We start from the raw sequence: 63,586 nt of genomic DNA on the forward strand, positions 1-63,586 counted from the left end.
ATATTAACAAAAAATATCAAAAAAAATCTATATTTCTCCCTGACTGACTTATTATTAACTTATAATAAATCAAATAAAATACTTTTATGATCAAATTACCCTCATACGTCTTCACACATTAAAACATATGAGGAGGTTTACCTTCACTGTTATAAGGGTAGTTTACTTCAAAAAAAATTATTTGACCTACAATAAGTTAGTTTTTTAAGTCAATCAAGGGTAAGTCTCAATTTTCATTCAGTTTTTTCATTAATATCAGCAAATTCAGTAAATTTTAACTAACAATTGACTTATTTGTTAAATGAAAGCAAAACTTAAGAATGTTAGATTCAATCTTGAGAAGATTATATATAATTACACTCAACCTGAATACGGTGGAGTGTAATTATCCCTTTTCAAAAAGAGAGGACATCTCATAGTCCAATAATAGCATAAGGATGGATCCCTTTGCCACCGTAGCTCTTTTAGCCACAGTTTTCATGCTATCTATTGTATGGATGATCAAAAAAACAAGTAAAGAAGCGCCTCCCTTGCCTCCAGGGCCACGAGGCCTGCCAATACTCGGGTACTTGCCGTTTCTACATGAAAACCTACACATACAATTCACTGAACTAGCCCACAAATACGGCCCTATCTACAAGTTCAAGCTCGGAAACAAGCTCTGCATGGTGATCAGCTCGCCGTCCCTAGTAAAAGAGGTGGTACGTGATCACGATACAGTATTTGCCAACCGGGATGCGCCAATTGCTGCATTGATCGCGTCGTATGGAGGGAACGACGTTGTGTGGACGGACTACGACTCACACTGGCGCATGATGCGAAAGATATTTTCGAGGGAGATGCTCAGCAACAGCAACATTGAGGGGTCGTACCATCTCCGGAGGGGAGAGGTAAGGAGGGCCCTCAGAGATGTTTATTCCAAGATTGGGACGCCGGTGGACGTCGGTCAAGTAACGTTTTTCATTGAATTGAATGTGATAATGAGCATGATCTGGGGCAGCACGATCGAGGGGGCGAAGCGGGACAGGATCGGGGAGGAGTATTGGGGGGTGGTGTCGAAGCTCGTTGATTTGTTGGGGAAACCGAATGTTTCGGATTATTTTCCGGGTCTTGCCAGGTTTGATGTACAGGGGATTGCGAAAGAGATGAAGGGTTATGTGCAGTGTGTGGATAGAATCGTTGATGAGGTGGTGAAGGAGAGGATGGGGATGGCAGAAAATGGGAAAATTGATCAAGGGAAGAAGGATTTTCTGCAGACTCTTATAGATCTCAAGGAGAGCAGAAATGCTGAGACATCCATCAACATGACTGAGTTAAGGGCCCTTTTAATGGTAAGATTCATCACTTTCGGTTCCCATAGAAATAATAAGAAATGGAAAATTCAACTGTTTCTATGACTAGTTTCACTTTTGTCTGAAACATACTATTGATGTCATATTACAGAATAGGAGAAAAAAATTAATGCTAGTCGATTTTGATTAAATTTGAATTAATTATATAACAAATGCAATTCACTTATTGTATGATTGATATATAATTTAAAAAAAATAATCAATCACGTAACAAATATATTATATTTATTTGTAATTTGCTTGCACTACAAATTTAACTTGGAGAAGAACTTTTTTGGTGAATAGATAGAAAATTTGAGTAACAATATTTGAATAGATAGAAAATTTGAGTTAATTAACAATATTTGGTCTAGGAGAAATCTATATTTGGATTGGATTCAATTGCTTTCAATGTTATATACTATGTTATGGTAATTAATTAGATTATTATTGATAATTGTATGAGGCTCAATTTCATTTTTAATCATGTATTTTAGTTCTTAATTAATATTTTAATTTTTAAATTTGTTAAAATTGAAATATTGATGCTTCACCTCTTTTAATTTTGTGATTTCAAGACAAAATTGATTAAAATTATTAAAATTAACAGGAACAAAAATACAATTAAATCTATTGTATAATTTAAAATATGTTTATTTTATTTGATGGTATCGTCAAGGTCGACCATTTTAAGGATATGCTAATTAAAATGATTTGTGTAAATTTAAGGAAATGATTATTCATCAGCTAATAATGTTTAGCCAGTAAGATAATCTAATTATATGTACTAATTCCAGATTATATTCATCTCTGGAGTTGAATCATTTTTTTTGTATTTTCATACTTTTTTATTCCGCATATCCACATCATTATTGGTCTTAACCAATGCAAAAGAATATCTTTTATTTAAACTTCTAATATGTTCTATTCTATATAATATATACAAGTCATGTATATAAAATATATTTTTAAATGTGTATATATTAAATAAAATAAAAAATATCATATATTAAATTTGAAATGAATTATTAATATATAAAACAATTTATATATATATTATTAATATATTAATATTAATATAAAACAATTTAGAGAGATAAATTATTTCGTTTAGAAAAAATAAATTATTATTTTTTTATATATAAAATAATTTATTCATTTATAATATTATACGAAATAAATTACATTTAATCATATAATAGTTATACAGTCCGTTTATATATTGTAACAGGACACAGTGGTAGGTGGAACCGACACAACATCAACCATAATCCAATGGGTCATGGCAGAGCTTCTAAACCACAAGGAGAAACTGCATAAAGTGCAGAAAGAACTGTCGGATCTCATAGGCCTAAGCACCGTCGTCGAAGAATCCCATCTACCGAAACTGCGCTACTTGGACGCCGTAGTAAAAGAAACCCTGCGCTTACATCCCGCGGTGCCCCTTCTCCTCCCGCGACGCCCCAGTCAATCCTGCGTCGTCGGCGGGTACACAATCCCCAAACACGCCACTGTTTTTCTCAACGTGTGGTCCATTCAGAGAGACCCTAGTCTCTGGGACAATCCCCTGGAATTCAACCCGGAGAGGTTTCTAAACGGGACTGATCAAGAATGGGATTTTCATGGTAACAATTTTCAGTATGCGCCGTTTGGATCGGGCAGGAGGGTATGTGCTGGTGTGGCTCTGGCCGAGAGGACGCTGATGTATATATTAGCTTCACTTCTGCATTCATTTGAGTGGCGATTGCCGGACGGCGAAGATGTGGATATGGCGGAGAAACTCGGACTTGTGTTGAGGAAAAGCCAACCGTTGATTGCCATTCCCACGCCCAGGCTGTGTGGGGAGGGTCTGTATGTTTAGTTCGGTACCGTTGATTTATGTGATGTATTCTGCTTAATTCAGTCGGGAATATGTGTACACTGATGGAATAAATTAAATAAGGAAAAATAGCAACTCCATTGTGATATTGCAAATAAGCAAATTACCTCTTTATGACAAAATAAATAGCGATTTTTCTCTTTGTATTTTAAAATTCAACAATTTACCCCCTTATAATTTTTAAAATAAAACAATTTATATCCATATATAAGGAGGTAAATTGCTTTATTTTAAAAAGTATAGGAAGGTAAATTGATATATATTTTTCATAAGAGGGTAATGTGTTCATTTTTAATATCACATGTGAGTAAATTGTTATTCATCCAAATTAAATATGTTACTTGATTATTTAACTCTTGGCCAATTTGTTTTTTATATTATTTAAAGGGATAACTATATTTTTCGTACCTTAGTTATGTCCCTAAATCAATTTTGGCACACTAATGTTTGTTAATTTCATCAATTTTAGTACCCTCAATTAGTTTAACTTGAAATCTAATCAAGAGGACCAATTTGGAGAAAAATAAGGCTGGACTTCAATAATAAAAGGCCATGTTTAGTAGTCGTACAAATGATACACAAAAAATAGCTTGAAAGAGTTGAATTAATGGAAATTTTGCCAAAATTAAGGTGGGAACTTGATGGGTTTATTGTAAGTTTTATTTATTGAACCGATATCTTTGTCAATTTTATCGATATTAATGTAATATATTGTTTCTAATTAGAAAAAAAAAAAAAAACATTTCAGTTTGCTTTACGATAGCTACACATATACATGACTTATCTTCTTTTAAAAAATCGAATTGAAGTTTTTTGTTTATTGACTAGAATTAAGAAAATTATACCAGCGCACCATCTGTTGTTTATTAAAACGAGTTTTTTGTTTATTATAATTGTTTATTGTCTCAAGGGATATTTAGTACTTTTATTTATTTGTTGTTCCCACCTCTTTAAATTATTCATATCAGTCAACGAGACCTAGTTTAATTGGTGAACAGAAGTCTCACGATAAAAAATTATAAGTTCAAGTCTTACTGATATATGGGTATTCATCAATTTTAATAAGAGTTGTTGCGCGACTGTAATTATAATTATTGGAATTAGTTATTTATATTTGATATTAATAATTGACATTCATTATTAATTATTAGTGAGTGAAACTTATTATATAATTGTAATAAATTTACTAAAAGAGAATCATTCAAATGTTTTACGCAACCTGAGTGGAGAACATAATTCTCATATCTTCTTAAGTACTTAAACTAATGGTTTCATACAAGTGTTATATTATATATAAATAGGAAAAAATACAAGTTATGGAAGAGAAACAGATTGTATCGGTAAAAGGAAAGGTCGTCTCAATAACAAAATAAGAATATCTCCTATAAAGAAAAGTATGTAGTCGCACTTATCAAAAGGAATCCCGCGTTCCATTCGCGGACAAAGCACATCGAGATAGTCATGTAGTGATTTTTATTAGTGATTATTAGAGATAGTCATGTTTTGGGTGTCTCAGGCAGATGTGATTCTTCATAGTGATAGTCAGAGTGCGATCCATCTGGCAAAGAATCCCGCGTTCCATTCACGGACAAAGCACATCGAGATCAAGTACCATTTCATCCGACAACTTCTGGAGAAGAAGACACTGCAGCTGGAGAAGATTCAAGGAGAAAAGAATCCTGCGGACATGCTGACCAAGGCGGTTGCGATGGAGAAGTTGAAGCTGTGTACGGCTTCGACTGGCCTTGATGACTAGAGTGGACAAACCCGGCGGTACCAAGAAAGAAGTGGAGAAAAGCTAATCAATCTTCAAGTGGGAGATTATTAAGTTGTGAAGATTGATTTGAAGAAGAAAAGGATAACCTGATTCAACTTAGAAATCCCAAGTTGAGCTGGAGAAGGATAACCCGATTCAAAGATGAGTTGGAAAAGGATAACTCGATTCAACTTAGAAATCCCAAGTTGAGTTGGAAAAAGGATAAGTCATGGCTATATATATACTACTCTTATTAGCATTGTTTAGTAGAGTAGAATAGAATAGAGTAGAGAGAAAAGAAAGAGTTGAGACGAGGGTGAGTGTTGTCTTTCACGTGTGGTGAAGACTTGCATACAAGTGTGTGTGTGTTGTACTCCTCAATTTTTCTCCTCTTTGAGTGTTTTCTCCTGGCTTGGTATCGCCCCCAGACGTAGGATTTATATCCAAACTGGGTTAACAAATTCGTGTATCTTTTATCGCCTTCATATTCCACCTGTTATCCATCTTAACCCGATCCATTTCCTAACAACTGGTATCAGAGCCTGGTTCAAGGAGTTAAGATGGAGGGAAAGTTTTCAGTCGAACGGTTCAATGGTTCCGACTTTGGGTTTTGGCGTATGCAAATGGAGGCCTACCTGTACGGGAAGGACCTATACGAACCACTTGCAGAGAAATCCGAGAAGACGAGTGATGAAGAATGGAAGGTGCTCGATCGAAAGGCGATGAGCGCAATAATCCTGTCGCTCTCTCGGAATGTCGCCTATCATGTGAAGGGAGCGAAGAGCACGAAGGAAGTCCTACAAACTCTTGCCGATATGTACGAGAAACCCTCAGCAATGAACAAGGTCATGCTGATGAAGAAACTATTCAGGTTGCAGATGGAGGAGAGGAAGTCAATGGTTCCGACTTTGGGTTTTGGCGTATGCAAATGGAGGCCTACCTGTACGGGAAGGACCTATACGAACCACTTGCAGAGAAATCCGAGAAGACGAGTGATGAAGAATGGAAGGTGCTCGATCGAAAGGCGATGAGCGCAATAATCCTGTCGCTCTCTCGGAATGTCGCCTATCATGTGAAGGGAGCGAAGAGCACGAAGGAAGTCCTACAAACTCTTGCCGATATGTACGAGAAACCCTCAGCAATGAACAAGGTCATACTGATGAAGAAACTATTCAGGTTGCAGATGGAGGAGAGGAAGTCGGTGGCCGATCACCTCAATGACTTCAACCAACTTACGACACAGCTGGCATCTGTGAATATCGTGTTTGACGATGAGGTAAAAGCGTTAATTTTGCTCTCATCTTTACCTGACAGTTGGGATGTGGTTGTTACTTCGGTAAGCACTTCGTCTGGGAAGGAAAAGATGAAGTTCGACAACATCAGGGACATGAGAAGTCGGTGGCCGATCACCTCAATGATTTCAACCAACTCACGACACAGCTGGCGTCTGTGGATATCGTGTTTGACGATGAGGTAAAAGCGTTAATTTTGCTTTCATCTTTACCTGACAGTTGGGATGTGGTTGTTACTTCGGTAAGCACTTCGTCTGGGAAGGAAAAGATGAAGTTCGACAACATCAGGGACATGATGTTGAACGAGGAAACCCGTAGAAAGCAAACGGGTGGATCATCTGGCTCTGCACTACATACAGAGTTCAGAGGGAGACCTGATACACGCGGTAAATACCGTGGAAGGTCAAGGTCCAGGGGGAAGAACAAGGGCAAGAAGGAGATGGTGTGCTGGAACTGCGAGAAGCCCGGACACATGAAAAGCGAATGTCGGGCGCCAAAGAAGGAAAAGGAGGGCCGGACAGCGAATGCCGCAACGAAAGACATCACGGATGCACTCTTGTTGAGTGTGAGCAGTTCTTCCGATGATTGGGTTGTGGATTCAGGGGCCTCATTCCACTCATGCAGCAACAAAGACATCATGGAGCCATACACCTCAGGTGATTTTGGCTTAATTTATCTTGCAGATAACAAACCCCTCAAGATTGTAGGAAAGGGAGATGTGCGGATCAAATCAATGAATGGGTCATGTTGGACCCTACATGATGTGAGACACATACCAAGACTGAAGAGGAACTTGATCTCAGTCGGACAGCTGGATAGTGATGGATTCCACACGACGTTTGGAGACGCGAAGTGGAGGATCAGTCGGGGAGCAATGACTTTGGCACGAGGACTAAAGTCGGGAACGCTCTACATGGCGGGAGGATCCAGTTCAAACATCCTATTTGCAGGAATTGTATCGCAGGCTAACCTGTGGCACAATCGCTTGGGCCACATGAGCGAGAAAGGAATGAACGTGCTGAAGTCGAAAGGACGGTTGCCCGAGTTAAAATCAGTGGAGGTGGGTCATTGTGAATACTGCGTGTTCGGAAAGCAGAAGCGGGTGAGCTTCTTGACCACAGGAAGAACTCCGAGGAAAGAAAAGTTGGAGCTTGTTCACACCGATTTGTGGGGGCCAGCACCAGTGTCATCTCTTGGTGGATCAACGTACTACATGACATTCGTCGATGATTCCACTAGAAAGGTATGGGTGTATTTCTTAAAAAGAAAATCTGATGCCTTTGATACATTCAGGAGATGGAGGGCACTAGTGGAAAATGAGACAGGTCTACAAGTGAAATGTCTCAGATCGGATAATGGTGGCGAGTACAGCAGTGAAGGTATCAAGAATTACTGCGCCGACCATGGAATCCGAATGCAGAAAATAATCCCGGGGATACCTCAGCAAAATGGTGTTGCTGAGAGGATGAACAGAACACTGAATGAGCGTGCGAGATGCATGCGATTGAAGAGCGGACTACCAAAGATGTTTTGGGCAGATGTAGTCGACACGGCTGCTTCTTGATCAATCGAGGGCCTTCTGTCCCGTTGAACAACAGGATACCAGAAGAGGTATGGAGTGGTAAGAAAGTGGATCTTTCTTTCTTACGTACGTTTGGTTGTTCAGCCTATATTTTGAACGATGATCGGACTAAGCTGGATGCTAAGTCGATTAAATGTACATTCATTGGGTATGGGACTGACGAATTTGGGTATAGATTCTGGGATGATCAAAACCGGAAAATAATTCGTAGGAGGAATGTTATATTCAATGAGGATGTAATGTACAACGACAGGAAGGTAAGCCCGGACGATGACAAGAAGGAAAGGGAATTTGTTGATCTCGACATTTCAAATTCCGGGATCATGAGACCAGCAGATACGGATTCAATGGGAGTTCAGACGGACGAAACCGAACAGACGGAGATAGAGCCAGAACCAGTATCGGAGGAACCGATTACTGAAAGCAGCACACCCTTGGCACTGGGTCGAGAACCGTGGCTGATAAGGGCCCTAGATAGGTACTCCCCCTCTCTTTATTACTTGCTTTTGTCTGATTGTGGAGAACCCGAATGTTACGCAGAGGCAGTCAATGATGCCCACAAGAGCAAGTGGGAGCTTGCGATGAACGACGAGATGAAGTCGTTGAAGAAAAACAACACATGGGAATTGTGTCAGCTCCCAAAAGGAAAGAAGGCCCTACAGAACAGATGGGTCTATCGAGTTAAGAAAGAATCAGACGGGAAGAAGCGGTACAAGGCAAGACTCGTAGTAAAGGGATTCCAACAAAGATACGGTATTGACTTTACTGATGTTTTTACACCTGTTGTCAAGTTAACTACTATTCGTCTTGTGTTGAGCATGGTAGTGGCAGAGAACTTGGAGTTACAACAGATGGATGTGAAACCAGCCTTCCTACACGGGGATCTTGAGGAGGAGATATACATGGTACAGCCAGAGGGGTATAATGGAGATGATCAGCAGGTGTGTCGTCTGAAGAAAAGCCTGTATGGATTGAAACAGGCTCCGCGGCAGTGGTACAGGAAGTTTGACAACTTCATGCTAGAGATAGGTTTCTCTAGATGCAATGCTGATCATTGCTGCTACGTGAAGAGGTTCGATGAGTTTTTTATCATTCTACTCCTGTATGTTGATGACATGTTGATAGCAGGATCAAATGTCAAGGAGATCAATAGGCTCAAGGATCAGTTGTCGAGGAAGTTTGACATGAAAGATCTTGGCGAAGCAAGGCAGATATTGGGCATGAAAATCACAAGGGACAAAGGTACTGGTAAATTATGGTTATCTCAATCTAATTATATTGAGAAGGTATTATGCAGATTCAAGATGGAAATGCGAAATCGGTTAGAATGCCATTGGAAAATCAGTTCAAACTATCCAACAGTGATTCGCCCCAAACTGATTCCGAACGTGCAAAGATGAGAGTCACACCGTATGCCTCAGCAATTGGGAGCCTGATGTATGCTATGATCTGTGCTCGACCGAATATAGCACATGCAGTGGGAGTAGTTAGCCGTTTTATGAGCAATCCAGGATTGATGCACTGGGAAGCTGTAAAATGGATTCTTAGGTACCTAAGGGGTACTAAGGACCGAGCATTGGTGTTTGGTAAGGGCAAGCTTACCTTGTTTGGGTTTGTTGACGCTGATTTTGCAGGGAGTGACTATGATAAAAGGAGGAGCACTACAGGGTACGTGTTCACATATGGCGGTACAGCCATATCCTGGGTCTCAAAGCTGCAGAAGGTTGTCACACTGTCCATGACGGAAGCTGAGTACGTGGCAGTTACTGAGGCAGCTAAGGAGCTCATTTGGCTGCAACACTTCTTGGGTGAATTAGGAAAACGTCAGGCAGATGTGATTCTTCATAGTGATAGTCAGAGTGCGATCCATCTGGCAAAGAATCCCGCGTTCCATTCGCGGACAAAGCACATCGAGATCAAGTATCATTTCATCCGACAACTTCTGGAGAAGAAGGCACTGCAGCTGGAGAAGATCCAAGGAGAAAAGAATCCTGCGGACATGCTGACCAAGGCGGTTGCGATGGCGAAGTTGAAGCTGTGTACGGCTTCGACTGGCCTTGATGACTAGAGTGGACAAACCCGGTGGTACCAAGAAAGAAGTGGAGAAAAGCTAATCAATCTTCAAGTGGGAGATTGTTAAGTTGTGAAGATTGATTTGAAGAAGAAAAGGATAACCTGATTCAATTTAGAAATCCCAAGTTGAGTTGGAGAAGGATAACCCGATTCAAAGTTGAGTTGGAGAAGGATAACCCGATTCAAAGATGAGTTGGAAAAGGATAACCCGATTCAACTTAGAAATCCCAAGTTGAGTTGGAAAAGGATAAGTCATGGCTATATATATACTACTCTTATTAGCATTGTTTAGTAGAGTAGAATAGAATCGAGTAGAGAGAAAAGAAAGAGTTGAGACGAGGGTGAGTGTTGTCTTTCACGTGTGGTGAAAACTTGCATACAAGTGTGTGTGTGTGTTGTACTCCTCAATTTTTCCTCCTCTTTGAGTGTTTTCTCCTGGCTTGGTATTGCCCCCAGACGTAGGATTTATATCCAAACTGGATTAACAAATTCGTGTGTCTTTTATCGCCTTCATATTCCACCTGTTATCCATCTTAACCCGATCCATTTCCTAACACTTTAAAGTGAAAATTTAGGTGAATGGTAACCGGAAAAAGCATGTTACGTTTTGAATCTCTTAATTGTGTAGCTCAGAAAATTGAATACCGCGAGGGCCCTAGTATGAAGGCTACGGTTATAGTTGAAATTTCACATCAATCACAGATACGATAATATAATCAAATGGTCACGATCATACATATTATGATTTTGAATTGTACCAGGATAGAATCATAGAGACCCTAAAATAATACGATGAATCTAGAATTTATGGGGTGTACAGCAATTTACCCTCATGTGATATTAAAAGTGAGCAGATTATCCTCCTATGAAAAATAAATATCAATTTACTTTGTTTTAAAAATGAAGCAATTAAGAAGATAAGCTGCTTCATTTTTTAAAATATAGGGATACAAATTATATTATTTTAAAAAATATAGAGGGATAATTAGATTGCATAAACAAGAGAAAGGGCGTGATACGACCTTCATGTGGTAACCCTCACATCATAAATCCCCCAACTTACCGAGGTTTAAGGAATCCAATCTCAGAAGTGACCGAACATTCAAAGATCGAAGTTGAGTTCTGCTTGACAAGGTTGCGAAATAGCCGTTCCACGACTTTCTTGATGTCATGCATTTTGAGATTCATAATGGTGGTGGCAAGAAGCGTCTACGGTGGCAATTGTAGCATGCAACAAGCAACAAGCAACATCCAATAAAAAACGATGTCTTTTATGGGATTTTGATCCTCTCACTTACCTATACATATTTAACTCTTTAAATTGACAACTATACACTTTCTCATTTTGTAAAATTCCTTGTGCCTTCAGTTGTAAGTTTTGCAATTACTTTTCCCTCGACTCATTTGATGAAGTACTCGAGTCCAATTATTGTATATTTTTTGTTTGTCCGTTATCATCAGAAACGATTTTAAGATATCAATTTCACACTAGCCGAACGAAGAAGTAACATGAATTGGTATCAACTCAGTTTGATTTGTGACAGATTTCTTAGGAAATTGGTCGGAAAAATTTCCCTAATTATACGTACATCATCTTTTATTTAAATAAAAAATTTGGGTATCCTAACTTATCTAACTGAACTAATTAAGTCCCCCAAATGCCTCAGAAACCTGATTAGCATATATTGGACCACCCATACTTAAAAGGGAATTTTATGTCAGAATATGCATAGATTCATGCATTGGAATCTAGGCCACTTGATGGTTTCCTAATCTATATACACCATGGATCCATGAATTATGTTGACTTGGTATATACTAAGCTACTAGGTTAACATGTGTGAGTCTTTGTTTATATTTTGTCGTGTTCTTATTTTGTCGTGTTCTTATGTTTGACCTTCTCAAACACTTTTTTTCCCTCTTTTTTTCTAATTAGTTCTCGTTATATGCTGTTCTCGTGAACATATAAAAAGAATTATAATGTGAAATAATGAGAAAAAAATTATAAAAAAATAAAAAAATTATAGTTATAAATTGTAAAAATACAGAGAAGTAAGGTGAGAGAGATATGGGGTAAAAATATGGATAGTTAAGAGGAAAAAAATATAATTATGAGATTATTAAAAAGTATTAAAAATTACTAATTTAACCAAAAAAATTTCGAAGGGGAGAAATGAAATAAATGGTAAATTTGGGTATTTAACAATTTTTTTTCTAATAGTATAGATACTTGCTCACTAAATAGAATTTTGCAGAAATATGAGTTAATGTGTAATTTCATCTATTCTTTACTATTAAGGAAGATTACCCTTTTAGTATCGTACTTAAGTATGGTTTATTACTTATTTTTAAAATTTTAAATTAATTAACTTTTTAAGCCTCTCCATTTATCATGATCTTTCATAAATATCTCACTAGAAAAATATGATTTTTAACTATGATTAGTAATCATTGTTAAAAGTAAAAAATTGTGGCAGATACTAATTACCATTATTGCGCCCGCAACGACTATTAGCATTTATGTCTGCAAGTGAGACAAAAGTATTTGACTATAAATAAAATTAAGCATTAATTAATCCTGGTCAAAACTATTTTTATTTAAATAGTTTTGAAAATCCATGTACAGAATGTACCACGACGTCTAGTAATCAATTAGACTTCTCTCCAACGAATTGTTTACTTATTGTGGCTTGTATATTAGCAAGTTATATATTGAATAATCATCAGCTCACAAATTAGAAACTTTTCCGCTTGAGTATTTAAATTATGGAAGTCCACTGCAACACTACATCTCAAAATTAAATAAGTTTTTGTTTATTAACCATTTCCTAATCTGGTGGATCTAATAACTATAAATGTGCAGCCAATCGCTAATATATTCAAGTCAAATATTTGTGTATGAAACTGAAAGTGTTAACCAATCAAGTTTCAAATATAAATGTAGTAGTTCTGTGAGAATAGGCAAAATCGAAGTACTATAATAGAGGGGTTCTCTTAAAGCTATCATATGAGAGAATCCTTGTGAAATATCACCACATTGCACGATTCCATGGTCAGAATTCAGAGTGAATAATCGAAGAACCAGTGGGAGAATTGCTATATTCCTATCCTTTCAGTTCTGGTAATGTCCACTATGTTGTGCACAAAGATGGAGCTCAATCCTTTGAAAAGAACTCCTCCCTTGCCACCAGGGCCCCGGGGCTTGCCAATCCTTGGATACTTGCCGTTCTTGGGCAACAATTTGCTCCACAAGTTCGGAGATTTGGCAGGCCAATACGGTCCAATCTACAAGTTCTATCTTGGCAGCCAACTATGTGTCGTGATCAACTCACCATCCCTAGTAAAAGAAGTGGTTCGGGATCAAGACTCGATTTTCGCTAACCGTGATTCTAACATTGCAACACTAGCGGCAACCTATGATGGAAACGACATAGGGTTTTCACCGCTCAATTCCCAGTGGCGGGCCATGAGGCAAATATTCGTCCGTGAGGTGCTCGGTAACAACAGTCTCCAAGCATCATACGATCTCCGGAAGGATGAAGTCAGAAAGGCCATCAGAGATGTGTATACCAATATAGGAAAGCCGGTCCACTTTGGTGAACTATCTTTCCGAACTGAACTCAATGTCATAATGAACATGATGTGGGGTGGCGTTGTTGAAGAGGAAGAAGGCCAAAGACTGGGAGAAGAGTTCCGGGAAGTGGTCATTAAGATTGTGGATTTGATGGGAAAGCCAAATGTTGCTGACTATCTTCCAGCCCTAGCCTGGCTTGATATTCAAGGAATAAAGAAAGAGGTGGAGGGTCATATGCAATCTATGGATCGGATTTTTGAGTACGTTGTTGCTAAATGTAGAAAGATGTTGGGAGGAATCAAGAAAGAAGGAAAGAAGAACTTCCTTCAAGTCATGTTAGAGCTACAAGAGAAAGAAGATTCCGAGATGTCAATCAGCCCGAGGCAAATCAAGGCCCTATTGCTGGTAAGCTTAGTTTTATTATTAAAGTAACATTCCATGACGTATTGTGTTTCCATTTTTTTATGTCATTGATCATGAAATTCTTATTCTAATTCAGTAACTTTTAAAAAATAACACTTTTGGGCTTTTGGCCTATTTTTATTAGATGTTTTAACGAAAAATGCCACGTATTTGGCATACGTCCTCTAAGGCTTTTATACCTTTGGATTCATTTGTTATCGAATTATCACTTTTGATATAATAACTTTAAACGTATACTTTTGGTCTCATACACTTGACGGTCACTTGACATTTTTAGTTAAATATCTAATAAAAATATGCCTCGAGACTAAAAATAAAAATTCTATAATTAGTAAGACCAAAACATTAGGATTACTAAAAATCATTTCAAATGTAGTGGAAGGACACTACAACAAAATGACTCAATAGCTATGACAATTTTTTTATGGTAAAATTTAGCGTCAGACTAATTAGCAAATAAAAATTCGTTGCTAATCTTAATTATTTAATATATATTTTAAGCAATTTGTTGCTAAACTTATTAGCAAATATTTTTGGTTGCTAAATTCATTAGAAAGTACATTTTTCTTATTTAAAAAATATAGATTAGCAATGAAAATTTTATTTGCTAATTACTCTAAGTTTTTTTTTCCGTAACCACTGTGCTGTTTTCTTATGGTGATGATTAAAACATTGACAAATGTTGATTATGTACGGTCAAAATTTAAGTTTTTATATTAATTTTGGAAAAAAATACAATTTTAGTTCTATAACTTATAAGGACTGACATTTTTTATCCTGCACGAATTGATTTTCGCAATTAGTCATGTAACTTTAAAAATTTGTCATTTCATCCTTTTCCGGTCAATTTGGTCAAAAAATTGCTGTTAACTTGCACATGACCTAATTAAATTGAAATGTTAGTCCTACAACTTAGGGGTCATTGACAATTTTAGTCCTATAACTTAAGTGAATTGATATTTTTTGTCCTACATGAATTTATTTGCAAGACTAAATTTTGCAAGTAAATTACAATTGATGGCCAAATTGGCCGAAAGTGATTAAAATTATCAAAATTATAAAATTACAATACTAAATTACCAAAATTAATTCGTACATCACTTAAAATTTTTCCATAATTTTGTTAGACTGTAGAAAAACAAAAAGTAGGCATGGTACCGGGGGGGGGGGGGGGGGGGGAATGGGGATGGAGGAATCAATTTTGTTTGAACAGGGGTTGGTGGTGTTATAATAATGCTTTGTTTTAAAAGAAATGTGTATCTGATTATAGAGAAAAAGCAATTACAAATTTTTTGGTTTTAGAAGCTGAGGTTTTGGTATATTAATTTTTATGAAGCTTTATTAATGTAAACTTAACACTTGATATGATATATTACAATCGGAAAACTTGGAGAACTAATTAATATTAAAGTTTATAATCTTGTTCATCAATTATTTTGAGTGACAGGATATTGTAATAGCCGGGACAGACACTACCGCAACAACAATTGAGTGGGCAATGGCCGAACTTCTGCAAAATCGAAAGGCTATGGAAAACATACAAAATGAATTATCTAAAGTGGTGGGATTGAACAATGAAGTTGAAGAGTTCCACATGCCTAAATTGAAGTATTTGGAAGCAGTTATCAAAGAAACAATGCGTTTACATCCGGCTATACCCCTCTTGATCCCAAGATCTCCAACCCAAACGTCCACAATCGGGGGATACACAATCCCAAAAAAGAGCATGGTCTTAATAAACTTGCCTTGGATCCAAAGGGATCCTTCTAGTTGGGACAGTCCACTGGAATTTAAGCCTGAAAGGTTTTTACACGACAACAAAAAATGTCAGTTCAGTGGTAACAATTTCAATTATATCCCTTTTGGATCAGGGAGAAGGATATGTGCTGGCATGCCCCTTGCAGAGAGAATGTTGATGTACTTACTAGCTTCACTTTTGCATTCTTTTGAATGGAAGCTACCAGATGGTGAAACAATCGATATGTCCTACACGTTTGGGGCTGTTTTGAGGAAAAGTACACCACTCCTTGCTATAGCCACGCCCAGGTTATCTGAACCAAACTTGTATGGGTAATATGTAAGTAGCATTTATTGCCTTGTTAAATAAACCAGGAAGTTGTCGTTGCTACAAGATCATAGGGCTTCCTGTCTCGTACACGTCTGTTAGTGTTGTGGACTGAGTTCCAAGAAACTCTTAGTTGAATTTGATTTGTAAGTGTTGTGGACTGAGTTCTAAGAAACTCTTAGTTGAATTTGATTTGTAAGTGTTGTGGATTGAGTTCCGAGAAACTCTTATTTGAATTTAGATTAATTCAAGTAAATTACATATTAAGTGAACGCAAACACCTTTGTTTTAGTTCCAGCTCTCCTGGAATATGATGCTTCATCACTGCAATATATCTATATCTATATATAACAGTACGAAGTTTGACCAATTTGGTTCAATTTTGACTAAATACTATTTTTTGGTATTTTTTGAATTTTTAATTATTAAGAGAAAGTTTCATTGGTTAGAAAATCTTTTTTATTTTGAGTTAGTAATTTACTTCGTATTTGTCTATGAAGTTATCTACACAATATTTTAATTATCAAGAAAAAATCTTATTGGCCAAGAACATCATTTATTTTAAATATATTAACTACTTATTTTATATTTATCTAAAATCTTATCTCTGAATATAACTAATTTCATTTGTATTTATTTAAATAATGTCGTAATAACCTTTTAAATATATAAAATATTTACTTTGTATATATCCAAAATCTTATATCCACATAATAACTAATTTAATTTTATGTATTCTACCTAATGATCATGGCCTTTAGAAACATGATCTACTTTAAATATATTATGCATTTATATTGTATTTACCAAAAAAATTATTTTTAAGATTATAATTGAATTGTTTAATTATTAAAAAAATTTATTGGTTAGGAACATTATCTATTTTAACTATATTAAATACTTATTCCTCATTTATCCCAAATCTTATCTCCAAAATTATGAACTAATTTAATTTGAATTTATTTTAAATAATTATCTAATGATCATGGTCTCCATCATATTTGTATTTAAATAGAACGAAATTTATTATTCATCTCTTTCACATTATACGCTCAATTCTGTCAAATTTCCGTTCTTCATTACACAGTTTCAAAACTTACCACCTTATATGCTTATTTTATTACTTTTTTACACTGCAGTGGACATCTTATATATTTACATGATATTATTTTTTTCATGGTTACTGAAGTTATTTAATTAATAATTACCATATTTTAATATTCATTCATGTTTTGCACTCGTCTCTTATGTGGCTAGACTATTATTTTATTGTTTACAATGATGTTATTTTATTTTTTTATATATAATTTGTGTGATATTTGAAAGTTATTGAGATATTAATCTCTACCATTTTCTTATGCTTTCTTTACTAAATTGTGATATTTATATCTGTTATGGTATTAGTTTTTTTAGATTTTTATGATATATATAGGATTGCTTAATTTAATTTGTGAACAAGATGAAATAGATTTATTTGGTGTTAATAGATTTATATTTTTTTAATATTTATTTGTTTAATTCTACTTAATATTTCATTTAATATCTACTTTTGCTTAATAAATATGTACTCTTTGTATCTTAATACAATAATTCATTTTTTTATATATTATAGTTTCATCCATAAATATTTTTTTATAGTTTAATTTATTAGTCTTCATTATATTTATTAGGGAAAAGTATTATTTTAGTCCGCTAAGTATTCCTAATTTTAATTTTAGTCCGATAACTATGTCCATTTTTGTTTAGGTCCACTAACTTACGAAATTGCTTACTTTTAGTTCTCTGACAGATTTTCGAATAATTTCACCCCTATAAGTGTATATGGACTAAAACTGCTTATATTTATTTAATATTAATTGGTATATATCTTGTATAAATAAAATAATTTTTAATGAAAAATATCAATAAATAAGGTTTTGCTATTTTAAAAATTAATAAATAAGATAATTTTTAATGAAAAAGACCAAGGTTTTTTTGTCTTAAAATAGGGCAAGAATTAATAGTTGAAAGTAAAAGTTTGATGAATGACTTTTTTTAATTTAAGTATAATTTAAAAAGTTTTCTAAATATATAATAATATCTGAATTTTAATTTGAATCTAGGCTTATACCTTTAATAAACAAGAACACTTTTATTTTGTGATTCACTTTTTATTAAAAAAGATATATGTAATCTACATATCAGTCAGTTCAATAAAACCTTTTAGTTTACTTCAAAACAACAGTCATTAATTAATTAACTTGAGTTTTTGTAGAGATAAAATTTTAAAAGTCACTGAGTTATATCTCTATGTATACTTTGCAAGTTGCTATAAATTTATAGCATATCAGAACGACCTTCTATATTATATATATATATATAGGAAAAAATATTATTAGTCCGTTAAGTATGCCTAATTTTAATTTTAGTTCGATAACTATGTCAATTTTTGTTTAGGTCCAGTAACTTACGAAATTGTTTACTTTTAGACCTCTGACAGATTTTCGGACAATTTTACCCCTATGAGTGCATATGGACTAAAACTGTCTTTCAAAAGTTGTATAGGGGTAAAATTATTCGAAAATCTGCCAGAGGACTAAAAGTAAGCAATATCGTAAGTTACTGGACCTAAAAAAAAATGGACATAGTTATCAGACTAAAAGTAAAATTAGGCATACTTAGCTGTCTAAAATGATACTTTTTCCACTCATATATATATATATATATATATATATATATATATATAATCAAAACCTAACAGTTATGGCTAGGTATACATTTCAGTATATTCTGGATATCATACTTTTGCATATTTTGTCTTTTTTTATTATTATAGATGTTACTTTCTTATGTTTTTACTAATGCACAGACGCTTTTAGAGAAATACATGATAAATATTTGTTATTTTATTAGCTGATTTATGTTTTCCCAGTTCATTTGTTTGGTTGTACATTAAAGTTTGATCTTTTAAGATTTCTTTATGTGATATTAATTCTTTATTCTTTCATGGCTGCAGACCCAGTTCATTTGTTTGGTTGTACATTAAAGTTTGATCTTTTAAGATTTCTTTATGTGATATTAATTCTTTATTCTTTCATGGCTGGGAAAAATGTTGTTATATTTATGATTTAACTGAATTTAATTTGTACTTATTTTAATTTACTCCGCATCCACCCTTTCAGTTGTCTTTCTTATAATTCATTAACGGTAGTTTCTATTCTTGCTTTATGATTTCATTTTTAGATTATGTACTTTAATATAGTTTATGAGGAAAATGAATTATATAAATAAATAATACAATTAACTAATTCTTTATTCTTATTTTTTTATAGGGTTAGATATATGTAAAAGTTGATCTATCTATCTATTTAATAATTTAATTCATATTTATCTACAAAATCATCTACACAATATTTTAATTAATATGAAAAAATCTTATTAGTTAGAAATATCATCAATTATGAAAATATTCAATATTTATTTTTTATTTATCCATCTTATCTCTAATACTATAATTGAATTATTTAATTATTGAGAAAAAATCTAATTGGTTAGAAACATCATCTATTCTAAATTTATTGAACATTTGTTTTTGTTTATCCAAAATCTTATATCAAACATCATAACTAATTTTATTTGTATTTACCTTAAATAATTACTTAATAATATCTTGAATATATTAAATATTTACTTATTATATCCAAATTCTTATACAAATGTAATAACTAATTTAATTTATATTTATCCTACCTAATGATTATGGTCTCTAGAAATACGATCTATTTTTATTTTGTATTTGTTGAAAATCTTATTTTTAAGATTATAATTGAATTTTTTTGATTATTAAGGTTAGAAACATCATTTATTTTAAATATATTAAATATTTACTTTTTATATATTAAATATTTAAATAGAACAAAATCTATTATGAATCTCTTCATTTTTTAGATACACTCAATTCTTTCAATTTTTGATTCTGCATTAAACAGATTCAAAACTTAACACTCTTATGCACTTTTTCATGATATTTTTTTAAATGTTATGAAGTTATTTAGTTAATAATCTCTATTCTTATTAAATTTTAATATTTATTTATATTTTATACTCATCTCCAGTATGGCTAGACTATTATTTTTCTATTTATCATGATATTTTTAATTTTTTTTATATATTATTTTTTCATGATACTTGAAAGTTATTAAGGTAATAATCTCTACACTTTTCTTATATTTAGTTGTTTATTAAATTTTAATATTTATTTAGTTTTTTTAATATTTCTATGATGATTGATTGATTTAATTTTTGTACAATCGATTTATTTGGTGTTAATAGGTTCATATTTTGTTTTAACATTTATTTAATTCTACTTAATATTTCATTTAGTATTTTTCTATTTAAATATTTTAATTTTTTTGTATATATTGTAGTTGCATCCATCAATATTTTTTTTATAGTTTAATTTATTGGTCTTTTTATGTTTTATTATTTTTTGTTTGTCTACAAAAAGGAGTATATTTATTTAGCCTTTTAAATATATTTATTTTATATCAATAGGTATATGTCCTGGTTTAACATTTATTTGTATGATTATTTTTTATTCTTCATTAAATAATTTCAAAACTTAACACTTAATATACTTACTTTCGTTATTTTTTTATACTGCACTGGGCATCTTACACTTTTTCATGATATTTTCTTTTATCGTTATTGAAATTATTTAATTAATAATCTCTATTCTTATTAAATTTTAATGTTTATTTATATTTTACGCTCATCTGCGATATGACTAGACTATTATTTTGCTACTTATCATGATGTTTTTTTATTTTTTTTATATATTCTTTTTCATGATACTAGAAAGTCCACTACAAAAAAATATATTTATTGAAATGATTTTTGTAACTGTTATTTTTAAATTTATAACAGATTTTATTAATTTGAAACTTCTTTTGGAACGAAAGTCTATCTGTTGCTATATTAGACGTTACAAAAAAAATTATAACGGCTTTAGACGATGTCATTCCTTATTGTACCGGATGTTGTAACGACCAACATAACCGTTACAACAATTGACCCAATGCAAACATTGGTTTCGGAGCGGCCACTTTGAATTTATTAGACCAATTGTTGGAAAGACCTCTGCAGCGATGTTTGTTCCAGTTTTAGTAATTTTTTTTTAAATGGAGACATATTAGTGTTTGTATCTCATTTTGGTATGATTTTTGAAATGGTTCGTTGAAGTTATTGGAACGGCTTTAGAAATTGATTCAAATTTTGTGATAATGAAGTTTGTTCCCAAAATAATTATAGAAGCCGTTACAAATGTATTACGGTTTTATATAATTTATTTATATTTAAATTATTATAATATTTATTTTTACAATATTTTGTTGAAGTTTTTTTGTAATAAATTTTATGAAGAATTTGTTAAATGTGGAATACTATATAATTTATCTAGCAAGAAAATAATAACAATATAATTAACAAAATTAGAGTAGTATTTAAAAGTTGTATTTAATTATAATATACATACAAATTTAAATTTAAAATTAAATAAAAAAGATAAATTAACCACCCTAATCTAGATTATGCTCCCCGTCGGCATCATCTTCAACCTCGTCATCGGGCGCCAATGGATCATGGAGGCTGGGACTGTTGGGCGACGGAGGGCTGGGCTAGGTGGTCGGGATTTGAAAAAATAATAATTATTAAATGTATTATATTATGTATAAAATTATACTTTTGCTAATATATTAAAGAGTATTATTATAAATTAACACAAATTAAATAAAAATACACAAATTAACAGAACTTTTTTAGAAATCAGACATATTTTCTTAAGTTAACACAAATTACATAAAATTACACATATACATAAATTAACACAAACTACACATAAGATTACAGAAAAATTAAAATAAATATAAAAAAAATACAAAAAATACATAAATGTATATTTTCAGAAATTACTGAAACATTACAGTAATATTTTCAGAAAAATCAATTTAAAAATTTTTCAGAAATATTTTTACAAATTACACATACTTTCTTAAGTTAGTACAAATTACATAAAATAACACAAATCACACTTATTCAAAATTAGCAAAAATTAAATAAATTACGTAAAAATAATACAAATTATACATATTTTCAGAAATTACATAAAATTAAATCCCAATTTTTTTTTCTAATATTCATAAGATTACAGAAAAACTAAAACAAAATTTCAAAATTTTTAGAAATATTTTCAGAAATTTAGAAATTAAAAAGTTTCAGAAATTACAAAAAAGATTTCAGAAATATTTCAAAAAATTTAGAAAAATTAATTTAAAATTTTTTAGAAATTATTTTCAACAAATTGTCATAAAATATAAACTTTTAGAATTATTTTCAGAAAAATGAAAAACTTTCAGAAAATAGATATTTTAAGAAATTATTATTTTCAAAAAAATGATGAAAAACAATTTTTATCGTCAAAATATTATAAAAATAATTAACACTAAACGACATTCATATTAACAATTAACAACAATTAACAATTAAGCCAACCAATTTCTCCAACAAATTATATCATCTTTATTATCATCCTCCTCCTCAACAATGTAAAAACATACCTGGTGCTGGTGGAGGGCGGCGACTGTGGTGGTGGCAGGGAGTGGTGGTGACAGTGGAGAAGGTGGTGGTGGCGAGGAGATGGAGCTTGAGGGAAAGTGAGATTTGGGGGAGGGAGAGAGAGAGAGAGACGGGGGATTTGGTGGTGACAACGAGTGGTGGGTGGTGAGAGAGAGGTGTTTCGGTGGGGGGCAATGGAGAAGATGAATTAAAAATGGAAAAATTTTTGCTAAGTACACCTTTTATATTAGAATCTTGGAATTGTCTTGAAACTGAGATTCATATATATTCACTATATGAAATAAATTTGTATATTTATAATTATTAGTATTACACTGATGTAATTATTATCTTACATTGTTGCACTGCATGGTTTAGTTATTATATACGATCAAACCTACCAAAGAATACATACGATGAAGTTTTGGAGTATTTGGATATACAGTGTCGAGATATTATATTCGAAACATAAGAGTAGTCTTTCAATCCGGTGCATCACTGAATCAGGTCATGTAATTTTAAATCAAATAAGTAGATATGATCGAATGAACACTGTCTTATATGCATTTAAGTTTGACATTAATTTGTTGCATGGATTTTAAGATATCGTATTTCAAAATATAAGTTTTGAAATTTAAACGCACATTGTGATGGTCTTTTACATAGCTTTAGATATTTACATATTGGAATAGCTTTTGGTACTAATCTTGGAATGATCATTTGAAAATTGGATTCCCCCAATTCTTTTAGAATTTTCCGCCAAACAAATATATTAGACTGTTTTTTAAACGGCTTTATATAATGGCCTTTTTCCTCCACATTTTTACTCGGTGCCAAAATAGATATGCCAAATATTGTAAATTTTGTAATGGCTCTTGTAACACATTTTTTAAATTTTTGGCGGTTCTAAATATTAATTTTTATTTTTTCAAAAAATAAAAACTTACTCATAAAGTTATAAACTTAAATATTTTACGCAAAATTAGATAATTGGAATGGCTATTGCATCGGCTTGTGGACTATTCAAGTGTATTACGTTTTGTAACTATTTCATATTCGATTCTTGAACGAAAGTTCTATTTTTTTCAGTGGCCGTTACAATGCCAACATGGCTGTTCCAAAAACTATAGTAAATTTATAGCGGTAAAAAATTTGTACCGGTAAAAAATTTGTACCGGTATTTGTAACAGCGACGACGAATTATATATTTGGATTGACTTTTTGGCCAGATTTTTGAATGGTGAGGTTTCACAAAAATGAGAAGCCGTTAGAAATTTTTACAGCAATTTTAAAGCCGTTCTAGATTGTAACGGTCAAGTTTGTATAACGGATTTACGAATATGACTGTGTAGGAACAACCTTTTTATCTATTTTTTCGTTTCAAACATACAAAATTTTTCTCGAAAAAAACATGATGTCAGCAAATATTTTCCATTCCAAAATTGCTATGAAAGTCGTTCTAAAAAAGCCGTTACAAATACTGCATTTTTTCATAGAAGTTATTGAGGTAAAAATCTCCTGCTTTCTTATATTCTTTATATAAACTCTAATATTTATTTCTTTTACGGTGTTAGTTCTTTTTTTTTTTTTCTAATTTCTATTATAATTTGCTTGATTTAATTTTTGTACAAGAAAAAATAGATTTATTTGATGTTAATATATATATATAGATATATTTATTTTTAACGTTTATTTTGTTTACTCTACTTAATATTTTATTTAGTGTTTATTTATGTTTAAATATTTATGCTACTGTATCTTTATACACTAATTTTTTCTATATATACATTATAGCTTCATCTATCAATATTTCTTATAGTTTAATTTATTGGTCTTTCTCATACTTTGTTATTTTTTAGTTTCCTAGAAAAAGGAACATAACTATATAGTTCTTTTACCATATTTATTTAATATTAATAAGTACATATCCCGTTTAATATTAATTTATTTGTATGATTCTACTTAATATGTCTTTTATATTTCACCTTAAATGCTTATCCCTTTGTATCTTACACCATTTTATGTATATTTATATATTATAGTTTCATCTTTTATATTCTTTTAATTTATAATTTAATTTTGATAAAGGAGAACATTTTATTTTGTGATTTATTTTTTTTAAAAAAAGAATATTATCTATATATTACTAAGTTATTACCCTTAAACCTTTTAATGCACTTCAAAATATAAGCCATTAATTAATTAACTTAAGTTTTTATGGAGATAAAGTTTAATATTTTGTCGTCCAAAAGTCGCTATGAGTTGTTATAAACTTATAGCATATTACTATGTCATATTACTCAAAAAAAATTAAATTGCGAACAATATGCTTTGTGAGTTGTTATAAACTTATAGCATATTATTATGATTTTTTTTATTGCTAATCCTTTTTTATTAATGCATTCAAGCTTTTAGAGAACTACATGAAAAATATTTATTGTTGTCTTTCTTACAACTCATTAACATAAAATTCTATTTTTGCTTTATATTTTATTTCTTTGGAAGTAAGATCACTTTAGATTATGTACTTGATATAATTTTTGAGGAAGATGAATTATATAAACAAAACAATACATTTAACTAATTCTTTATTTTTATTTTTATATAGGACAAGATATATGTAAAAGCCTATCTATCTATTCAAAACTATTATGTTTTGCCCATTAATAATAAATTATTATTTTGCGTAAAAGATTGATTTATAGCACCATATATTATAAGAAACTTTATTTAATATTTTTTTAAAAAGATATATACATATATAACGTAGCACGGGAACGAAGCTTGGATATATATATATATATGTATATATATATATGATGTTGAAGATTAATGAAATGATTTTACTATATTTACGCTAAATCTATACTAATATGATTCTATGAAAGCGAAAGACCCTCAACACTTACAAATGGTGGTTAATTACATCGCTATACTAATTTTTTGTAAAATCAAAAATATCATTTAACAGAAAAGATAACTAATTATTCAATTTTTTAAATTTTAAAAAATTACTTGTTTTTCTTTCCTTCTTTTTTTTTTAAAATAAATTTATTAATTTATTTATTTTATTATTATTTATAATATATTTTAAAATTAAAAAATTATTTATTATATGAACGTGAAAAAGACATTCCACTAAACTATTTTGTCCTTCTGTGCTTTTTCTTTATAAACTTAAAGGTAAAGCTAACGTCTGCATTAATTAATTAGTGCATTAAATTAAGGATAAAAGTAATAACTTATGTCCGAAACTAATTAGGCTTATATAAATTCAGTAAGACTATTTTACTAGTTCAATAAATATTAATTGATTAATTATTTAAATTTTTCGTTAAATTAACTAAATGATATTTTTTTTTCTTGTATTGATATAGTTTAGACTAGTTTATTTATTAAATAAAATAATTGGTTAGTCACATTAACTTCAAATTCAATAATTCAACCAATTAAGTTATCTTGTTAATTAATTATTAATTTAATCTTAGTTTTCAATCATCATAATGCAAAAGTAATTTATACGTGATCCCTTAGAATTACCAGCTTCTCAAAATTTTGGTGTTTAAAAGGGCATTTAGATTTGTCTGATTAGAATAATTACATTTTCTAGAAAATTTACAAATTCTCCATACACTAAAATAAAAGCTTTTTTGTGACGGGAATTTGCGACAGAACCCTTGATAATTCCGACTTGGGGTGGCATGAGACCGTCGGATCTTTTGGGACGGTCTACATTGCACCGTTGCAAGTATTGTCCTTTGTATCAACAATTTAATTCGTCAATTTCAACGGACATTCTATCGAATTTGGACCTGGAGAAGTGTTGGGAAATTCAAGGAAGATTTTGAGAAGGGAAAAGTTATAGATATATTGGAGGGATTTTTGCACTACACATATTTTTCATTCATTTTTTCATTACCACAACTTTAAGATTACAAGCCTTTATATAGAAGAGCAACCATTAAATCAATTATATATTTCAATGAATAAATATTTAACTAACAATTTTCTATGGGTAAAATTTTTGACTTGATAACTTTGAGGAGTCAAATGATGCACAATACTTGGAGAATTGCAAATTACACTTTCCAACACCCCCTCTCAATTTGTAATTCCGACTTGATTCCGAAATTGCTCAATCTTTTTTGAACATACGGGTTTAGTGAAACCATCAGCTAACTGCTCATTTGTGTTGATGAACTCCATGTAAATTTCCAGATTACTTACACAATTCATTATGAAATGGTGACGAAGTTCAATGTGATTCGACCTTGCATGGAAAACAGGATTCTTCGTCATCGCAATAGTAGACATATTGTCATACAAGATTTTTGTGGGAGTTTTTAATGATGAGAATAAGTTGTAAAAGATGATGTAAAAGAGTGCAGCAATGTTCAAAACCACAAAAAATTTCGATTTCAGCCGAGAACCAGTCCTCCCTCTATTTTCTTCCATGTGAATTCAAAGTTTTGCAAATCATAGTCCACTACCAAATTTTAGAAGAAATTTCATAGGTAAAAGTTGCAGACAGAAGATTGGAAAGAGTTTAGAAATTTGAGGACTCAACTCTCTAGCTATCTCTGTCGCGTGAACTGAACGAAAAATTGCAGCTGCGCAGCACTTTCAAACTAGATGGACTCTTCTACCCTCACGCACGACACTAACGATGGTGAAGCTGCAGTGGAGGACGTCGGAAAGGCCGCTCTAGGAGGCGAGTTCCATCAGGGAGAGGATGAAATTGGTTTATTGCTACCGATTGTTTCGGATGACGTTCGTTCTTCTTTCAACATTGAAGAATTCTTGATGCTAGCAAATAGGATTATTGATTATAGAGATGTCGCTTCCCTAACGGCGCTGGAAACCCTAAAAAGAAGTGGGAATCGCGATATGGTCCAATTCGCCCGAGCCGTGTTTTAGCAGAGTGTTTAGCGCGAGGGCTGCGCATGGCTCGCGGGCTCCCATCTGCTTTGATTCAACCGGTTTCTGCTGCACAAACAGCGGAAATGGACTCTGTTTCTATGGTTGAGTCCCTGCCGGTTTCTATTTCGATGCTAGTGGTGGCCTGTTCGAGGATGGATGCTGCTTCATCGCCAGTCCGTACGCTATTGACGACTGCAACTGTTTCTGTTGCACCATTGGTGATGACTTCTGCTGCTGCCATTGCGCCGCAACATTTTAAGCCATCAGTGGTGGGTTTGCCTCCCATGACGGGTGTTGTACATGTGCCGTCCTTGACGTAGACCGGACTTTTCGTTTGTAACTTTTCCCTGCATTCTTGCGTGAATATTCCTAATGCTAGTGACAAAATTGTAGATGCATTCCATAATTCGACCCGTAAAACTTTAGAATATGTTCCTCCATCTAAAAAAAAATGGAGAGATTGTTATTCGTTCTACGTTGGAAACTATTCGAAATGGGTCACGTCGTTGGAATTCCACGGCGGTTGGATATTTTTTGGGTAAACGTCCTTATTTCATCACCTTAAAGATTACGTTAAATCTATATGGCTATTGTTGATTGATGTTACAGCAACTTCAAATGAATTTTTCTTCTTCTGATTTAAAATGATTGTGGCAATGGAGGAGATCATTGAGGGGGGTCCACGGTTATTCCAAGGGCAACCTATAGTCTTACAGAAGTGGGAACCAGTCATGGTGATGAGAAAGTTGAAACACACACAAGTCTCGGTGTGGGTTAGAATTCAACACCTATCAATGGAATTGTGGACTGATGAGGGATTGAGTATGGTGGCAAGTGGAATAGGATGGCCGCTCTATCAGGATGCGATCACTAGAGCATGCACAAGACTAGATTTTGCTCGTGTTTGTGTTATGCTTGATGTTTCTATGAAATTACCAAAGCATCTTGTTGTCATGTCTCCGATTGAGGGGGGGGGAGTCGCATGTAAAGTCGATGTAGAATATGAGTGGCTTCCTCCAAAATGCACCACTTGTATGAGCCTGGGACATGCAAAGAAGGATTGTGCGACTAATAAAGTTTCGAAGCCCTTGGTTTAGGTGTATGTTCAGCGTGCTCGGCCTCAGATAGCTGTGGCAGCTTCTGTTGCACCTATACCGCCTTCGCCTGCTTCGGAGGTTGAGGTGGCTATGGATGATAGCATGGGAGTCCCTAACACGGGAAATAGATGTGATAAAGGCAAGAAAATTGCGATGCATAATACTTTTGATGCACTAACCTATCTTGATATTGATACAGATGAAGTCACTCGGGGACCTAATAGATGCAACCCCTCATCTAGTAATCCATGCTGAATTTAGCTATATGGAATGTACGGGGACTCAACAGGCGAGACCACCAACTTGCAGTCTCTACCCTGGTTGAGGATTATCATTTACACTTTCTTGGCCTCTTGGAAACACGGGTCCAAGCAACAAATACGGTACGTATTCAACTTGCTACACTTCCTCGTTGGAAGTGGTTTACTAATTATGTGAGTTCTGGAAATCGAATATGGCTTGCATGGGATGATGAATTACTTGATGTCACTGTTATGGATATTGGTGCATAATATATCCATTGTCGTGTCCGTATGAGGAATGTGCATAATGTCTATACTATTACAATTGTCTATGGAGCGAACGATATTAGTGCCTGCCAAGAGCTTAGGCAGTCACTTATTATGCTTGCAGGGCAGTGTTCTGAGGAGATGTGGCTGGTAGGAGGTGATTTTGAAGAATCGCGGCCAGGCGGTTGACAACCGACTAGCTAGTGATGAGTTTAATGATTGTATCGTGCATACTAGCTTGCTCTCTTTGCCTATGCAAGGGGAATGAGTTACGTGGCACAACTGCAGTACTAATTCCCGTAGTTTATGCAAGCAATTGGACCGAATGCTAGTGAATGACATGTGAGTGATGAGATGGCCGAGGGCTTCCCACATAAGTTTCACACCACGTACTTCGGATCATTCCCCCTTGTTCTTAGAGGAGACGCCCAACAACAGTTGGGAGGTATGCTTTGTTTTGATAACTACCTTGGTTTATCCTCTCAGTTTATTCCTAGTGTGCAGAATATTTGGCGGCACCATATTGTGGGAATTCCAATGTACTCGGTTATGCGTAAACTCAAAGCACTAAAGCCCGTGTTTCGACAACAGTGAAGGAATAAGGGTGATTTGTCACGTAATGTGCAGCTGGCCAAGGATTTTCTTGATACGACTCAGCGGATACTCAGCATGGATCGACATAATTCTCTGCTCTTGTCGCTTGAGCATTGTTGTAGATTGATATATGCACAAGCGGTGCAACTTGAGCTTGTTATGCTTCAGTAGCGTGCCAAGATGCAATGGATGAAAGGAGGGGATCAATGCTCGCGAGTAATTTTTCGAAAAATTGCTCAGCTTCGTACAAAACGGCGAATTTTCCAAATTGATGATGAGCTTGGCCATACCCGTACCGATTACCAGGAGGTGATCCAGGAGTTTATCGGGTTCTATGGCAACTTGCTAGGGGGCAAATGGAGCAGAAGGTTTCTAGACCTTCGATACCTACGTCCGTGGGTACGCCATATTGTGCTAATGAAAAGGCACGAGTGATGATGCGCCCGGTGTCAGATGATTAGGTTAAATTGGCTATATTTGATATTGCAGCTGATAAAGCCCCTGGGCCGGATTGGTATACCTCGGGATTTTATCAAGCCGCATGGCCTATTATGGGTGCTGAAGTGACGCAGGCTGTTCGGGATTTCTTCACCACTAGCCAACTCTTGAGACAGATGAATGCTACGATTCTGGCACTCATCCCCAAGGTACACAATCCTACACGTGTATCTAACTTTAGACCGATTGCTTGTTGTAATGTTTTGTATAAAGTTCTTACTAAAATCAGTATGCAAAGAATGAGTTTGGTGATGGATAAACTTATTAGTCTAATGCAGACAGCCTTTGTTCCAGGTCGCTCTATTAGCGATAATATACTACTGGCGCAGGAGCTTTTTACAGGGTATAATCAACAGTGCTTGCCACCTCGCTGTGCCCTTATGGTAGATATACGTAAAACATATGATATAGTTGAATGGGATTTCCTCATTGCTACCTTGCAGCTCTTTGGATTTTCTAACAGGCTTATTCATTGGGTGGAAAAATGTATTACTACTACTTCGTTCTCTGTCGGGATTAATGGGAAACCATATGGTTTCTTTGCTGGTGCTCGGGGTCTTCGCCAAGCAGACCCCATGTCCCCATATTTATTTATCTTGATTATGTAAGTTTTGAATCTTATTTTGTAACAACTAATTGATCAAGACAGGAGGTTTAGTTTTCACTGAAAACGCGAGCCGTTGAGATTGGTTCAGCTTGGATTTGCTGATGACCTATTACTGTTCTGTCGGGCTGAGCTAAAGTCCGTACGAGTGCTCAAGCAGAGACTTGACTTATTTGGGGATTTGTCCGGCCTTCGGGTCAGCGCCCAAAAGAATAACTTTATTATCTCATGGTTAACTATGGGGATTCCGGATTTGCTTATTGACCAACTCCACTTCCAAGAGGGACTTTTGCCAATGAAGTATTTGAGACTTCCTCTTATCTCATCACGGCTCACTACATTGAATTGCCGATCCTTTCTGTTAAAACTGGGTCAGCGCATTAAAGGATGGGATGGCACAACTTTATCTTATGCGGGACGAGTACAGATTATTAAATCTGTTCTTACTGCCCTTAGTATCTATTGGGTGTCTGCTTTTATTCTACCCAAAGGCATCATTCGAGAGATAGAAAAACGTTGAGGACCTTCTTATGGAAGGGATCATCTGCTAGAGGGTATGCAACGGTGGCATAGGATTGCGTATGTCGTCCTATTGATGAAGGTGGTCAAGGGATTCAAGATATTACTACTCTTAATCGTGCACTTATGGTACTCAAATTATGGCAGATTATCCGCGGCAACCAAGCTTCTATTTGGGTTGATTGGATATATCATACACGCCTGAGAAAGGTTACTATCTGGATGGCCCCTGAGCGAGAGGGTTCTTGGGTTTGGAGGAAAGTCCTTCGTGTACGGCCACTTCTCTGGCTTTTTATTAATTATTTCATAGGGGATGGAACTACTTTTTCGCTATGGCACGATCCTTGGCATGATCTTGGTCCACTCATCCAGCAGTTTTCGCAGGGCCCTCGAGTTACAAATACTATGGAGACGGACAAGGTTCCGGTTTTTCTTTTAGATGAGCAATGGTGTTGGCTCTCTATCATTGATACTCATTTCCTACAGCTCTTGCATTCTCTTCCACCCATCCATGGAGGGCCGATTGTATCCTTTGGCGGTCAAGAGATACACAACTAATAGTTGCTATGATGATTCGTTCACTACGGGGTGAATGGCCCAAGGTAGGCTAGTTTTCACTATTGATGGGCCACTTCAAAACTCCTAGACATACTTTTGTATTATAGCTGGCAATCCTTGGTAAACTCTCTACTATGCATAAGCCTTGGTTGGCTCATATTAATTGTTCCTGCGTACTTTGTTCTGATGGTGCTGATGAGACTCACGATCATCTTTTTTTTCGCTGCACTTATTCGCGTGGCTGCTTGATGGTGATTCGACGCACACTTCAATTTGATTAGCCCAACCGAGCTTGGGCTACTAACATCTTATGGGCTGCTCGTATATGGAGGGGCAAACACTATGTTTCTACGGCCTACCGCGCTCTTTTGGCCTCGTGTGTATATCATATTTGGCGTGAGCGCAACATTAGGCGATTTGATGGTGTATATAGAGATACACGCACTGTGGGTGCGCTGATGGTTCGAGATGTGCAGCAGAGGATTCTTAGTGTAGAATTACCTACTACTATTAGCACTTGTGCGCTTTACCGCTTATGGCGGATTCCTTTGCCTTTTGAGGAAACCGCTTAGATTAAGCAAGATGTATTGTACTATTATACTTTTTTTACTTAATGAAATTTACCTTTACCAAAAAAAAAAAAAGATTTTTGTGGGAGCTTCCTGTTGTTGCTCCACATAATGTAAAATCCTTCTGAACCAAATTGCTTCACAAGCTTCGTCAGTCGAGATAATGTATTCAGCTTCTGCTGATGAGAGTGTAATCAATTTTTGCTCTTTTGGTGCCCATGAAATTATCATTGTACCTAAGCAAAATTCATAGCCCGACGTACTTTTTCGATCATTCATGGATCCAGCCCAATCGCTATATCTAAATCCATTAAGCTTATTGTCTTTCTCTTCGACATATCTAATACCAACTTTTCTTGTACCTTGAAGGTACCGCAAAACTCTCTTAGCGGCAGTAAAATGCAATTTGCTTGGATCGTGCATGATCCTTGATATTAGACTAACTGGAAACACAATATCGGACCTTGCGTTAGTCAAGTAGATCAAAGAACCTACAAGACTTCAAAAAATTTTTGGATCAACTTTAGACACGCCGTCATTTAACTGCAACTTTTCATTGACTGCAAGTGGAATCGAGATTGGCTTGCAGGTATGCATTTGAAATTTTTTACAACACATCTTCAAGATATTTCATTTGAGAAATAAAAATTTCTCCTTTTGACTGATGGACTTGAATTCATACAAAATAATTCATCAATTCTAAGTCAGTCATCTCAAGTTCCGCCATCATTGCCTTTTTGAAATCTTGCACCATGATTGGATTTGTCTTAGTATAAATCAAGTCGTAAAGAAAAATAATAAGAAAATCTTTCGTACCTTTCTTCACGTACAACTACGACTCATTTTGACTTCTTTCAAATACATTAGATTGAAAATATCCATCAATCTTGACTATTCCAAGCTCAAGGTGCTTGTTTGAGCCTGTATAATGTTTTTTTGAGGCGATAAACTTTTTCTTCTTTTCCTTGAATAATATAGCCAGTTGGCTACTCCACATACACTTCTTCTTCTAATTCGCCATTGTGAAAGGCTGGTTTAACCCAACTGATAAATTGGTAAATCCAGTTGAGCAGATGTAGCGAGAACAATACGGATTATCTCCATTCTTGCCACTGATGCAAATGTCTCTTTGAAGTCAACTCCGAGTTGTTGAGAATATCCTTTCGCAACTAAGCGAGCTTTGTATTTGTAAATTGAACCATTTTTCTTATATTTTATCCTGTAGATCCATTTTATGCCGATTACATTTTTTTTTATCTAAAAGGTCTACAAGATCCTATGCATGAATTTTCTTAATGCTAGCAATCACTTTATCCATTGCTTTTTGCTAGACTTCTTCTTTTGCAACCTCATAAAAAATTTGTGGCTCACTGACAAAAAATGCGACATCACATGAATCATATATTTCTCTGAAGCTCCAAACCTTTTTTATCGGTCTCGAATTCTAGTGCAACATTTTCACTACTTGATGGCCTTGCTCCATCACTCACGTACTTGGTTGATCAATCTGTTTTGATGAAAGTATTGGTGATATTGGTTGAGACTGAACATTCTGAACAACATCGCAACTCCATAATTTCATTTCATCAAAAATAACATCTCGGGACATTGTGAGTTTTTTGGTCCTCAGGTTAAATAATCGATATTCTTTGGACTCATCACTATATCCAGCAAGGATAAGTTTCACTCTTTTTAATCAAACTTTTTCCTTTGTTGAGATGGAATATGTGAATAAGCAATACAACCAAAAACTTTAAAATGAGTTACCTGAGGCTTTTTTTGATGTCATGCCCCATATGGAGTCTTATTTGGAACTGCCTATGTTCGTGACCGATTCAAAATATATATCGATGTATTTACTGTTTCTACTCAAAAACATTTAGAGAGTCCCTTGCCTGCCATCATGCTACGAGTAATTTCCACCATAGTGCGATCTTAGCGTTCGATAACACCAGTTTGTTGTGGGCTGTATCAAGCCGTCAATTGCCTCTGGATTCCTTTCTGTTTACAATAATCCATGAATGCCTTCTGAATAAATTCTCCTCCGTGATTAGTACAGAGAACTTTTATTTTCTTTCTAATTGATTTTCCACAAGCGTTTTGAACTCCAAAAATTTAGAAAATGCTTCTCACTTCTGATTCAAAATGTACACCCATCCTAGTGTAATCATCAACAAACAGAAGAAAATACCTGTGACCATTGAGAGAGGGAGTTTGTGTTGGTCCGTAACTGTCTGCATGCACCATCTCAGGATGGACTTTGGCTCTATAGGATATCTTCGAAAACGGTAGGTGATGCATTTTGCCAAAAATGCATCCTTCACACAGCTTATCATGATCTAAAAAAATTGGAAGCTAAAATACCATGCTTTTTCTCTTCAACAAACTCAAGCCTTTGTTGCTCAAGTGTCTGTATCTAAAATGCCAAAGATTATAATCTCCATCCATAGTATTCTGCAGAGCAATTTTCTGAGATCGTGGTAGATTGAGAGGGAGGACTTTGTTCTGAATCATCTTTACTTTTGCAACAATATGTTTCCTTTGTTTATCGATAATGATGCAAAGATCAGTATAGAACTCCACCTTATAATTTTTCTTCGATGTTGCCCCACACTAAACAAATTTTGAGTTAGTTCTAGTACATAAAAAATATCTTTGATGATATTGGTCTTCCCTCCTTTTGTCTGGATAGTAATAATTCCTTTTCCATTGATTTGAGAGATTTTCTATCTTCAAATTTCACTTCTGATGAATAAGTTTCATCGAGATTTACAAATATTTCTTTATTTTCGGACATGTGACTGCTGCATCCACTGTCCTCATACCAAATATTCTCAAATTTTTGAGAGTTTAAGCATGAATAGAATACCTGGTCACCTTTTTTCTTTTTTGTGAAGTTGGCATCTTTCTTCTCACGGTCTTCTTGATACCAACAATCTCGTTGAGAGTGCTTTGCATTTCTACACCTTTTGTATTTACTCCAACACCTGTTTCTGATGTGGGCATTTTTTCGACAAATATGACAATAAGAATTTGAGTTTTGAGTAGATCCTCTTGAGTTAGAAGTGCCTCTCCCTCCTCGACCACGACCACGATAACGACAATGAGAATTTTGGTGTCTCCCACGACCTCTTCCTCGTGATTGTGCTGACATAGTTTTTTTCATCTTGCAAGTCGTTGTCTTATTTTTCCAGTTTTTGCGAAATATTAATTGTTCTTTGAAAAGCTTGCTCCAAGTTTTGAGCTAAAAATATGCTCATCCTCTTTTCATGGGCTTCAAGGGAACATGAGCTTATTGAAAGTCAATACCGATAAATCTTTAGATTCTTTGGTTGCAGCAACGAAATACTTGAATTTACTGGTGAGCATCGTAGAACTTTCTCAATGATTTTCTTCTTCAAAAGTATCTCCGTAGTAAAAGAGAAACCTTCTTATTGTCCATTGGAACTCTGAGGACTTGATGCTAAACATCCTAAAGATCCCTCTAAAGCTGTTCCAAATGACTCATCCATTGATGGAGGACATCCTCTGGTGGTTGAAAAACAACATACCTTTCTTCTCTAACAAAAACAACAGGCTCCTCTCATATTTGCGTAAATAGTCCTCATTTCTACTCCCTAAACCCTCAAAATAAAGAATTTCAAGTTTTAATATATCCAATTTCAATCTATAATTTATTTGTAATTAAATTTATATTTTCTTAATAGTTACTAATTAGTCTCTCAATTATATATAAAATTCTATGAACGTCACATGCCACGCAAAGATACTCGCTAGAAATGAAAAGTTGATTATTTCCTAAACTATAAATCATTACAACATAAAAATCGTAATAAATCAATATGATGTACTGCAAACAAACAAAATTAATGCAAAAACTTCAATTTTGATTATGAATAATTAACTTTCGTTATGATTTTACTTACAGAAAAATATTAGCCATGGTTTTTAGTAGTCGCATATATTTTGATGTTGCTTGCAAAAAATAACGGTTAATAGCCGTTTCACAACTATAATTAATTTGTATGTATCATTATTTTTTACTTTTTATCATGTAACTAATGGAAATAAAAAGTCATATGTTTTCTAAAAAATCAGAAGTGCTCATCTGGGGAGTATCTAAAGGAATTTGAGATTTCAATTGTATAAAAAGTATAGACACAAATCATGTCACATGAACTATTTATTTATATCTAGTATTAACAAGTAATTCAATAATTAATAATAAAGTCAACGTCATAGAAGTCACAAATTCATTGAAATTAAATTAGCACAGTAGATGTGAAAGTCAACTTAGAAATTTGAGATTTCAATTATATAATAAGTTTCGCATATTTTATTTGTGAAAGTCGGCTGCACACGTAAATGTGAAAATCAAATAAAGTTTTGTTTATTATCCTGTTCCTTTCATGGATCTAATAATTACGAAAGTGCAGCCAATTAATTCATGGTGGACGTTTCATGTCATTATTATTCTCTTCGAACTATTAATCAAATTTCTCTCTCTCTCTCTCTCTTCCCTAAAATTGTTAACAAATTTCAAATATAAATGTAATTATTCTTCGAGATTGTAGCTAGGATTCAAGGTCTAGACTGACTAGATCAACGATCCTTCATCATTTGGGAGTTAGGATCGGCTAGTTAAGGAACAACCCAGCTTTTTAAACTCAAAACTTTATACAAATATTTTGATGAGTTAAAATATTTAGGTGCGGGAAGAAAAAAAAAAAAAAACCTAGAAACAATATAAAGGGTTTTTGGTTGGATCCTTACGGGAACCCGATAATTCAAGTCCGCGGGGGACTTGGAGTTCATAATTTAAGTATGGGATAATTATATTTATACCTCTTGATTTATGGTCTATTTATATAAATTGTTTCTATTTTTTAGATAATTACACAGATATCCACCAAAATATCACTATTACTTACACAAACAACTCCTTTTTTTTTTGAAAAATTACACACGCCCCCCTAAAAATGTTAGTATCATTACATAAATTATTCTATAACTATGCAAAAAATAAAAATGATTTATGTAAGTAAATCATAGGTCAATTGGTGTAAATGTAATCATCCCTTTTAAGTATCGAAAAAGAAAGAAGAAAATTCATTTAAGGCCCTATTTACATTCCAGTATGGAATTTACCAAGATAAATTAAAGGGCGACTGCCTCCCGTAGTGAGGGCCAACATGATTTTTATCAAAGCAGTAGATACGGGACGCCCACAAAACAATTAGGGCTTGCGGTGGAGTATTAACGATGGTTTAACATGAAGTGTGGTATGATCCTTGGACTCCATGACCCTCTTCGTAAAAGAACTGAAAACAAATAGAACATGCAGTCAAGAGTGAAGGCCATTTCAGAGTGAACTTGTGATCTAAGATACATCACATAATTTGCAGTACACTGTTCTTTAAATACACGCATGGAGAAGAAAGCTGAACAGAAAAAATAACAAACTTGTAACAAGCTAACTACTCTTATGTATATGCCAGCGCCAGGTGGCGTCCAAATCACGAAACAACTAATAAAAACGTAAAACCAAAACTGAAGAAAACGTAACATCAGAAGTGCGCGTCTTCTTCTACGGTAAATGTCACCCCCCCCCGCCAATCTTCTCTTTTGTTTCTCCCCTCTTTCCAATATTTTCAACCCCCCCCCCCCCACAAGTTGGACTTGGATCAATAGCAAACAACCCCAACTTGCCCAGCAAACCATGGAACAAGGCACTACACAAAGGCTTTGTCAACAAGTCTGCAATTTGATCACGGCTACGAACAAACACTGGCAGAAGGAAACCATCCTTGTAGCAATTTCGCACAATATGACAGTCAATATCAAGGTGTTTCGTGCGCTCATGAACCACAGGATTCGCCATTATATGAATAGCCGCCTGATTATCGCAGTGAAATGGAATGGGGAGAGAAACAAATACACCAAAGTCCTTGAGCAAATAAGAAATCCACTGCAACTCGCAAGTAGTTGCAGCCATACTGCGGTACTCAGCCTCAGCTGAGGATCGTGAAACCGTGCATTGCTTCTTTGTCTTCCAAGATATGAGTGCAGGGCCAAGAAAAACGGCAAAACCAGTAAGTGAGCAACGTGTGTCAAGACAAGCACCCCAATCAGCATCACAAAATGCCTGAAGCTGAAGGGAATTAGATGATGGGGAAAAAAGGCCAAGACCCGAACAACCTTTCGAATAGCGAACCAAATGCAATGCTACAGTCCAGTGAGACTGAGAAGGGGCCTGCATAAACTGACTAAGCTGTTGCACACTATGAGATATATCCGGTCTCATAAAACAGAGATATAATAATCTTCCTATCAAATGTCGATAACGTTCAGGATCAGCAAAATGATCACCTGAATCCCTCTGCAATTTAATCTTAGGAGGTAAGGGAGTGATAGCTGACTTCGCATTCTGAAGACCATAGTCAGTGATTATGTCAAGAATATACTTGGATTGTGTAAGTGAGATCCCAGCCTCAGAGCGGGCAATTTGAACCCCAATAAAAAATCTGGCATAACCTAGATCCTTAATTGTAAATAAGCCATCAAGATAAGACTTAACCTGCGAAATAGCATCAAGTGAAGGAGCCATTAGGAGAACATCATCAACGTATACAAGGAGCCCAATGAAACCAGAAGGTAAAGCTTTAAAAAACAAGCAATGATCATTGCTTGACTGCTGGAAACCAAAATTTTTTAAGCTGTGCGTGAATTCGGCATTCTACTACCGTGAAGCTTGTTTTAGACCGTATGGTGAACGCTGAAGGAGACAAGCATGGCCATGGTCAACTTTGTACCCTTCAGGAGCCGCCATGTAAATTTCTTCATCAAGATGCCCGTGTAAGAAGGCATTGTTGATATCAATTTCATGTAAAGGCCATTGAAATGCTGAAGCAAGTGTTAGAAATAAACGCACTGTAACACACTTAGCAACAGGGGAGAACCGTTCATTGTAATCGACACCCTCAACCTGTGTATAACCCTTAGCCACAATCCTCGCTTTGTGGCGTTCCACTGATACATCCTCACGCAATTTGGACTTAAAGACCCACTTGCAACCGATAGGAGTTTTACCTGCTGACAATGGAACAACCTTCCACGTTTGATTTCGTTCCAATGCTGCTAACTCCAGTTTCATAGCTTCAACCCAGTGTGGAATGTCAGCTGCCTGCTTGTAACTTCTTGGTTCCTGCAAGACAGACAGTGAAGCTACGAATCCCAGATATGCAGAATTAGAGGCAGAGATGATAGAACAATAGGAGGAAGATGATAAGTGACAAAGTCGTTTAACCAGGATGGTTTGTGATGTTCTCTTATGGACCTACGAATGACAGGGACAGTGTTAGGGGATGATTGAGTAGTAGGAGGTGAGGAATCAAGGGATGTATCATTTATATCTTCAGTTAAGGGAATAACAGCCAAAGGAACTGTAGAAGAAGGAAGTGTGTCAGAGCAAAAGGGAAACTGATCTTCATGAAATATCACGTTTCTAAAAGTAAAGAAAGACTTCGAATCAAGGTCATAAACCTTATACCCCTTCTGCCCAGGAGGATATCCCACGAACACACACTTGGATGCACGTTTGTCAAATTTAGATAGCTGAGGTTCTGGTCTTATAGCAAAACATAAACACCCAATGACACGCAAATGGGAGTAAGAAGGTGGTTTATCATATAACTTTTCATAAGGTGATTTCCAATCTAAGACTACAGTAGGAAATCTGTTGATGAGATGGTTGGCACCCAAGATTGCATCACCCCAAAATTGATAAGGGAAAGATGCCTGAAACATAATAGAACGTGCAATGTTTAGCAGAAACCTGTGCTTACGCTCCGCAACTCCATTCTGCTGTGGAGTATAAGCACAACTTGTTTGGTGAACAATCCCAGAGATTTGAAGAAAGTGTTGGAAGGAGAAGCTAAGGAATTCACTTCCATTATCAGTGCGTATGGCTTGTACCATTTTGTTGAATTGTGTATGAATAAGTTTGCAAAAGGTTTGAAAGATTTCTAGAGTTTGGCTTTTGAATTTCATGAAAAAGGTCCAGGTTGTTCTAATGTAATCATCTACCACCGTTAAAAATAATGACAACCATTAATGGTGGCCTCTTTATATGGTCCCCAAATGTCCAAATGCACAAGAGAAAAAGCGGAACTGGAACGTATTGTGCTAGACTCAAAAGGTAACTTATGCATTTTGGCCAGGGGACAGATATCACAAGAACTCAAAGTACAGCCATTGAAGGCAAGTTTGTAATGTGTTTCATTGAACTACTGGACAAGTGTCCGAGCCTTTGATGCCAGAGAATTAAATGATCCATGTCAAAAGTATAAGAATGCGAACTACATATAGATTTTAAAGGACTACGAGTTTCTGATACAAGCTTGGACTCGAGAATATAAAGATTCTTTAACAAGTAAGCTGTGGCAAGGACCTTTTCAGTCTTCAGGTCCTGCAAAGTGCAAGAAGATGTTAGAAAAATGAATTGAATGGATGAGGCAGCACATAATTGTCTAACTGAAAGAATGTTTACAGAGAACTCAGGTATGTGAAGGACATGATCAAGCTTGATTTCAGGTGTAAGCTGTATGGAACCTATATGGAAGACCTTTTGTGTGTGACCATTAGGCAAATGGATAATGAGAGGATCAACAAGTTTAGTATGAGAATTAAAAAAATGGGATATCTGCACAACTGTGATTAGTCGCACTACTGTCTATGATCCAAGTACTAGAAATTACAAAGGTAGAAGTGGCACTGCTACCTGCAAAATTGTCGAGCTGTGCGAAGTTGATTCTGAGAGGGTCTGATGGTGTCTCATCATTCATTAGCTTTCTCATCTCCAACCGTACAAGTTCAGTCAAGTTTGGGTAATTGTTCTCAGCAACTTTCATCCCAGATTCATCAGTCATCAATGCACTGTATCCTCTCCCTCTACCTCCAGTCTTCTTCTTTTGTTCTGCCATATCTTTATACCATTCTGGTATCCCATGTAACTTAAAACATGAATTCTTTGTATGCCCTGGCTTTTGACAATATTTACACATTAATTGTCTCTTGTCAACAACAGTTTTTTCTTTCTGTGATTATATCCTTTAATATGAATGGCAGCACCACTGTTAGATTCTATGTTACTGAAGTTCGTTTGCATCTGTTTTTCTATTCTAATCAACATAGAATAGGCTTTGGTAATCGTAGGTAGAGGTTCTAAGAGTAGTATTTGGCTTCTAGCTTGTTCATATACATTTTTCAGACCAACTAGAAATTGTATCAAGTGATTTGAAGCACTCATGTCTGCCATGGCCTTATTAACCCCACATGTACATCCTGTGCATACACATTTTGGTGCTGGTGCTAAGCACATAAGCTCATCCCATAGCCGTTTTAATTTGGTATAATACTCAGTTACTGACATATTACCTTGCGTAACTTGCCCAATCTCCCTCTGCAACTGATAGATCATGGGGCTATTGCTTTCCCCAAAGCGAGCCTCCACTTCAATCCAAAGTTCGCGTGTTGAACCTACGTACATGAATGACTCTACTAGTTCTTTTGTCATGGAATTCAAGATCCTGGTAGTAACCATGGAATCTATGCGATTCCATCACTTAAACTCATATGTGTTGGTAGCAGGATGAGCAGCCGTTCCATCAATAAAATCCACTTTCATCTTTGCTGTAAGAGCCCTTTTAACAGCACGGCTCCAAGCAAAATAATTGCTCCCAGTGAGCAAGGCAGATACCATCACCATCCCAGGGTGATCCGACGATTGGAGCTGCATAAACTCCGGATCAGAAATGCCACGAGAAGTGGCTTCATTGCTAAATTCTGCCGTCGCCATGGCAGAACACAATATAGTGATCAATATAGTAGAAAAGGATATCAAGAGACCTTCACAAGGAAGGCTCTGATACCATGTAAAAGAACTGAAAACAAATAGAGAAGATGAAGTCGAGAGTGAAGGCCATTTCAGAGTGAATTTGTGATCTAAGATACATCACAGAATTTGCAGTACACTGTTCTTTAAATACACGCATGGAGAAGAAAGCTGAACAGAAAAAATAACAAACTTGTAACAAGCTAACTATCCTTATGTACATGTCAGCACCAGGTAGCGTCCAAATCACTAAACAACTAATAAAAACGTAAAACCAAAACTGAAGAAAACGTAACATCAGAAGTGCGCGTCTTCTTCTCTGTGACTTGCTCTGTACAAGAAAGAAAACAGCAAAATAGTAAGCTGCATCATCCCACGCCAATCTTCACTTTTGCCACTCTTTTTTTCTCAGTATTTCCAACAGTGAGCCAAGACTCTTTGGCCAGGACACCTCCTAACTTTTAGAGCCCTTCAAGTGGTTGACTTACTAAACCCATTGGATGGAACTTGCAACCCACAAAATAATAATAATAAGAATTGTTTATTAAAATAAGAAAAATTGTCAATAGAATAGGCAAAATCAAGGTTCTATAAAGAGGGGTTCTCTTAGAGCTGTCGTATGTGAAAATCCTTGTGAGATGGATCAGTTTGTTATTGCTCTCCTTTCAGTCCTGGTACTGTCCATTGTATGGTTCATAAAGGTATTTTTCAATTTTGCCAAAAGAACTCCTCCCTTGCCACCCGGGCCTCGAGGCTTGCCCATCCTCGGATACTTGCCGTTCTTGGGCAAGAATTTACTCCATCAGTTCGGCGATTTGGCACGCCAATATGGCCCAATCTACAAACTCTATCTTGGGAACAAACTTTGCGTCGTGATCAACTCACCATCCCTCCTAAAAGAAGTGGTTCGCGACCAAGACTCGATCTTCGCTGATCGTGATGCTAATATTGCAGCGCTAACAGCAACCTACGGTGGAAATGACATTGCGTTTTCGCCGCACAATTCCCGATGGCGGGCGATGCGAAAAATATTTGTCCGCGAGGTGCTCAGTAGCAGCAGTCTCCAGGCATCGTACAGTCTTCGAAAGGACGAGGTCAAAAAGGCCATCAGAGATGTGTACAATAATACAGGAAAACGGGTCCAGGTTGGTGAACTCTCATTCCGAACTGAACTTAATGTCATAATGAACATGTTGTGGGGAGGCATAGTTGAAGGGGAAGAAGGCCAAAGAGTGGGAGACGAATTCCGAGAAGTGGTCATCAAGCTTATAAATTTGATCGAAAAGCCAAATATTGCGGACTTTTATCCAGTCCTTGCTCGGTTTGATATTCAAGGTGTAAAGAAAGAGATGGAGGGTTATGTGCAGTCTCTGGACAGGATTTTTGAGGACATTATTGCTAGATATAGAAAGAAGTTATCGGGAGAAATAAAGAAAGAAGGAAAGAAGGACTTCCTTCAAGTCTTGTTAGAGCTAAATGAGAGAGAAGATTCTGAGATGTCAATGAGTTTGACACAAATCAAGGCCTTATTTGTGGTAAGCTTAATCTTATTATTATGTTGGCTAAGTGATAAAATAATTATTTTTTTCTCCATTTAATCATCAAAATTTTTCTTTCAAGACTACATAAACTCACACATACAAGAAGAAGAAATATATATACATATATATTTTTTATTAATTATCATATGTAAATGGCTATATATTAATTGTTATATCTTTAAGGTAGATCAAAATGTTAGTTATAGCTAAAAATGATTGGAGATGTTTTCATCATAGTTAAAACTATGATCAGTTCATTAGCCATTGTAAAATTATAAAATCTTTTTAATTTTAGTTTCAAAGGTCCCTTTTTAATCCAACACTATTTCAGACTACGTTATGTTTGGTTGGATCATTCTCTTGGGATTTCATCATAAATTTAAAAAATTTAATTTTATCACATCTCTTTATATGAAAAATTAGTATGAAATATCACGCTTTTCATAGCAAATAGAACTCTCACTAAATTTAAATAAATTTTTATTTTGTCTCGTCTTTTTGTATAAAAAAAAATATTGGAAACTATCGTAATCCAAACACATTATGATGACTTTATGTCCTTTTGTTACAAAATCTATCAGAAAGTGTACTAATCCACTGTAAGAAAATGACTTAAGACCATGAGAAAAAAATCTATGTTGAGTTAATTAACAAATAAAATTATTGTTGATAATTTATGAAATTAGTCAATACAAGAAATTTACTTGCTGATAAATTTAGCAGCAAAAAATTAGTTGATAACGAATATAGCAACGAATTTTTTAAAATATATATGAAATAGTGTAGGTTAATAACGAAAATTTTACTTACTAACTAATTAAATATTAATTTTAATATCAAATATTTTATAATTATTAAGTGATTTTCTTATAATGATATTAATATACTTTTGTTTGTCACATGAAACCCGATACAAAAACAAAATTCACTTGAAAATATTGAATCTTGAGAGTAAAACTAAAACCAAACAAGACCATTTTTGCATTATATTAGTTTTAGTTGATTGTGCTAGAGAACTATTTGATATTAAGGTTTAGAATTTGTTCATCAACTATTTTGGATGACAGGATATTGTAGCAGGCGGGACAGACACTACAGCAGCAACGATTGAGTGGGCAATGGCCGAACTTCTGAATAATCCAAAGGCCATGGAAAATGTACAGAACGAATTATCTGAGATGGTGGGAATGAACACTGAAGTTGAAGAGTTCCATATACCAAAACTGAAGTACTTAGAAGCAGTTCTCAAAGAAACAATGCGTTTACATCCAACTATACCCCTCTCGGTCCCAAGGTCTCCAACCCAAACTTCGATAGTTGGGGGATACACCATCCCAAAAAGAACCAAGGTCTTCATAAACATCGGGTGGATCCAAAGGGATCCTTCTATTTGGGATAGTCCATCCGAATTTAAGCCAGATAGGTTTCTATACGAAAATAAAAATTGTGATTTTAGTGGTAACAATTTCCATTATCTCCCTTTTGGATCGGGAAGAAGGATTTGTGCTGGCCTGCCCCTTGCGGAGCGAATGCTGATGTATTTACTAGCTTCACTTTTACATTCGTTTGAATGGAAGCTACCAGATGGTGAAACAGTCGATATGTCGGACAGGTTTGGAATTGTCACGAAGAAAAGTACACCACTGCTTGCTATACCCACCCCCAGGTTACCCGAACCAAACTTGTATGCATAATTATTTCATATCGTGTAAGTAGAATTTCTGGCCTTGTTGAATAAAGTAGGAAGTTGCCGTTGCTAGAAGATCATAGGACTTCCTGTACGTACACATATGTATGTGTTGTGGTTTAAATTCCAGGAAACTCTTAGTTATTTGAATTGTGTTTTCGGTTGAACACAAGAATCTTTGTTTAACACCCATTGACCTAGGAATATGATAAACTTCTCTAGTGCAGTATATATATAATGCAGAAGGATTAATGCTAAATGATTTAACATGAGGTGAAATTGCATTTTTCTTCCGCAAAGGCACTGCAAGAAAATGTAATATTCGTGATGAAATATTAAGTGATGATTTTAATATTATCAATAAAAATGTATTAGAGACTAGGTTTTATTGAAAAAATATTTGTTTATATTATATTTAGACATTATTTATCCATTAATGGAGGAAACTCTTTAAAAGAAAATAGAACCGAACGAAAGTTCGAGTTACAATGAAAATAGGGAATATTTTTAGATTTTAAAAATATATTTCTCATAAAAATTCTTGACAAAATGTTTCAACAGTCCAAAGAGTACTGATCCAAAACTCCTTACGCCAGAAGAAGAATAAGAATGGTTGAGAAATTTTCAAGTTCGACAGATACTACTAGGTAAGGCAGTGAGGCGTTTATACTCCATTGAAGTCCATGATAAAATCTCAACCAAGAGAAGTGGAATGGGTAAATTCCTGCATAGCTATAGTTCTAAAAATTATGATTAAAGGAACTAATTGCAAAGAACTCGATCCGGATACCTCAAAGATCTCCTAAGATATGACAGAAATACAAAAGACAGTTTAGGACTATGGACATTAGTTAATTCATATACCTATGAAAATAGGAACTTTGAGCCAGAAGGTGGATGAGATCTTTAAGGTCCTTCCCGATCTACACAAGGACCTTATAGATCTGAAGGTAGAAATTACAGATATGAAGAGAAATCAAAGGGAGAGCCCTGAGATATCTAAATTTAGACAAGAGCGAATCGGAACGCCCTTGGAACAGTACCTCTTTTACATCAGAAGGGGAACGCCAAAGAGATTCCAAAGCTGAAGTCTAGAGAATATGTGATCATCGCATCCATCAGATATATAAAGTAATGGAGGTGACGAGAGCAAATCTATCAGATCTACAAGAATTGGCGGGGTCCTTTTCCTAACTCATGATTGTGGATTTAGTCAACATCCAAACCAATAAAATTAGTCCAGCACTACCACCACTGGAGGGAATTACATGTTCCAATGATTCTCCACAGAATTATCCAAAGAGAAAAAGTGCGGATTTTCACACTAATGCCATCCCAACGTTCGTAGGGACCAGGCTAAAAGAAAGTCCATGAAGAAGTCCAAAAGAGTTCCTAAAAAACACCTTGAGCGAAAACCATGCTCCAGCCCTTGCAGTCATACGGCGGTATACTTAACCTGGTATAATCGATTTTTGGAATACCGAGAAATTGATAAAGGAATAGGTTGCAGTCATAAAAGTAGAAGCAACTACCTTAGAACTCGAAAAAGAAAATTTCATAAAACAAGTGGAGTTAAGTTTGGAGGTTCTGTAAAGATTAGATGGGATAATACCCTAAAAGATACCAAAGCCAAAATTCTTATTCGAGATTCAAAAGGAGCAATAGCATATCGGTTACAAAGGCTTATCAAGATATACTTCATCAGAGATGGTTACTTCGAAGGAAGTAGAGCACAAAAGGCTAGAGAATATGCACAAGCCCTCTTTAGCCTTGAATTAAGAAGTATTTGTACAGTAGATGAATATATCTATTGGTTTCACAAGTAATTTTTCCCAAGTGAAGTAGCGAAGGAAATAGCAGCTCCAATGTTCTTCGCAAAGATATAGAGTCCATGGAAGAAAATATTGATCCAGTCACACAAGGTACCTGAAGGACAGCTAGATTCAGTTGCAAGGAGGAGGATGTCTTTCCTTAAAGACAAACTGAAGGATTGGTGTTATCAAGCATCTATCCAAAAAAATACGAAGAGGCTGAGAAGAAAAGATCAAATGAACCCCTCTCTGTTATGATAACAATAATTTTTCAACTATTATAGGATGATCGAGCGAGCCAATGAAAAGGAGGAAGAAAAATAGTGTCTCTTACCCTAGGAGTTCCTGAAGAACTTTTTCCCCACGAAGATCATGATGGTCCAAATCAAAAGCCAGATCATACAATTCTGAATAGAAAACAGGGCCAACAAGGGCTTCATCACAAGGATTTGAACAAACAGATGTAAGATCCACAGGGAAAAACCCTACTAGAAAAACTTTTAGATGGGCCCATACCCGAGGTAATGAAAGTTATAAAGATTGCAATTGCTGGACCTGCGATGCAAGAGGTCATATCTCTCCAAACTGCCCACAAAGACATGGTGAATCATGAAAATTTGAAGCCACGGATGACATCTTGGATGCAGTATATTATGGCGATTTGATACCTATTTAATTCGAACATCTTTCCGTCAGACGAAAGCATCTACGAGGAGGAAATAGAAACTGATTCAGATGGATTTTTAACCGAGTCAGAATAATTACAATGAGGAAGCTAGGTTTCAAACCTTTGGAAGCCTGTTAGGATTCTTTTCTAAGTGACGGTGTCAAACAAAACTATGAAAAATATCATCCGATAAGACTCCAACCTCAGCCCATACCATGGATTTAGGATTGAAGAATTGGGAAAGTCCTGAACCAAATAGGACTGAACCAAAAGAAGTATCACATAATTTACAAAGTAAGTTCAGGTGAGTTTGCTATACCTATGGAACTTACTAGTAATGTGATGGAAATGCAAATGATTCCTAAAGAAGTAATTCATGAAGAAATGAGTAAGCTTAGACAAGAAGCAGGTCTTACTATAAAATAGATCCACATAGGAAACTATTGAGGTAGTAATAAAAGCAACTTTTAAGAAAGAAATTGATTCATAAATACATTTATCTAAAATGGATAGAAGAATCAATAACCTAAGATATAGCTGTCTTGGAACAATGATAGGTAATTTGTAAGCAGGAAAAGATGTTTGACATTCATCCTAGGATTGCAAACAACCTAGTAGACCAAGAGATTAGTAGAATCATAATCCTTCATCAAGATTTTAAAAAGAAAATCTAATGAAAGAAGGAAATAGACCATATTGTATAACTTATAGAATGGCATATACCCTTTCCAATATGCATCATTCAAATTTGTTTCTTAGAAAAGAGTATATAGAGATTTCTAGAATTTTCAAGAAATTTGCCAAGGTAATGACAAAGAATAGGTGGTCTCGATAAAGATACCAAGAATAGGTGGTCTCGATATCATCACAAAAGATCTCCCAATTTTGGATAGAACACTTAGCTCTAAAACTGAGTTTAGTAGCAGGATGTCCTTTTGGGAAAATAGGATTATAAATTACAAAGGAAAGGAGAAAGAGTTATTAAAAGCTTTAACTCCTCAAGAGATTATGGATAACGTAAAACTTAAATGCCCTGAAGGATGAAAAGAAATAAAAGTTATACTTGGCATCACTAAGAAAGAAATTTTTTCCCTTGTGATCACTTATATCATTTGCAACAACCTGTTGTTGGTAGATATGAAGACATAGTTGCTGGATGAGAAAATAGGAGTATGACTTTAGGGTTAAGTTTCATCGGATATCATAAACCATAGGGAAGAAAATGTAATGCAATGAAATTCAGTCTTTATGGTGTTACCATAAAGGATTGAATGACGAGTCCCTTCTTCATATACATATCTGTTAGTATATTCTATGATCAATATAAGATCGAGTATTTTGCAGCTTATATTGATTCAGGATCAGGGATTGCACAACAAAACTTGGAGTTTTTCCTAAAGAAGCAAGGGAAACATTACCCATTATTGCAGGAAGGGATTTTTTTCAAAAAATCCTAATACTCAACAAAGGAAGACGATAAGCCAAAATCATGATTGGAGGAGAATTTGAATCACCCTGGTTTAGAGTAAAAATATCTCCCATTTACTTTCATGATACAAGTGGCGATATCTTGCTAGGTAATAATTTTATTCAAACATTTGCAAGATATATACAGGACAATCAAAGAAATCTATTAATATTTACTACTAACTATGGTAATGAGATACAGGTTTTGCAAAGAGAAAAGACCTTTAACTGGATAATGCCTATAAATTTTCCCAACAAGCATGGTGAATTCAATGTTAGATTAACTCATCCAAAAAATATAGGATAAGAATTTTGTAAAGTTATTTTGTCTTTCAAGCAACAGGAACTCATCGATAGCGATAGCTTATATAAGGAAACTGAGGAAGAGATTAGGAACCTCAAGGAAGCATTCGAGGAGATAAAGTCGTTTGACATTTTCAAAGAGAACAAGTTCTCTCTCGAAAATATCAAGAGATTTATACAGAGGAATTTCAATGGAAACCCTCTGGTCTGGTGGGATAAGAACAAGATCAAAACTAATCTGAAAGTCAAAGAAGAATGGAAGTACGATTACGCTCGATACAAACCCATCCAGATTAACATGGAGGATAAAAAAGATATGCAGATGATTATCAAAGAGTATATAAGTTTGGGACTCATTAAGCGTGGAGTCTCTACTTACAGTAGCCCTGGTTCTCTGGTAAAATACTATGATGAGATAAAAAGAGGTAAACCCAGGTTGGTTATTAACTATTAAGGAATTAATAAAATAATAGAATTTGATGGTTATCACATTCCTAGTAGAGAGCACTTAATTGACTGATTTAAAGGTGCAAAAGGTTTTTCTAAATTCGATAGCAAATTTGAATTTTATCATATTAAAATGGAGAGTGAATAAAAAAAAGATACAGCGTTTTTCACACCACAAGGACAATATATCTTAAATGTACTTCCAATGGGTTTAGCTAATGCACCCCAGATATTTCAAAGAAAAATGGATATTCTGTTTTAAGATTATTTTGAGTTTATCTTTGTCTACATTGACGACATCTTGATTGCATCCAGAAATATGAGAAACCATATTAAACATCTTGAAATATTTTTTGATGCATGCCATAGAGAAGGTCTAGTACTTTTTGAGAAGAAAGCTATTATAGTTGTCAATAAAATTGAATTTTTAGGAATTCTAATTGATGAAACAGGTATAGAGTAGCAAGAGCATATTGTGGTGTAAATCCGTGATTTTCTAGATGTACTCAAGGATATGAAGCAATTATAGAGCTTCCTGCGAATTTTTAATTTTGCAGGAATCATTATTAAAGATCTTGCAAGGTACGTGAAGGATTTTCGATAACTTTTGAAGGAAACAAAAAGTTTAAAGTTGAAATGAGAAGAAATCCACACAAAAACGTGAGCTGAAACAAATTTGCAGTAACCTGCCAAAGCTTGTTATACCACAGGACAAGGATGAATTGATAGTTTACGCAGATTCCAACGACTTTAGATGGTTAGCAGCGCTCATGAAAAAGATAACTACAGAGCAAGAATCTTGTAGATATAAAGGAGGGTTGTTCTCAGAATAACAAGCTAAAGTTTGGCACATTAATGAGAAGAAATTCTTTGTGGTTTGGAAGGCTTTTAAGAAATAGACTTTATTTTTACTTGCTATTGAATTTACTTTAAAGGTTGATAATACTAATGTTGAAGCTTTCTTAAAAAATAAATTAGAATCAAAGATAGAGAAAGCTGATATTATCATATGGCAAGCTGAATGTGAATATTATTATTTATAAAATTTCATGAAAATGTTCTTGCATATTTCCTGATGAGAGATGGAGGCATCAAAAGCAAACTCCATCATTATTATCATATGGCAAGCTGAATGCGAATATTATTGTTTATAAAATTTCATAAAAATGTTCTTGCATATTTTCTGATAAGAGATGGAGGCATCTAAAGCAAACTCCATCATGCTAAGACTCAGGCACTTTCAAGAAAATCTCGAGGACCTTAACAAGAAGTTCGGCCAGCTAGCGGTGAATGCCCAAGTTGTCGGACAAATTTAGCATCTAGACATAGACTAGGTCGCCATAAGGAGTTCCTTATTAGCATCCACCTTTCTAAGGAACAATTTACAAGAAACAATTATGAAGGCATCACCTTCGGGATGACTCACGAGTTGAGGGAGCATGACTCTTAGCATCCCTTTAGAGTGTGGGGCTCTAGACCTGTAGTGTCGGACTCAAGTTCCGATTGCACAAGGGCATCACCAAACTCTAGTGAAAACGGCAACAATTGAGTCACAGGTAGTGCAAACTCCTGAAGATTCAAGTGAACCCAGGACCTCTGCAGTTAAAGATGGAGAGATTAGCCTTAGGCCGATGACAGACACTTTTACGGATAATACTAATAAATTGATATCTTCTTCTGCTTGGCAGGTCTATCAGCGCATGTAGAAAAATTAATTTTCCCGCAAAGGAGTAAATCAGGCAAGACCATCATCGAAACTTCCAAAAAATATAACAGAGTCTGAATATTAGAGGGGCCCGAACCAGAGGATGTTAGAGAATGGTATGACTTTGGACCTCTTGCTTCAGTTCAACATGAAGTTTTTAAAAAATTTCAAAACTTCCAGAGTGGATTAGTGACGCGGGCTTTGATTCATAGAAAAATAACTCCACCTAAACAGAGGCGATATTTTGGAGATAAATTCGTATCAGTTGCTCCAAAAACTGCAGGAAAAGGGTCTAATCTAGTATTTCATTTTTAGAATTTGCAGAGGCAAGACATGGCGGCTTTCAATAAAATCAAATCTACCTTACTATCAACTATTAATGAAGACAATATCTCTACCATAAGAGCATAAGGATTATGGGTCTGTTTCACTGAGATGGATAAAGTAAAGTATCCATTCAAAATTTTCTCAAACAAAGTGAGTGGATCGTTCCTATTAAATTCTATGACGGGAAAGAGCAATGAGTTCGCAGAAAAGCTTATCTGAAAAGAAGAGGACGTTAACTTAGGAAAATAAGCTAGCAACGACTGAAGCTACGAGGATGAAGATTTGCAACATGTGATGTTGGGCAATGGCATAATCATATATGCCCTTATTGTGATAAACAAGAAAAATCCCTATTCAGAACAAAAATTAGGGTCACACAAAATAAACCCGAACCAAACAAATACAAGGAAAAAGAAAGAATTTTTAAAACACAAAGTAAAAATTAAGGAATGTAAAAAATCAAGAATAAGACCGTCGAAAGAAAATAACAAAGACCAACAGTCAGCAAAGCAGGAAAGCCAACTAGCAATCAACTATATAAAAAAATATTTTATAGTAACGGCATTTGGATACTGTTTGTAATAGCCATAATTATGGTGTAATGGTTGTTGTATCGATCTTTGTATTTCTTTTTTGTATTGTTTTTGTAACGGCCTTTGTAACTTCTTATGCGTATCTTGTTTTTATTTTTGGCATTGTATTTGTTATTACTTTTTACATTGCTTTATGTAACTGTTTTTTTTTCAACTGTTATTTTTGAAATTAATAATTATCTTTTACACAATATTTATAACGACTGTGTAATTTATTGATAGTGATAGGTATTCCGAAAAGACGTTACAAAAGCAATGACAATTTTTTCCACCAAAAAGAGGGATCCCCTAGACAAAATAACTTACAACTCAAGGGTTTTTGGTCGTATTATATTATAAAAAATGATGGAGAATTTTACTTGTAAATAATGAGTAAATACTCTTGTACATAATAACACTTTAGGGACAAGAATAAATGAAATAAACATTCAATGATAATAATTTTGATATTATTAATTTTTTAATTACAAGAATTGTACATAAAAATATTATAATATATATTTAGGGATATATTTAAAGTAACAACACAATGTAATGACAATAATTATTTATTTTCACTAAATTGTCACTATATATGATTTTGTAATTGTCATTAACGATAACTTTAAACCACTAGTTTTCACCAATAATAATTTTTATAAAAATTATAATTATTATCAAAACTATAAAATTCATAATTATGATAAAATAAAATTTTTTATTACTAAATAATTTTTTTTAGTGGCAACATTAATTAATATCTTAATTAATGATTTGGTAATTATTAGGTCATCCAAATATTTAAATATGTCCATTATAGTCTATTGCTTTTGTCACGTCGTGCAAGGCAATTACTACTATTTTTAATTTTCAATATCTATTTTGTTTCCAGATTTTAATGATATCATGTGGCCAATGGACATATTTTATTTTCTGGTCGTGTTGTATTATGATAATGATTGAGAACTTTGCTTGTAAATAATGTGTAATATCTCATACATAATAATATGTTAGTCGAGTCAATTGCAATGTGCCTTCATGTGATATCGTCTACAATTGTGAGTGTAATGTGTACATCTTTTCATACTGATGTATTGTAAAAGTCAAATAAAATAAATTAAGAAGTATAAGAATTTCAAAGATATTATGAATTAGTAAAATAACTATATTCTACATTTATTTCGTCACCCTTGATTTAAGCTGTAATTAATGTAATTAAGCTGAAAATAAATTATTAGTTATTCAAATATTAATCTAAAGAAAAAGTCTAATTAATTTAATAAAAAAATATATTTGGAAAAATGTTACCACAAGAAAGATTATCATAATGAAAAGGGTAAATTTATTCCTACCAAAAAAATTATTTCTGATTTATTTATTTATCAGCATTCAACACAGTTAACTCATTTACTATTTATTATGATCACCCCAAATTTGTTAACTTATTCATACCAAAAATAATATTTCTGGTTTAGTCTATAATTAATATGTTAATATAAAATTATTTTACACTCTTAGTTTTAATGATTATCATTTTATTATTTATTTTTATCTTATAGTGACTTTTCTTATTTTTGTAATATTAATTATATGTAATTATGCTTCTTACTTTGTTGTTTTTAATAAATATCTTTTGGCTTCTAAATCTTTTTAAGATTGGTGAGGTCAGAAGGACTACAATTATTCTAAATGCAAAATTAGGACAAGTTATGGTATTTACTCACTATAACAAATATAATATTTAATTATAGTTAATTATTACGATTAAAAATTAATACGTATAGAAAATGTTAAATTTAAAATTTTGTTGATTGATTTTTTTTTTTCTGCAACATTAACGCTAATATGAAAAAAATGTTAAAGGACATTAAATAAATTTTGAATTATATTATATATAAAATTATAGAATATAAAAATAAAATTATTATTTTATATAATTAAATTTAAATAAAAAAACTAAATCCTTCCATTCTAATTTTGAATTACATTTTGTTGAATATTGATGAATTTCTAATTCTTTTTGAATGGACTCATTTGAAATTTTTAACTAACAAAGAAATTTATTTGTTATACCAAAGCAAACCTAAAAAATACTAAATAATTTTTTAAAGTTTATGGAATGAAAAGTGTAATTATCCCTATATACAGTACTTACAAATCATCCATTGTCGTCTATTAATCGCTTAGATAACGTTGCGTACATATTTTTTTAAATAATAAAAAAGAAAAAATAAAAAACAAATACGTTGTTACTAAGAGAACCGGCATTGCACGTGCTTAGTAATGCCAGTAGATTTATGTGAATTAACAAGCAGCAACTCACCACATAATTTATTCGGTAATATTAATGATATTATATTTTTATTGTTATGATGTGATACCTTTCTGTTTGAAAAATGCAGGTGCTACTTACCAAAGGTTGGTGAGCAAGAGGTCGGAGGATCACATGCTATACTTGAAGCAAGCATTTGGTATAATGAGGATCTGTAGCATGAAGTTAAACCCGACAATATGCACTTTTGGAGTTGGTGGTCGAAAATTATTAGGCTACATGGTTTGCGAAAGAGGAATAGAGGTGAATCTTGAGAAGATAAAGGCAATAATGAAATTGAAGTCGCCTACAACGATCAAAGAGGTACAGAAACTCACGGCTAAGATCCCATCTCTCAATCGCTTTATTTCTCGATCTACTGATCGAAATTTATCATTCTTTAAAATATTGAGAAAATCAAGAATTTTAAGTGGAACGAAGAATGCAAACGAGCCTTGCAAGATTTCAAGAAGTATTTGAGTTCACCTTCATTATTGGCGAACAGAAAGAAAATGAACCATTATTATTGTACTTAGTTGTTTCTAAAGATGCAGTGAGCTCTGTCTTGGTACGCGAGGCTTTAGGGGTTCAAAGTCCTGTATGTCGAAAGGGGCGGAGAAGAGATATGCAGAAATAGAAAAGTTAGCTTTGACGCTGGTTGTAATTGCTCGCAAGCTGCGACCTTACTTCCAATAGTACAAGATAGTTGTGCTAACAAACCACTTGCTAAAACATATTATGGCCTGAGCGGAGGCATTTGCAAGATTAGTAAAGTGCGTTGTGGAGTTAGAGCAGCACGATATCGAATACCTAGCTAGAACAGTAGAAAAAGCCCAAGTACTTGTAGATTTCATGATCAAGCTCGCAGGAGAACAAACTTCGAAAGAACAAGGAGTTGGATGTTGTATGCGGATGGTTCATCAAATGCTAATAGCGGAGGAGCAGGAATATTAATACAAAACTCAAAAGGGATCGCGATCGAGGCGCTGCCAGACTATCTTCCCGCACCACCAACAACGAAACTGAGTACGAAGCTTCATTATTGTGATTAGAATTTGCCTATGACGCAGGCTCAAGGAATTTAGAAGTGTATACTGATTCCCAGTTGGTGGCGATGCAAATCGCAGGAGCATACGAAACTAGAGAGAAGTCCATGATTTTCTATCAACAAAAGTGATGAAAAAATTTGATAGATATGCATTTCAGTAGATCCGAAGATGTGAAAACGATAGAGCGGATGCATCGTCAAAGTTTGGGGCTATAATATCAGGAACAAAAGATAGAAGGGTTACAGTAATGATTAGGGAAAAGTTAGTGATCAAGGAAACTTTACAGGTACAAACAGTAGAGGAGTCGAAGTAGTGGAAGAATGAGATTGTGAGGTACTTAAAAGAGGGGGTACTACCAGAGGATCCCATGCAGACTAAATGGATGAAGTTTAAGGCTACTCGCTTCACTTTGGTCGCAGATCAGTTGTACGAAAGAACAGTAGGCAGCCAATTTTTAAAGTATTTGGATGATGAAAGGGCCAAGTATGTGATGAGAGAAATTCATAGAGTAAGTTGGGAAATCACTCTGAAGGAAGGTTGCTGGCACAGAAGATTATGAGGCAAGATTTTTTCTGGTCAACTATGGTGAAAGATACAATAAGGCTCGTGCAAAATGTGAAAGCTGTCAGAAATATGCATCCTTATTTTGTGCCTATTTCATGTGATATTTTGACCACTTTTGTGACCAAAATGCTCCTTATTAAATATTATTTTGCAGCATTAGTCTACTAAGGAAAAATGGAATGGGAAAGGAAGAAAATAACCAAAATAGAAATTTGGACAAGACTCAAACTCGATTTCTGACAAGAATTTGGAGCTGCTTGGACTACCTTTAGATGAATGAGGAGTTTAACTAGGATAATAATTTCATTTCTATTAGTCTTTTAGTTCAATTAGAAATCTACCTTTTAATCCTAGTAGAATTATGTATCTAGTTAGTATATATATGTGATGTAATTTACTTTAAGATTAACTTTTGAACTCTTGAGAATTTCAGACCTTGAATTCTCGTCTCTCTATTTCTCTATATTTTTATGATATTTTCTTACTTTGCTTTTCATACGTTCTTACATTAGCATGTCTAGCTAGTTCTCTTATTCCGGTTGAAGACTTGGTGAATGTTTAAATCCAACAAGTTGTGAGATCTAAATTATATTTTTTATTTTTATTCATATTGGTATTTGTATTGCTGTCTGTGCTTTTATTACAAATAATCTGATTTATGAATGATGGGTACCGTTATTCATTGTCAAGAATATTTGCCTAGCCAATTGAACTTGCAAATCCGCAATTGTTTGTTTAGTTCAATAACTAGTGGTAACATAGCATAATTGATTATGTAGAAGTTTTCGGTTATGTTGTGGAAAATGTACAATCTAACTTAAATAAATCCTCGTAGGAATTTATTAGTTAGGACTGGGTCTCTCTAGCTCTTAGTGCTGTTGATAAATTAAATCTTGAGGACGTTCCCAAAGTTCTTTACTGATTAGCCTTCGGCAGCTCACTCGATTTTCACAAAAGCAAGCATCCCGGAGGTGAATCAAAGCAACCAAGGACAGCACTCAATGTCTCTCTTCTCGTTCTACCTGAAATGGGTAGGAAGGCTCCAATCCAAGATAGAGGGCGGCTTAGCAAGTTAAGGTTTGACTTCAGTCAGACCTTTTGGAAGTAGAAAAAAGTCCTGCTTTACTGGCAACTTACAGTAGCTCGTAGGCAGAAGGGACAAGAAAGGAAACTTGGATTTAGTCAACGGACGTTCCTTAACTATCCACAAGGTAAGGAAAGGTGAGATCGTTAGGTCGTATCAATGGTCAAAATCAATTTATATATCATGAATAATTGTTATCTTTGCATCTATGATCGACTGTGGAATTAAGCAGGAATCTCTTTTTAACTGGAATACTCTCTCTTATATTTATCTCTTCTAATTTTATTAGCTCTTTAGTTTAATGTAGTTTTTATTTTTATTCTTCTTCACAATCATAAATCCCTTAATTATTCTTATTTTTGAAGTAATTAATTTAAAACCAATCCCTGTAGATTTGACCCTAGTCACACTTCTACAAAAGTGTTTGTAGAAATTATTTTTAGTGGATTCGACACCCATCAAATTTTGGCGCCGTTGCCGGGGATTGGTGTCTTTAAATTAATTTATTTTTCTTGTTACTTGATTTTATGCCACATTCTTCTCATACAGGTGAACTTGAATTTGACCCAGAGATCGAGAAGACCGCTCATAGACTCCGAAAATAAACCAAGCAACACAAGGAAGAGGCTTCTACTTCTTTCAAGCCAGCAGCAGATTCTAAGTTAGACGTGCCCACGTCTAGCGAATCTAAAGACGAAGTCATGGCCCAAAATCCAGAACGAACGATCAAAGAGATGACTGCATTTGACTTATTCAACAACCACTCTGCATTGAATATCCTATTTTAAATGTTGATTTTGAACTTAGATCGGGTCTCATCCACTTACTTCCCACTTTTCGTGGTCTTGCAGGTGAAGATCCGCACAAACACCTCAAAAAAATTCCATGTGGTGTGTTCTAGCATGAGACCTCAAGGAGTCACTGAAGAACAAGTCAAGCTAAGAGCCTTTCCACTCTCATTCCGCAATACAACAAAATATTAGCTCTACTCCTTACTTTCGGGATCTATTATTAGTTGGAACGAGCTCAAAAAATAATTTCTTGAGAACTACTTTCCTGCTTCAAGGACTACAAACATCCAAAAGGAAATAAGTGAAATACTTCAATTCTCCGGTGAAAGTTTCTATGAGTATTAGGGGAGATTCAATCAATGGTGGAGAGTTGTCCTCATTACCAAATTCCCGACTATTTTCTAATTCAATATTTTTATGAAGGGTTGTTTGAGACAAAGAGAAGCTTGGTGGATGCGGCTAGTGGAGGTTCTTTATATGACAAAATTCCTATCGAAGTACGCAAACTAATCACTACCATGGCGGCCAATAATAAGCAATTTGGTAGTAGAAATGACAACCCACCACGAAGGATAAACGAGGTAAGTACTTCTATTAATGAATGTTTAGATAAACTTACTTCTCTTATTGAAAAGTTTATAGGGGAAAGCATTCAACAAGTCAAGGCTTGTGGGACATTTTCATCTTCGGGACATTGCACCGATGCTTGTCCTCCACTTCACGAAGAATTAGTCGAACATGCTGACGTCGTCAGTGGATTTTCTGGGCAACAACAATGGAGATATTACCCCTTTTCCAATACCTATAACTCCGGATGGACAGATCATCCAAATTTGAGGTATGACTATCAACCTCAAAACTATCAAATGGTTTCACACCAACCACCACCACCTCCTAACAGTGGTATGCCCCTAAAGGATATCGTGGAGACACTCACCTTGAACATCCAACAATTCCAACAAAAAACTCACAAATTACAACAAGAAATCGGCTTGAGCATACAAAATTTGGAATCCCAAATGAGCCAACTAACCTCCTCCATTAGCCGTTTGGAGTCTCAAGATAAGTTACCCTCCCTAACTATCATTAATCCTTAACAAAATGTTAGTGTTATTACCTTGTGCAGTGGAAAAGAGCTACAACTCGAAAATAGCACAAGGCGTGGGCACGCACAATAGGGCAAAACAGAGGACAAAAATTCAGTTGTGCGTGGGCATGCAGAATAGAGCAACACAGAGGATGCACTCGGAATTCCTCCAAAACAAGCTGAAAAAACCAATCAAGTTAGCAAGGACAGTCCCAAGGTGTTCATGCCCAAACCTCGCTTCCCAAAAAGATTCGCCAAGTCCAAAGAGGAGGAAGAGGAAAAGGAGATCCTTGAAACTTTACTCAAAGTTGAGGTAAATATTCCCTTGGTTGATGCAATTAAACAAATATCTCGCTATGCAAAGTTTCCCAAGGAGTTGTGCACCGACAAATCCAAGTTGAGAGGTAATGAAAGGGTAAGTGTGGGAGAAAATATATCTCCTGAATGCAATGATCCAGGTACATTTTCTATCCTTGCAAAATTAGGAAGATTGGAATAGAAAAGGCCATGTTTGATTTAGGTGATTCAATTAATATTATGCCTCTTACTATCTATGAATCTTTGAATGTTGGCCCATTAAAAGAAATGGGAGTTGTGCTTCAACTTGTCGATCGTTCCGTAGTTTAACCTGAAGGAGTTCTTGAGGATCTACTTGTGCAAGTTAATGAATTGGTTTTTCTTGTTGATTTTTATGTGCTTGATATGACGAGCGATAATTATCCCAATTCCACATCCATCTTGCTAGGAAGACAATTCCTTAAAACCTAAAAAACCAAAATTGATGTTGATGCTGGAATTCTCTCTATGGAATTTGATAATGAGGTTATGAGTCTTAGCATTGGTGGTGCCATGCAATATTCTAATGATGTGAATTATGTTTTTCTCGTTGATTTTATTGACCCTTTGGTGCAAGAAACTGTAATCTTCTATGGTGAGGGAGCATTTAACAAAAGCCTCACATCGAGTCCAAGAACTTATAAAAATAAAGCCTTTCATGATAAAATAAGTTCGAGAAAAAAGTCATCTATGGACCACCAAGTTCTCCGAAATCCACACCATCACCGGGTGCATTACATAGAAGAAGTGAATTTAGAGTGTTCGACTCATTTAAGTTGAGGCACAACAACGTCTAGCCGAAAACGTTAAGGAAATGAGCTTCTTGGTAGGCAACCCATGTCATTCCCTTTTTCTCAATTTTTTTCTCTCATCTAACTTCTTGTGAATGTTGTGATACCACTACAATCGATTTTTGTAGGTCAAGGTGTACATGCATCAACCCAATAGTTATGCGTGTCCACGCCTAACTCGGCTAACTAATCTGTCAAAATGTATGAGCATCCACAAGGGACTCTCCCTCTCATTCTCGGTCTCACAATTCTTGAGCTCCGCAGTTCCACCACTTACCCCCAGATCAGTAAGGGACATTCTCTTTCTCTTTTTCTCTTATTTCATCGTCCTAAATATGCATGCTTGCCACATTAAGGACAATGTGGAATTAAGTGGGGGGAGGGTGTTTTGATGATTGCTTTGATAGAAAACTGAGTCTTGGTGGATTAATTATTTTGATTGATGCTTGCTACCCCTTCCATATTTGTTTAACCCAATATTTTTTTCTTGTCCTCATGCTAGCTTTATAATCAAAGACTTAGGTTAATCAAGTAATAATTTGGTAATGTGATAAGGGTGTGCATCTAATTACTCTTGACAACTTACAGTTAAGAACTTTTTTTTGCAAATGGTGAATTGATTTGATAATTGAATGTGGAAAATTGGTGGACGTAACCTACCTAGATAGGAATTTTGAGCCTATACGCTCATGAAAATCTACAATTTTTCTTTTCATGAGAGACAATGCTTCATGATTTTGTCTTCCCAGAACTTGCTTTGAACCATATCGAGTCCACATCTCTATGTATCCACTTGAAAATGATAAAGGAACTAGGATAAAAATCCCTTTAGCTTAAAGACCAACCACATGTAATACCCCTTAGTAAGCCCATTTGAGCCTTATAAGCCTTAATTCCTTGTTATGAAACCCCAAGTATAAACAAACTCTACCGTCCTTTTATTACTCATGTTTGGCCCCTCCAAGTACTAGTAGAGCGTCAAGGAAACAAATATGTATTCTAAGTATGTGTTTTCAAATTAAATGTGGGGATATCTCAATTATTGTAAAGAAGGTTTATGAGCTAACATGTCATGTGAAAATCTTGTTCAATGCCTTAATAGACAAAGAAAGAGAGAAAAAAAGAAAAGGAAAAAAAAGACAAAAATGCCTTCGAAAAGAAAAAGAGAAAGAGAAAAAACAAAAAAACAAAAAAGAAAAAAATCGAGGAAGGCAAGAAAAAAGAAGAAGAATAAAATACTCTCTCTGTTTGAAAGAAAGGCATAGTTCAAGTCGAGGAAAGTGGGACATGAAATTAGAGATGAGATAAACCAATTTTGAGAAGCTTGGATTCCTACATCTATTACTTGGTGCTCTAATTTAGTTTCTTGAATTTTCACCTCATTTTTTCTAATTCTTCCTACCGCTAAACCAAAGCCCCATTACAACCAAAATATAAGACCTCTTGATTCAAGTGTGTGCATATTTATAAGTTGTGGAAATTTTGGTGTACAGTCAAGCCTATGGTGAAGCATTTTCATAAGCATTTGAGCAAAATACTCAACAACCAAAAACACTTGAGAGATTGGGAGATATGAGAGCCTACTCCACTTGTTTTTTGTGCTTAGTTTTTGACGAAAATCATCTTGTCAAACTTGTTTGAAACTTGTTGAGTTGTCTTTTATCATATGGTGTACCATCATTGAACACTTAACTAGATTTTTGCTTGGGTACTTTCGTGTGCGATCCATAAAGTTTGGAATGAAATTCTGGATTCTTTTTTTTTATCTCTATTTCTTTGCATCGAGGACGAGCAAAGGGTTAAGTGGAGGGATATTTGATAGGATCGGATTTTGTGCCTATTTCATGTGATATTTTGACCTCTTTTGACCAAAATGCTCCTAATTAAATATTATTTTGCAGCATTAGTCTACTAAGGAAAAATGGAGCGGGAAATGAAGAAAAAAACGAAAGTGAAAATTTGGACAAAACTTAAACTCGATTTCTGGTAAGAATTTGAAGCTGCTTGGACTACCTTTTTATGAATGAGGAGTTTAACTAGTATAATAATCTTATTTTCATTAGTCTTTTAGTTCAATTAGGAATCTATCTTTTAATCCTAATAGAATTAGGTATCTAGTTAGTATATATATGTGATGTAATTTATTTGAAGATTAACTTTTGAACTCTTGAGAATTTCAGATATTGAATTCTCGTCTCTCTATTTCTCTATGTTTTTATGATATTTTCTTACTTTGCTTTCTATGCGTTCTTCCATGAGCATGTCTAGCTAGTTCTCTCATTCCGATTGAAGACTTGGTGAATGCTTAAATCCAACAAGTTGTGAGATCTAATTTATGCTTTTTATTTTTATTCATATTGGTATTTGTGTTGTTCTTTGTGCTTTTATTACAAATAATCTGATTTTTTGAATGATAGGTACTGTAATTCATTGTCAAGAATATTTGCCTAGCCAATTTAACTTGCAAATTCATATTTGTTTGTTTAGTTCAATAACTAGTGGTAACATAGCCTAATTGACTATGTAGAAGTTTTTGATTATGTTGTGGGAAATGCACAATCTAACTTAAATAAATCCTCGTAGGAATTTATTAGTTAGAATTAGGCCTTTCTAGTTCTTAATGTTGTTGGTAAATGAAATCTTAAGGATGTTCCCAAGGTTGTTTACTGATTAGGGATTTAGTCAATGGACGTTCCTTGACTATCCACAAGGTAAGGAAA

The 63,586-nt window shown here is 34.5% G+C and overlaps 3 protein-coding genes across 3 annotated transcripts; all 3 read left to right on the plus strand.

Moving 5' to 3' along the window:
- Positions 370-3,332, plus strand: LOC105155520 (flavonoid 3',5'-hydroxylase-like). The gene is made up of 2 exons (XM_011071414.2): positions 370-1,331; positions 2,563-3,332. Exons 1-2 carry the CDS (start codon positions 438-440, stop codon positions 3,190-3,192), a joined length of 1,524 nt encoding a protein of 507 aa, XP_011069716.1. The 5' UTR covers positions 370-437; the 3' UTR covers positions 3,193-3,332.
- Positions 12,856-16,245, plus strand: LOC105155529 (geraniol 8-hydroxylase-like). Its single transcript, XM_011071426.2, has 2 exons — positions 12,856-13,892; positions 15,358-16,245. The coding sequence occupies exons 1-2, from the start codon at positions 13,038-13,040 to the stop codon at positions 15,982-15,984; spliced, it is 1,482 nt and encodes a 493-aa protein (XP_011069728.1). The 5' UTR covers positions 12,856-13,037; the 3' UTR covers positions 15,985-16,245.
- Positions 42,777-45,745, plus strand: LOC105156278 (cytochrome P450 76C4-like). The gene is made up of 2 exons (XM_011072375.2): positions 42,777-43,861; positions 44,935-45,745. The coding sequence occupies exons 1-2, from the start codon at positions 42,965-42,967 to the stop codon at positions 45,559-45,561; spliced, it is 1,524 nt and encodes a 507-aa protein (XP_011070677.1). The 5' UTR covers positions 42,777-42,964; the 3' UTR covers positions 45,562-45,745.

This window comes from Sesamum indicum, linkage group LG1, assembly GCF_000512975.1.
Source record: "Sesamum indicum cultivar Zhongzhi No. 13 linkage group LG1, S_indicum_v1.0, whole genome shotgun sequence".
Lineage (NCBI taxonomy): Eukaryota > Viridiplantae > Streptophyta > Magnoliopsida > Lamiales > Pedaliaceae > Sesamum > Sesamum indicum.

Bases quoted from the DNA above. Each gene is read 5' to 3' on its own strand.
- LOC105155520 (XM_011071414.2), top strand. From the start codon at position 438: ATGGATCCCTTTGCCACCGTAGCTCTTTTAGCCACAGTTTTCATGCTA. The intron at 1,332-2,562 runs GTAAGATTCATC...ATATTGTAACAG, and splicing joins AGTTAAGGGCCCTTTTAATG to GACACAGTGGTAGGTGGAAC.
- LOC105156278 (XM_011072375.2), top strand. From the start codon at position 42,965: ATGGATCAGTTTGTTATTGCTCTCCTTTCAGTCCTGGTACTGTCCATT. The intron at 43,862-44,934 runs GTAAGCTTAATC...TTTGGATGACAG, and splicing joins AAATCAAGGCCTTATTTGTG to GATATTGTAGCAGGCGGGAC.
- LOC105155529 (XM_011071426.2), top strand. From the start codon at position 13,038: ATGTCCACTATGTTGTGCACAAAGATGGAGCTCAATCCTTTGAAAAGA. The intron at 13,893-15,357 runs GTAAGCTTAGTT...TTTGAGTGACAG, and splicing joins AAATCAAGGCCCTATTGCTG to GATATTGTAATAGCCGGGAC.